At 37.7% G+C, this 72089-nt stretch overlaps 1 protein-coding gene across 1 annotated transcript; it reads left to right on the forward strand.

Annotated features, from left to right (window-relative positions):
• The first annotated feature begins 17445 nt into the window (after positions 1-17445).
• LOC131597965 (heat shock 70 kDa protein 18-like) lies at positions 17446-53773 on the forward strand. Its single transcript, XM_058870621.1, has 9 exons — positions 17446-17601; positions 18347-18426; positions 18850-18910; positions 19239-19376; positions 30039-30118; positions 30542-30602; positions 30931-31068; positions 51676-51712; positions 51958-53773. Exons 1-9 carry the CDS (start codon positions 17446-17448, stop codon positions 53592-53594), a joined length of 2388 nt encoding a protein of 795 aa, XP_058726604.1. The 3' UTR covers positions 53595-53773.
• Positions 53774-72089: the final 18316 nt, after the last annotated feature.

Consider the following 72089-nt stretch of genomic DNA (forward strand, 5'->3'; position numbering starts at 1 on the left):
TGGAAAAGAAAGAATGCCGGGAATTAAAGAGGTTCGAAAAAAAAAAAAAACTACTCCTCTCCCCAAGAATTGATCTTGAGAGTATTCAATAAACGTTGAGAGCTTTTAGTAAGTAATACTCATGAACCCTCTTATACAAGGAAAATGATAGACTTCCAGCCAAATAATAAAAGTTGTCAACATTAATTTGGGTGTTAGGCCAAAGTAGAAGCCTAAAGAAAATAGAAAAGAGTTTGTCATGGGAGGTGCAGTACTGGAAATTACACCCGAGGAGTTACACCACAAGTTACACTCGCTCAATAATTTTATTTCGAATGAATAATTTTTAAAATCAACCATTGGATTGAAATATACTATCATATAGATCATACCTACAAAGTTTGAGATTAATCTATAATGATTTATTATGTTATTGAATTACAATTACATCAAAATTAACGTTATATGAAAACTCATTTTGATGTTAATATTTGTATATCTTGATGATATAGTAAATCATTATAGACTAAACTCAAAATTTATAGGTATTATCCATAAGATATTAAATTTCAATCCAACGGTTGATTTTAAAAAATATTTATCCGATGTGAAGTTATTGAGCGAGTGTAACTGATGATGTAATTGTTCAAGTGTAATTTGACCTCTCATCTCTCTCTCTCTCTCTCTCTCTCTCTCTCTCTATATATATATATATATATATATATATATATATATATATATATATATATATATATATATATATATATATATATATAAAGGACATATCATATGAGAATGCCATATTTATATGAGAATGTGAGAATAAATCTGAACCATTGGATTTTAAAATAAATGGTGGAGATTATGGGTGAATTATTTTTTTTTCTCTCTCCTACATCATTTATTTCAAAATGTAGGAGAGAGAAAAAAAGATTCACCCATAATCTACACCATTTATTTTAAAATCCAATGGTTCAGATTCATTATCACATTCTCATATAAATATGGCATTCTCATATGATATGCCATATATATATATATATATATATATATATATATATATATATATATATATATATATATATATATATATATATATATATATATATATATATATATATATATATATATATATAGGGATATGATCAAATAACACCAAAGTGTCAAATTTTAATTTGAATCCAAATCTCAACTGTTAAAAGAATTGATCAAACATTCATATTAAATAAAATAAAATAATAATAAAATATATATAGCCTATTTTTTTCTAAAAAATAGTCTATTTATATGACCGCTTGATCGAGTTCTATTAACGATTAAAATTTGGTGTCAAATTAAACTTTGACACCTCGGTGTCATTTGATCGTATCTCATATATATATATATATATATATATATATATATATATATATATATATATATATATATATATATATATATATATAGACAGGATCAAATGACACCAAGACGTCAAATTTAGTAACATGACACCTCCGATTACTCTTTACCCCATATCCGAATAACAAAATTCACTGTTGGATTAAAAGTTAATATCATATAGATCACGTCCATAAAATTTAACATCAATCAGAAATCATTTGATATGTCAACGAGATGCTTAAAAATCAACGTCTTACAAAACTTTAACAAAACCGTTAATTTTGATCAATCTCATTAACATATCAAATGATTTTCGATTGATGTTAAATTTTATGGACATGATTTATATGATGTTAGCTTTCAATCCAACGGATGATTTTGTTATACAGATATGCGATAAAGAGGTATCGGAGGTGTCATATTACTAAGTTTAACACCTCGATCGGTGTCATTTAATCTTGTCCCATATATATATATATATATATATATATATATATATATATATATATATATATATATATATATATATATATATATAGATATATATATATATATATATATAGGGATAGGATCAAATGACACCAAGGTGTCAAAGTTTAATTTGACACCAAATCTCAACCGTTAAAATAATTGATCAAACGGTGATGCTAAATAGCCTATTTTTTAGGAAAAAATATGCTATGTATTTTTTTATTATTATTTTATTTCATTTAGCATAACCGTTTGATCAATTATTTTAACGGTTGAGATTTGGTGTCAAATTAAACTTTGACACCTTGATGTCATTTGATCCTATCTCATATATATATACACACACTAGTACGTGTACCCGTGCGAGGCACGGATAAAACTATGTTTAAGTAAAAAAAATATTTTAGAACTAATTATAAAATATTAAAATTTATTTAAGTAAAAGAAATATTTTATAAATTTTTTGGCATTATTTATAAAATACTAAATAAATTATAAATTTATTCTTGTTATTAAAGTAATGCTTTGTTCTCATTTTAAATTTTGGTTTTTGCGAGTATATAATGTATATAATTAACAACTTTTTCTTTTGTTATATGTTTGTAAATATTTTTAAATATAATGAAAAGAGTATTTTGTTTTCATTAATAATTTTTAGATTCCTTTACTTAAATGAAATATTCTAAAAGACAAAATAAGAATCATAAAAAATATGCAATATATCAAACACATTGAATACATTTCCACCAAAAAAAAATGAAAGTTTTATTAGTAGTCAATTATCATTATTATCATTATTGATTTGTTATTTTATTAGTAGTCAACTACCATTATTGTCATTATTGATATGTTATTTTATTAGTAGTCAATTATCATTATTATCATTATTGATTTGTTCATTTTCAATAAATTGATATTAATTAAATTTTATTACATGCAGACCATTAAGTTATTGCCTTATTCCTTAGTATTTGTTTTCTTTCTATTAATAGTTATATTTTAATAATAATTCATTATAAATCTGCCACAATCAATTGTTATTACCGCATTAAATACTCTCCGTGTCTTAACAAACTTCCAAAAAAAATTCAATCCATTATATCATCATTTTTTTAAGTACACTTAAAAATAAAATTAATTAATTTAATCTTCCAAAGCACTATGAATATTAATTTCAAATATCAATATTAACTTTACAAAGCAATTATGCGAAAATATCTTATTAACTAATTTCTTAAACTAATCACCTTCGCAAATGAGAATAAAATGCGTCCAAATTTTTTTGAATATGTAAAAAAGTAATGTTATAATTTAATAGAATTTAACATTTGAACCAACAATATATATATATATACTTTTTGTATATAAATATTAATTTTGTTTTGACATTATTTTTAAAAATATTTGAAGCAATAGTAAAGTTGTTTCATTATTATTCAATATTTTGATCAAGTATTTGTGTTTTGACATAATTATATAAAAATATTTGAATCAGTAGCACGTTCTTTCTCGTATATAAAAATAATATCATTTATAAAAATATTTAGATTAATCATAAATTGCTTTCCTTTATTTTAATTTCTCTGTATTACATGTTTGATTATTTGCATGATTTTTGTTATATTTAGTAGATATAACATATATTTTAACTCTATCTTATAATATTATTCAATAAAAAATTAAAATTAACTATTTAGTATAGATAATAAATTCTATAAAATAATATCAAATAGTATTTAATCATACCCATGACCTTTTACTTACGCTTATACCGAAATATATGACATAATTTATTAATATTTTAAATTTTTTATGCATGTATAAATAACACATATTGAAAACCATTTTTTTATTGAAAACTAAAAGTAAGTTAAGATAATGATAAATTAAATTATAAACTATAATTATTAAATATCTATATAAAAGAAAAGGTTTGAAAAAAATAATTTTGTTTTTGTATGACATTTTATACAATAAATCTATCTCAAAAAACAATTAATTTCATTCTAAAAGCAATAACTTTCTTATATGTTTTTTATTTTAAAAGCAATAATTTAAAAAACTATTTATTGAAAATTATTAGCCATAAAATTCTTTACTTAAATCAGAATGTTGGGTCAATTCTCTCAAAAATTATTAGCCTTAAAATTATTTACTGTTAACATCTTTAAAATAACTATTATAATAGTGAATAACAAAAAATTATATAACAATCAAATTAATAAAATTAATTGATATTTATTAGCTACTATATCCATAAAATCATAGAATGAAAAGTTATATAACCGTATAATAAAAAGTAATAGAAAGATTTGATATTATCATCAATTATTAACCATTAAAACAAATTTTATAGCTATTATCCATATAATTTAATATTATCATCAATTCAAAAATAGTAAAATAAAAAATAATGGAAATATTTGAACTTATTAATTAAAATATTCAAAATTGATAACATAGAATAAAATTAGTATTTTAAAAACATTTATATTTTTATTAGTATATGAAAGTTAAAGAAAACTAAATATAATTGAATTTATTTGTCAAAAAATATTTTAAATTATAATAATTATTTTGTTAAAGTACAATTGTTAAATAGAAATAAAAGAATTGATTTTTTTTGTCAGCACAACTATGAAGTTTTGAGTACAACTATAAAGTTTTTTAAAAAATGATCGACAATATTTCATTTTTCAATATTAAATTTGTAAATTAATTTTTCTCTTTTCATATTAATGAATGTTAAAATTTACTAATTTTTCTCGTTTTATAATAAGGAGAGATCATTCATGTTTGCATGTTTTTGTTATGGAGAATGCCCGAATATAAATTTTCTGTAATAAATTGTAGACAGCTAAAAGTGCCTTACAGTTTAACCAATCTTAATCTTAATCTTGAAAGAGATGAATCAGGTTAACTAATTCTTTTTAATCTTAATGTTTTTCAGAATCTTTGTGTTGACTCCATCGATATCTCCAACAACATGTACAATTCCTCTTTTATCATGAGTGCAATCTACAAAATCAGCTTCAATATGTGTTGACATGGAACCCTTGCCTTCACATTTATCCTCAGTGCCAACATTATCAAAATTTGAACTCAAATTCCAAACTATACCATCAACTAACTAACTTTGAACATGATTATTACTCGAATTCTCATCCATTAGAACCATTTCCACCGCATAAATTTTTTACTTCGAATTCATGTCCGACACAAACCATGAGCGAATTACTCGAACAACAACATCCCATGATACCTTTACAGGAGTGATTTCAAAAACGTAGTCGCACTTCGTCGTCGCCATTGCAGAATTTTGAAACACCAGTAAGAAGGATTGGATGGTTATGAAAAATTGGAAAAGAATCAGGTCATATTTATAGACGGTAAAATTACAAGGAAATAACTTCCCCATTGATGCCAGATATAGTGAATCAATTCACTAATGATTTTTGAAAACATCAAAAATTTGAAAAGAGAAAGCATTGATTTACGGCCGAGGATAATTGAAAATAGAAGGGATGGATTCAATTATTGATGTCTTCAAGAACAAAGGTTTCCAAACGTGCATTTTTTCTTTTTGATCGTGATGATCATTTTACTTTATTCTATTGTATGATATATATATTATAGATTTGTTCTGGACCGACCAAATACTAAGATGAATAAGGTCTAATACAATCTATTTTAATCACTAATATATAAAATTTGTTCACACACTAAAAGTACAATCTATTATCTCTAATTTTCATAATACTAATCTAAAGTCAGTATAATATTTTATTTAATAGCAAATTTTAAATTTTTTTGACATATGCTTTAAAAAATCATAAACTATATTGGAAATTTAAACAGAATAAACTTTGACGTTTTGAAAATACGTTGAGCACAATAAAAGCACAAGGATCAGCAACCGCACTTCATTGAGCCCCAGAAAGAGAGTCGGTCTCTCGCAGTTACCGTCGTGCGACATCCTTCCGCCACACCTTTTCTTTATCGAAGCGTCATTCACATGCACGAGCATTTCTTCTGATGCCAGTAATATCCACCATTTCCTCTTCAATGCTTCTTCCATTAAACCCTAGAAAGTTACAATATTTTGATAAATAAAAAGTTTATAACAGTGTTAATCGTTTTGTGTTTGTTGGCTTTGATTGATTGTAGGAATAGGAGTTACGGAAGCTGCAGCATTGGGACTATATTCAGGCCCGGCCCTAGGGGCAGGCAAACAAGGCCTTTGCCTAGGGCCTCCATTTTTTGCTTACCTACTATGTATGAAAATGTGATACTTTAGTGAGATATTTTACCGTGATGGAATTTTCAACGTGGAATGCAATTATCAAGGTGCAGCAATTATTTGGCTTTATCTCTTCGGAATACATATGAATAATAAATTTAATGCTACGTATTATTTGTGATGAAAGTTTTTTAACTGATTTTTAATGATTATTAATGATCATCACATGTGAATTTGAACTTTTTATTATAAAGTAGATAATTTATTTTGTTTTAAGCAAATATCCACATTTCAAAGATATTACATAATATTTTTGGTTTAAAATTTTAATTATATTAGTTCATTAACTATTTTATATTGGTTTTAAAGTATTTAATAAATAATTTTCATAAAATAACAATAACTTTGTAAAAATATATTTTTTTAAAAGCCTCATTTTTTAATCTGCCTTAGGCCTCGTATGGGTTGGGCCGGCCCTGACCATATTCTCAAGCAAACAAAGTCAATAACCTTCTCTCTGTATCCGGTGTTCTTTGCCTTGTTCCTCAGGTTTTCCTTCTAGCACTATCTTTATAATGCATACCATGTGTTTGTGTTTTTGTGTGTAAAACTGCAAAAGATTTATATGCATGGACTTTGTTCTATGTGAACATGCGAGTTAGAATTTGGTTAAATATAATATACAGATTTTAATGTTTTCGAAATTTAAGTAGAATTTTGTTGAAATCCTACTTCTCTGGTGTGAGTCTTATCTTCTGGATTTCGATCCAAAAGGAAAGTTTTAGTACTCTTATGGCCACCTTCGACACCAACCGACAATTCCACATGATATTTTGGATTTTGAAATCCTTTAATAAACTTGAACACTAGATAAGCGGCCTATTGAGTATTTGGCGACAGGTTATGCATCTTTATCACCCCGCGAATATCAAGCCAACACACACAGATAAGCTTTGCCACTTTGGCAAACCTGTACAAAAGTTGCTATTAGAATATAGGAAGTGAGAGAAAAGCTGTGAGTGATTCATTACCTGTCTATTTTTTTATTTGGGATAGAAAAATATTAATACTTAGTTGTTATAGTAGTGTTTTCAACCGCTAATGATACCAACTCAAGCATTAACTTTAGTATCAAGTTATAGTAGTATTTTCGACCGCTAATGATACCAGCTCAAGCATGAACTTTAATATCAAGTGATAGTAGTGTTTTTGACCGCTAACGATACCAACTCAAGCATGAACTTTAATATTAAGGTTATATCACCAAGATTTCTCATAACCTTCTCAATATGCTGTGTAAGTTTCCTTATTGGTGCCAAAACCAAAGTCTGGCACTGAACCAATCCATAATTGAGCTACTGCGAAATTCCATTACAAAAGGTTGACCTTATATATATGAATTCCAGTACTGCAGAAACATCTAGGTCTTATGCCAACTCATATCTGTTATGCATTGTCAGCTATCAATGTTCGGCTTTCCTTATACCAGACTTTCTAGACACTCATAGATCTAAAAGCTGCAATATCAATTTCTCAAACTCCTGCCGACGCCGAATTGAATCTACTGAAAAACAAGAGAAAACTTCAACGAAAGAAATAAACAATGAATGAAATAGTGAAAAAAAACCTTCTGTCTTATGGGACGAAGATGTCATCAACTTTGGCGTGTTTGTGAAAAAACTTTGGCGTGTTCCCAGCACGAGTAACAATATGGCGAGAAACCTTCTGTTTTAAAGCTTTTTTCACTTCATGTACTTGTTGACAGATTCATGGCGAGAAAATATGAAGGACATTGTGCGGTGGGAATAGACCTTGGCACAACGTATTCCTGTGTTGCAGTATGGCAGGAGCAACATTGCCGGGTTGAAATCATTCATAACGACCAAGGCAACAGAACAACACCTTCAGTTGTTGCTTTCAGAGATGATCAAAGGTTGATCGGTGATGCTGCTAAGTGTAGCAACCTGCCTAAAAATTTCAGCTTTCGAGTCGCCACCTATTCTGAAGGGCGAATAGGAAACCCTATGCAGATAAGAGATTGAGGGTAAGTTATTATAATCAGGCTGAGGGAAGGTGTTAGGCACCCTCAGCCCTTTCCTAAAGGCTAATATATCAAAGATTAGGGTTGCATGGCAGGGTTTGTAAAGAAATGTGGCAAACAGAATTTTAATGAGATGATTAAGATTTTGAAGAGGGGGGACTCGCCTTGTTGCCAAGTGCCTACGTACCTCCTTAGGGAGGATCAGAGTCTACGTAGTTCGGGGAGGGTTGTACGCCCTTTAGAGTTGAATCTGATTGAAGATGTATTTTTAGAGGCTTTTTGGATAGCCTATCGTAGTTTGATTGTGTCGTAGTTTTGAATGGATTTTAGAATTATTTTTAGGGTTTGGGGCGTACAACCCTGATTTGGCACAATTAACCGCAATGATCAATGGGTTTGATCACCATAGTTAAAAGATTAAGGGTTTGCATCATTACCAATTCAAACTGATTGATTCGATTATCACTAATAATGACTTATTGTATTTTATTATTTTATGAATTTTATTTTATACTGTTACCTCTCATAACCGGTTAATACGACCACAAATAATAACAGATTAATTATAGAACGAGGCAGGATTAATCACCACAATCAATAAGATGATTGCAGCCATTTAATCGAATATAGTTTGATTCTTATTTTAATTTAATAGTATTTTAATTAAAATTATTGTTAACCACATCGATCAATCGATTTAATCGGCGCGAATAACAAATTAAAAATTTTAATATAATTATCATGTATTTATTTTTATTAAAAAATAATTATAACATAATTAATATATATTAAAATAAGTATTTTAATTTAAAATAAACAAATAATTAAAAGAAATTAGGTTTTATTGAGATTATGATTCAATATGATATTCATGAGGGACCATGGTATGGATACTTGATTATTTAGCGCTGGATCTGGTCAGGGGAAGATCCTATGGTGAGGATCTGAGGGTGTATGACGCAGGTATGAGGCTAAGGCACATGGGATCACATAAGAAAATTTCAGAAAAATATGTGTCTGGGGGAAGGCTCGAACCCATGACCTCCCCCTCACCATTTTCTCCACTAACCAACTCAACTAAAGCCAGCACGCGCTTTAGAAACGCTTCCACCACACTACATGAAAAAACAAAACGCATAACATGGAAATGCGCGCGAAACTTTGAACTGGCCAGTTACGCAGGGACACATCATCATCGTCCCCAACCAGCCTGCAAATACCTGCAAAACTTAGCTATGATTTTGCTACGAATCTGTTCGTAGCCATTAGTCCTGGAAAATAGCGATTCGCATATACTCTTCAATAAATATTTCGCACCCCCTCTAAACGCTTCGTCCCAACCTTGCGAACATGCCTGTACCCTCAATTCGTCCTAATTTCACTTCTAACGTAAAGCCCCCTTTTTAAACCCTAAAAACTCAAATCGGGCATCAATGGCATAACACAATTAAAGCACATAAACTCCACAAAACAAGTCCAGAAACGATCGGTGCATTGAACCAAACAATAATATGCAATTAGATTCTAATGTAGATGCTTGTATTGTCCAGATCGAAGGGATTTTTGAAGCGACTTACCTTGGCAAATATGAGGTAATTCTGGGGGTGTTGAAGCAGCGTATTGATCCAGACACGTTCAGAATTCCTCGATGAATCTTTTGCAACCTTTAATCCTTGCTGAAACCTCCTAGATCTCCAAAATCGAGTTCACACTTTTGGAGGATTTTTGAGTTCTTGCAAGGTTCCCTTCTGCAGAATTTTTCGTCCCCTCATTTGATCCCTTATGTTTCCTACTTATACTAGAATGGATTAGGTTAAAAGAGAAGCCCTAGAATCTCTTAAATCAAATCTTGCCATAGTTAGGAAATTTGATTTGTTTCTTGAATCCCAAGCTACTATTTTGGTCCAAATATTGTGTTGATTTCTTCCTCCAATCAATATGCACGAAATTATATTATATTTTGCCTTAAATATTGATTGGATTTGGCCTATACCAATATTTTAACACAATATTTGATTTTATACTTAATTAAATCATAAAAAATGAATTAAAAAAATATATTAAATCACTTAATATGATAAATTTCGTGCCCTTTTGTTTTGGACAAGCTAATGGCTTGTGGATCAAGTTTGTACCATAAAAACATAGGCCCATTAGCAAAATTCTTTAATTTGAACCCTCCTTTTTCACATTTTGCCTCCAAAAATCACCTGACTTTGATCAAGCATATCTCCTTCATTTTTTAAGCTATGAGGGTGTTCTAATACTTTTTGGAAACCTCAAGAGGTCCTCTACAAGCCACTTTGGAACATATTTCTCATTTGAAGCTTTTATCTTGATCATACCTTCTCTGACAAAAAACTGCTTTTGAAGGATGCCTGAAAATGACCTGTAATCTTTTGCTTTGTATCTCTTAAATGAAGCATTTCTAGCCCTGGCTTGTGAGACACAAAATTGTAGAGAATCCAATTTCCTTCAAAATAGGCTTTGAGTGGGGAATTTCTGATGTTCCATGTGAAAGTTATGCCCAGTCAAAGTTGGGTTGACTTTCTCTTGAAGAAACCCTAATTTGAACCTTTTTATATTTGTTCATCTCTGAGTTTCTATTAATGGAATCGTGATCAATTCTTGATCAAATGATGATTATGCACCCTATACTTGATGTTTGCCCAATGATCATGGTTTGAATCATGCTTTGATATTAGTTGACCTTCCAGTTTGAATCAGTTGACTGTGAATTATCTGGATCATTTGAGTGAGCCATGTCTTGAGATTTGAACTTGGCCCTTGTTATGAGAGAGGTGTGGGAGGTAAATTTTGGGGTATGACAGCTGCCCCTATTTAATTACCTTGTATTGAATGACTAGAGGGTGTATAGACCTCGCGTCGTTCAGATCAAAGGGTTATTAAATACTGGAAGACCCTTAAATTTGCCTTGAGTTTGAGTATGAGTGAAGTGAAGTGTCCTGCTAAGGCCTGAGTCTTACATAGCGAGGACTTTTTGTTGGTTGTGTAATTGGCTTGCTATGGTCAGCAAGCCTCCGCAGTTTGTGAACCCCCACTTACTACAGTTCTAGTAAGTTTCCGTAGTTTGTGGACCCCCATAGGATTGCTTGCTATAATTCTAGCAAGTTCACCTGCACCAACAGGGTTATCTGCGAATATTATCGCAGAATTTATCTGTGTCACCAATAGGGTTATTCGCGAGTGTTATCGCGAAATTTACCTATGTCACCAGGGTTATCTGCGAGTGTTATCGCAGAATTTTCCTGTACCACCGATAGGGTTATTCGCGAGTGTTATCGCGAAATTTACCAATGTCACCAGGGTTATCTGCGAGTGTTATCGCAGAATTTACCTGTACCACCGATAGGGTTATTCGCGAGTGTTATCGCGAAATTTACCTATGTCACCAGGGTTATCTGCGAGTGTTATCGCAGAATTTACCTGTACTACCAATAGGGTTATCCGCGAGTGTTATCGCGAAATTTACCTATGTAGAATTTTGTTTTGTAAATGCGTATGCATCATGCTTATGCGTTATGCACATGCCCCTGTTGTTTGTATAATGCGTATGTGTGAATGCTTACATATGTATAGGTTGTATGTATACTGATGAATGTATGCAATGATGTATGTATGATAATCCCGACACCTTATCTCCTTATCACTCATCTCCTTATCACCCATTGCCTTTGTTTAACCTCTTTTGAATTGTTTGTGAATTCTGGCTCAGTTCGTATTCGAATGACTTGCCGACCCCTTTTTTTTGTGAAAGGATCAACCTGGGGTAACACCAGTGCAAGGTGTGTGTAGCCTTCCGGAGATTTTGTCTTTTTGCTTTTGTGTTGCAAGTTTGCAAGTTTCTCATGTTAAATCCATGTTAAAGTTTATAAAAATAAATTATCCTTTGCAAATGGTACTGAAATTAGAAAAGAAGCGTAGTATGCAAAAAAGGAAATTTTATTGATATTGCCTTGAATTGGCGAGTGTACAGAAATGCGAAGAAAGAAAATGACACATAGAAATGATATTAATACTGCTGTTGCTTTTTTTGTTATCGAGGGCCCCAATAATCCTTCGACTTCAGAAGTAGATGATTGCACGACCCCTTATCCTTCGTAGTTTGCCTTCGGCTTATGTCCGGTAATCCTGCTTTTGATAGGCATAGTACTTCTTGACCGCGTCTGAGTTGATTGGGTGCGGTAGCTCATCCCCATCCATTGTAGTGAGGACTAACGCCCCTCCTGAGAACACCGTTTTTACAATGTATGGACCTTCGTAGTTAGGTGTCCATTTTCCACGGGCGTCGAGTCGAGGTAACAGTATCTTCTTGAGGACAATGTCACCTTCTTTGTAGGTTCAAGGTCGGACCTTCTTATCGAACGCTTTTTTCATCCTCTTCTGATAGAGTTGTCCATGACACAAAGCTGTCAGTCGCATTTCTTCAATGAGATTAAGCTGATCAAAACGAGTTTTTACCCATTCCGATTCTTCTAACTTTGTGTCAGCTATGACTCTTAGTGACGGGATCTCCACTTCGATTGGGAGGACAGCTTCCATACCGTAGACTAGGGAGAAGGGGGTTGCCCCTGTAGATGTACGCACCGAGGTTCTGTAACCGTGTAAGGCGAATGGGAGCATTTCGTGCCAATCCTTGTACGTTTTCACCATCTTTTGTATTATCTTTTTGATATTCTTATTCGCAGCTTCGACAGCGCCATTCATCTTAGGCCTGTATGGTGAAGAATTGTGGTGTTCGATCTTGAACTCCTCGCACAGCTCCCTCATCATGTTGTTTTTCAGATTCGACCCATTATCGGTGATGATCCTGCTTGGAACCCCATACCGACATATGATATTATGTTTGATAAACCGAGTGACTACTTGTCTCGTCACGTTGGTGTAAGAGGCAGCTTCGACCCATTTGGTGAAATAGTCTATGGCAACCAATATAAATCGGTGTCCATTCGAAGCTTTAGGTTCTATCATCCCTATCATGTCGATTCCCCACATTGCAAATGGCCATGGTGAACTCAGAACGTTCAATGGGTTTGGTGGTACGTGCACCTTGTCAGCGTAGATCTGGCACTTGTGACAGGTCCTTGCATATTGGAAACAGTCGGCCTCCATTGTTAACCAGTAATACCCTGCTCGCAGTATCTTTCTAGCCATTGAGTGTCCGTTTGCGTGGGTCCCAAAGGTTCCTTCATGTACCTCCCTGATAATCTCCTTGGCCTCGTTTTTATCTACACACCTCAACAACACTGAATCATAGTTCCTTTTGTATAGGATGCTTCCGCTTAAGAAGAACTTGGATGCAAGTCTCCTCAGTGTCTTTTTATCAATTGTTGAGGCATTCTCCGGGTATTCTTGTTTTTCCAGGTACTTTTTAATGTCGTGGTACCATGGTTTGTTGTCAGACTGCTCCTCAATCGCAAGGCAATAGGCAGGTTCGTCGAAGTGTCTAACAGTTATCCGTGGTTCATGGTTTGGCCAGGTCACCTTGAACATAGAGGAGAGCGTTGCTAGTGCGTCGGCTATTTGATTTTCTTCCCTCGGGATATGAGTAAAAGTGATAGTATCAAATTCAGCCGTCAACTCCAGTATAAGGTCTCGGTATGGGATTAGTTTTGCATCTCGAGTGTCCCATTCTTTGTTGACTTGATGGATTACCAATGCTGAGTCTCCGTATACATCAAGGAGTTTGATCCTTAGGTCGATTGCAGCTTCTAACCCCAATATGCATGCTTCGTATTCTGCAATGTTGTTGGTGCAGTCGAAACATAGTCTTGCAGTGAAGGGTAAGTGCCGGTCATCGGGAGATGTCAATACTGCCCCTATGCCATGTCCTAGTGCATTTGAGGCACCGTCGAACATGAGTTTCCATACCAAACCCGGTTCGGGTCCCTCGTCGGGTCCTGGTATTTCATAGTCTCTTACTAGCATAATATCCTCATCGGGGAAGTCGAACTTCATAGATTGGTATTCCTCGAGGGGTTGGTGAGCAAGATGTTCTGCCAATACACTCCCTTTTATTGCTTTTTGAGTTACATACTGTATGTCGTATTCGGACAACAACATTTGCCATCTTGCGATTCTACCCGTGAGAGCCTGTTTTTCGAACACGTATTTCAAAGGATCCATTCTCGATATCAGCCATGTGGAGTGGTTCAGCATATATTGCCTTAGACGTTTGGAGGCCCATGCTAGGGCGCAACATGTCTTTTCCAATGGTGAATACCGAGATTCGCAATCCGTGAATTTCTTACTGAGGTAGTAGATAGCGTGTTCTTTCCTGCCTGTTTCATCTTGTTGCCCCAGTACACACCCCATAGACCTTTCGAGTACTGTGAGGTACATGATTAGTGGCCTTCCGGGTACAGGAGGTAAGAGTATAGGTGGTTCTTGCAAGTAGTTCTTTATGGTTTCGAAGGCTACTTGACAATCGTCGTTCCACTTGATAGGTTGATCCTTCCTGAGTAGTTTGAATATAGGCTCGCATGTAGCTGTTAGATGTGAAATGAACCTTGAGATGTAATTCAATCGGCCCAGGAAACCTCGCACCTCTTTTTCTGTCTTCGGAACGGGCATCGCTTGTATGGCTTTTACTTTGTCAGGATCAACCTCTATACCTCGCTGGCTTACAATGAATCCCAACAGCTTTCCCGATCTTACACCAAACGTACACTTGTTCGGGTTTAACCTTAGCTTGTACTTCTTTAAGCGCTCGAACAACTTATGTAGATTTGTGATGTGCTCTTCTTCTGTGCCAGATTTGGCAATCATATCATCTACATACACTTCGACCTCTTTGTGAATCATATCATGGAATAATGTGACCATGGCTCTTTGATATGTTGCCCCTGCATTTCTCAATCCAAAAGGCATCACTTTGTAGCAGAAGGTGCCCCAAGATGTCATGAAGGTGGTCTTTTCCATATCCTCAGGGGCCATCTTGATTTGATTATATCCGGAGAACCCATCCATAAAGGAGAACACCGAAGCTTGTGCTGTATTATCCACCAAGATATCTATATGTGGTAGTGGGAAATCATCTTTTGGACTTGCTTTATTTAGATCCCTGTAGTCTACACACATGCGCACCTTCCCGTCTTTCTTAGGAACTGGCACTATGTTTGCAATCCATGGTGGGTAGTCAACTACAGCAAGAAACCCGGCATCGAACTGTTTGAGCACCTCTTCCCAAATCTTACTATCCATATCTGGTCGAACCCTTCTGCGCTTTTGCCTGACCGGCGCACATCCTTCTTTGAGAGGTAACCTGTGTACCACGATGTCTGTATCCAACCCCGGCATGTCACGGTATGACCAAGCAAAAATCTCTGCATACTCGTGGAGGAGCTTGATTAGCGTTGCTTTTACGTCCTTACCTAGCGTTGCCCCAATCTTAATGTTTTTGGGTTCTTCATCCGTTCCCAAGTTTATGATTTCAATGGCCTCTTGTGGAGGGAGCATGCTCTTGGATTCCTTATTGTCGCACGCTCGCGAAAAAATGAACAGAGTCGCCACCAATATATTTATCCCATAAGGGAAAGGAATACCAGGAAACCTAACAAAGGAAGGAACGGGGTCTTGCGACCAGAGAATCAAGGTACGGGAGTCGGTTACGCAAGGGGAAGGTATTAGCACCCCTCGCGCCCATCGTACTCGATGGTATCCACCTATGTCTGTTTCTATCTAAAGGGTGTGTACTATGTCTATGTCTAAATGCGAAATGAATGCAAAATGTAGGGAAAATAAAGAATTGTACTCGCACGGGCCCTACCCCGCTGCCTACGTATCCTTTTTAGGAATCAGAGTTACCGTAGCTCGGCTCACGATTTTCTGTTTGTTTTTGTGTTTTTTAGTTGGGCGGAGTCAACGTTCACGTTCTTGCATAAGGGACGACCTACGATGCGTACGAACGGAAATGACATTGCCCTTAGGTGCCAACGAGGCAAAAGAAAAAGAAATGATTGGTTTGTGCCTTTTAGGATAGATGAGTGATGAACAGTTCCCAATACCGGGCCACTCACCACTTTCTCTACTTTGTTTTAATTTGAACCATTGTTAGGTGTTTTAAGTGTTTTTGGTTGTGTATTTTTTAAGGGAATTTACTTCACGATTCGAATCACATAAAATGTATAATGATCGAGAAGCAGATTAGAGAATGAATCCCACTCACTTCCATCCCATTATGTAATGTTTGAGAAACAGATTAGAGAATGAATCTCACTCATTTCTCTCCCATTAATTAATGTTTGAGAAACAGATTAGGGAATGAATCCCATTCGTTTCTCTCCCATTAAGTAGCGACCAAGAAACAGATTAGGGAATGAATCCCACTCGTTTCTATGCCACTAAGTGATTGAGAAATAGATTAGGGAATGAATCCCACTCATTTCTCTACCACTTGCTTAATGTGATTCGCATCTTCCTTTTATTAATGTTTTAAAGAGTTGAGAAAGAAAAAGAATGCAATAGGGAACTAGATCTAACATCTAATCTAAGTTGTCTAATTCCTATTTATGTACAAAAGGAACCTAAAAACTAATGAAATAGGCCTAAAATAAGGCCAAAAATACAAGCAAGAATTATACAAAAATAACATGAACATAGCACAAAAACAATTCAAGCATTAATGCCAAATTACGCACAAAAAAAACTACTATTTTTCTGACCTTTTTTTATGAAGGAATTTAAATGTCAAAATCAACCTAAAAAATTCTACTATTTTTATGAGTTTTCTAATGTCAAAAATGATAAGAGGAAAATTAGTATTTTTATTTACTAAAGGCACATAGAGAAGAAATCTAATTAAAATCTATATTTGTTAATTGAAATAAAAGGAAACAGGGTGGTGCAGTCTGAAAATAGGGGTCTGAGGAGTAAGCTGGGCGCAGGGCCCAAAGGGTGGCCCAAGGTGATGTTTTTTTGTTCAAGGATTCCATTGCAAAAACGAAATATGGGCTCTGTGGGGGTGATGAATAGCAATTCGTGGCCCAGATGATCTTTGTATTGATCCATGTCCTACTTTACTATTAGGTTTTGTTATATTTTTATTTTCTTTTCAGATTTTGTTCTCAATGAAAAAAAAAGAAATAAATTAAAAATTAAAAATAAGAATGAAAAGAGGATTTAGGGTTACTCTGTGTTCGTGACTCTTGAAATCCATCTGAAGAAGCTCTCTCCCTCTCCTCATTCGTGTGAACGACGGCCATGGCGTCTCTTCTCCGGTGAGGTTTCACTCGACGCCGTAAACCAACGAATTTCATCGTCGGACCTGACACTCTCGCCTCTCCCGTTCGGTTTTCTCATCTCTCAAAATGCAATGGCGGCGCTTTCAACAAGCTCTCTTCTCCGATTACACCATCGCAACACCGTCGTGACCAACGAAAGCACTGCGTCGCCTTTTTCCCTCCGCCTCACTCTCTATTATCTTCTTCGATTTCGCATTCCCTGGTCTCTCATCTCCGTTGATCACGTTGTAGTTTCATTGTTTGCAGGTTGTTGACGATGCAGTGGAGACGAATCACGAAGGTGATTGATGATGTTGAAGTTTTGACGACGATGGTTGCTGCATGGAGTCGTTGTGCGATGATGATATTGTTGTTTCCTGATGAAGATTTTCAGAATTTGAAGGAGTGAGATGATGAATGGAGTTGTTGAATCATGGAGAATAAAGATTGAAGAGCGATTATGATGAATGAATGAAGGTTGAGAAGAAGATGAATAATGTTGAAGAGTGAAGGTTCAGAGAAGGGGTGGAGGATTGGTGAAAAGTGGTGGAGAGGATGAGAATCAGAGAAGGAGTGAAGTGTGAATCTGAAAAAGATGGAGAATGGTGAAGAGTTTGTTGGAGATTATGGTGTATGAATGAGTGGATTCTTGTGGAGAATGAGCGTGTCTAGCTTGAATATGAGAAGAGAGTTAGTTATATAGGTGACTTGAAGTGGGGAATTCAGTTAAAGATGAGAGATTCTTAGCCATTGGATTGAAAGTTTTCTGTTATGAAATTGAAGGGTGAGATTGAGAGTTTAGAAAGTTTGTTACAATTCAGTTGGGGTTAGTTAGTGGTTAGTTATAAACATGAAAAGGTCAGTTACAAAGTGGTTAAAATTGGTTATTTCTGTTACATCTGGTTGAGGTCAATTAGGGTAGTTAGTTACTGATCTTTGCAGAGTTGGTTTTACTTAGAAAATTCTGAACTGATATACTCTCTCTTTTTGCAGGGCAGATGGTTAAAAGCTTGCTTGATTATCGAGTGGACTTCGGATGATGAAGCTTTTATGTTTGTTATGTGTTGTGGCAGGTATAACTTGCTTCTGACTTTGTGCTGAGGTTTTAAATGAACCAATTCTGGATGTTGACTTTGTGCTTGCCCCGTAGGTATTGGAGCTGACTTTCATTCAACTCACACTGAACCGACCTCATGTTGATAGCAATGGTATGGTAAGGTGACTGTTTGACTTTGATGTAGGCATGTGCATCGATTTTTGTAGAGTGTCAAAATTCAGTTAGGATGTGCTGAGCTAGATTCCAGTTAGAAGGTGATAGAGGGTTAGAGAACTGGTAGTTATAGTTGTGTGGGACTGTTAATGGTTATGTATGCTGGTTATTGAAGAGTTTGAAGTGTGGGATTCTGTTTTGAATTGTTAGCTGCAGTGAATGCAAACTTATTTGGTTTTATTTTGGTATTTGATGTGTATGGGGCTGACTAGGTGAATGTGTGCAGGGATTTTGGGTTAGCAGTAGCTGTTAATGTGAACAAAGTTTGGTTATTGGGAATGGATGAGGTTTAAATGGTTAAGTATGAGTTAGGATAGGATTGTGAAAGTGTGCGGCGATTGTGTATGAATTGTAATGCGAGTTTATGATGATTTTGGCCTGGTTTTTGGATGATGCGGGGATACTGTTTGTGATATAGCTTGAAGCTAGGTTAGAAATGTTAATTGATGGATGAAGTTATGTTTTGAAATGTAAAGAAATTAGCTAAGTTTAGGGACTGATTTGGTTTATTTGTAGTACATGTTTTGAGTCTGTTTTTGAATGGCTTTCTTGAATTCCTTGTGAATTGAATTGGATTCGTGAGATCATGACATGATGTGGTTTTGTATTATGCAGGTTTTGTTTGTATGGATTTATTATTCTTGGGCTGCCATTGAGAGGAGGGATGTTGCTGTTCATAAGCCGGAGACGACAACCATGGCTGCATATTTTGTGATGCACTTGGAGATGGATTTGCAGGATGTGGACTTTGCGGTTTTACCACACCTTCAGCGGTTTTTTTTTGGGAATGTCCAGCAGATGTGGATTGCCTTTGATGAGAGCTATTACTTAGAAACATGTTTCTGATCAACCTTCCGCCAGCTTCATGCCTTTGGTTCTATTTATTTTTTTTGTTAATCTTGCAACTTGTACTGTGTGTGTTCATTGGTTGTAGTTTCCAAAGATGTAATGAATATGCAATGGTCGAAAGTGTAGATGGACATGGCTTATGTATGGCGTAAACTCGAATGAATATGTGGACTTGGTATTGATGTATTTGTAGTGATGATGATTTCAAGAGGTCTATAATAGTTTGTCTCTCTGCTTTTTGTAATGAGAATTTTGGTATTGACTGTTTGTAATGGATTGTAATGAACGCCGGATTTTTGTAATAATGTGAGGTGTTTTGCCTTTTGAATACAAGAATGCATTTCCTCTTTTTCTTTCTTTTTGTGCAAGGCTCGATCAGATCTTGTAATGACTTTTTCTTGAGTTTCAAGCGACGCCATCCATGTAATTCGACAATTTTATGTCCGAAAAGAACTCCCTCCATTTTTACAAATTGAATTCCAACCCTTCCTTCATTTGAACTTCATGCAAGATTTTGAGTGAATTATGAAATAAGATGAAAACCTTTAAAAGTTTTAATTTGGATTTTGGTCAAAAAGTCAACCGTTCCCAGTTGACTTTGACAAAAATCAACGCTATTATCATCTAGCTTTCGAAGTTGAAATGCTCCACCCAAATAACATAGAAACTCCCATTCTTGCATATAAATCCAAGTAAGTGACTTGCAACCCAAGTGATAGCCTGATCCATTCATTAATTGATGAACCTAACCCAAATGCTGAGTGAAAATACTTGATGATCTTAAGACCACACCCCTAGATCCATCTGATAATCCCAAGCACACGGAGTAGACCTGAAAGACCTCAGTTGAACAAAATTGCATAATGTAGAAACCTTAATCACTGTGAAGCTCTAGGTCTTTTCATGACCATTGATCCAATGTTCCAGGTGCCTTATTGATTAGTGATGCATGATGCGTTATATGACCTAATGGGAGGTATGTACATGAGATTATGAAATGAGAAGTCTAAGCCAGTTAAGAATTAAGGGTAGGACAAATTTGGGGTATGACAGCTGCCCCTATTTAATCGTCTTAAACCTGAAGGTGAGATTGGCGCTAGCCTTTCGAACGTTCAAGGTAGAAGAAGATTAAGTATCAAGACCTGAAATTTGTCCTGAAGAGAGGATGGTGTAAGTGTTATCCCCTTTTTTTGTTTTGATATCTGCTGGGGAAAGAAATTTTTGTTTTTTTTGTTTTTTTGGTGAAAAGGTTTATGGTAAGTGATGGTTGAATGATGATAACTGGTCTGGTAGCGTAGCCAAAGTGCCAATACAAGGTTCTCAAAGGAAATATTTACTACATGGACGTGGTCGGAGCAGAAGTATGCCTGGTGGGAAGGTAAGATAGACAAGTGTTTTAAAGGAGATACAGATGAGTACCGAAAGAATGACACATACGAGCATCAAAAGGAGATACAGACGAGTATCGAAAGAATGACACATACGAGCATCAAAAGGAGATACAGACGAGTATCGAAAGAATGACACATACGAGCATCAAAAGGAGATACAGACGAGTATCGGAGGAATGACACATACGAGCATCAAAAGGAGATACAGACGAGTATCGAAAGAATGACACATACGAGCATCAAAAGGTGATACAGACGAGTATCGAAAGAATGACACATACGAGCATCAAAAGGAGGATACAGACGAGTATCGAAAGAATGACACATACGAGCATCAAAAGGAGATACAGACGAGTATCGAAAGAATGACACATACGAGCATCAAAAAGGGATACAGACGAGTATCGAAAGAATGACACATACGAGCATCAAAAGGAGATACAGACGAGTATCGGAGGAATGACACATACGAGCATCAAAAGGAGATACAGACGAGTATCGAAAGAATGACACATACGAGCATCAAAAGGTGATACAGACGAGTATCGAAAGAATGACACATACGAGCATCAAAAGGAGATACAGACGAGTATCGAAAGAATGACACATACGAGCATCAAAAGGAGATACAGACGAGTATCGAAAGATGTGACACATACGAGCATCAAAAGGGAGATACAGACGAGTATCGAAAGAAGTGACACATACGAGCATCAAAAGGAGATACAGACGAGTATCGAAAGAAGATACAGACGAGCATCGAAAGAAGATACAGACGAGCATCGAAAGAAGATACAGACGAGTATCGGAAGGATGACACATACGAGCATCAAAAGGGAGATACAGACGAGTATCGAAAGAATGACGCATACGAGCATCAAAAGGGAGATACAGACGAGTATCGAAAGGATGACACAGACGAGCATCAAAAGGAAGATACAGACGAGTATCGAAAGAATGACGCATACGAGCATCAAAAGGAGATACAGACGAGTATCGAAAGAAGATACAGACGAGCATCGAAAGAAGATACAGACGAGCATCGAAAGAAGATACAGACGAGTATCGGAAGGATGACACATACGAGCATCAAAAGGGAGATACAGACGAGTATCGAAAGAATGACGCAGACGAGCATCAAAAGGAAGATACAGACGAGTATCGAAAGGATGACACAGACGAGCATCAAAAGGAGGATACAGACGAGTATCGAAAGAATGACACATACGAGCATCAAAAGGAGATACAGACGAGTGTTTGAATCAATACAGACGAGTATCGAGAGAAGGTACAGACGAGTACTAAAGAAACGACACAGACGAGCATCGAAAGAAGATACAGACGAGTATCGGAAGAAGATACAGACGAGTATCGGAAGAAGATACAGACGAGCATCGAAAGAAGATACAGACGAGTATCGGAAGGATGACACATACGAGTGTTTGAGAAGCTTGGTAGATGGACTTACTGGGGACTGGGATTTAGTCTTGAAATGATTTGCCAGGACGGAAGGCAAAGGATACGCAACACGGGGGTTGGATCTGAAAAAAAATTTCCGTACGAGGGAAGGAATCACGGAGACTAGGGACGACTAGGCTCGGCAATAAGATGACAGTAACCACGGGGGGTTACGGGGATATTGATGCTTACGAAGCATAAGAATTACATTAATCCCTCAGGCCAAATGCGGGGTGTAACTCTTCAAGAGTGGCAATTGTTTGAATCGCCACACACCAAGTATGATTATTCACACGATTGAAAAATGAGATGGGTTAAATGCCCATCCTCATTCGCACTCTAATCTTCGCGCGGCACACGGGAAATAACCTCGGAGACAACGATTCTGACGAAGAAAGACATTGCACCCGATCCATATTGGGGAGACAACATGAGACTTCTTTTGGAGATTGAGGACACCAGGTATTGGCACCATGGCATAAGGAGATTTGCAATGTGGTAGCAGATATCAATCGGACTTTGTAAGGATAACTTTTTATGTGGGGAAGTATCGTTGTCTTGAATGAATGCTGATTTGTATTATCTGGCTTATGCTTTGTGTGCATGTTTGAATTTTTCTATGGCGTAATGATCCGACTTGACGGATATGCTACGCTTTTGAGGATGCAATGTTATATGCAATGAATACTATATGCAGAGTGCCAAATAAAGGCATTAGTGAGGTAAACACCAGGGAGAATCCCCTTAGTGTTAAGGATTATGTAGAGATGTCAATAGATATTGGACTTTGACTTGTAAGAGCACACTCTTGTTGTTGTCTTCCAGAACATAGAATGACTTTGGACTTCTCACCATGTGCCACTGCTTGGAAGATTTTCGACTTGAGGAGATTCCCTCAATTCACCATGTTGGGGATGAGAAATCCAGGTAATGAGCCCTGGTTAGGGAAGTAGGACAACTCCTAGGAGAAATAAAACTCCTATGCTTGAGGAATGGAACAAACTCTCGGGAGAAATAAACTCCATGCTTGGGGAGAGACCAAGGTTCCAGGAGAAATAAACTCCTATGATTAGGGAGAGGACAATAAAACTCAGAAGATCGTGCCCCAAGTTTCATGACCCATGAAGGAAATTGCCCCAGTGGATCCTTGGAGAGATTTGTCAAATCTCGACGTAACTGCCCCAGATTGGTTGAATTTGAGAGAGATTCCTCGACTTGAATGCCCTAGATATGCCAAATTAGAGAGGTCAAACCTTGATTCAATTGCCCCTGATTAGGTAAATCTTACTAGAATCCTCAAGCTTTCATTGTTTTGAAGTCAAACAAATATGGAAACAACTTTACCACGCTCAACAGAGTCTTCAAACTCTTCCCCTCAAGGTAATCAAGGAAAGTATTAACTGTTCATGCCCAACGGAGTTCTTTGGATAACTTGCCCCTTGATGGTCAACATTTGAGATGATTAGCTTTTCCTCCTCGGAGTTCTCAAGTCTCTTGTACTTTGACATGATCAAGTTACTCAATGATTCTCATCCTGAAATTTTTGATGTTTAAGCAGATGTTTTGTATGCAAAAGAATGTTAATTCTAAGAATGATAATTCTAATGCAAAGCGTATGTTAGTCTTGAAGTTTTAAAACATTTTAGTGGAATGAGGTTGCGACCTCTTGTGAATGAATCACTAGTTGATACAACCTCGATTTTTGCATATGGAAGATAAAGCAGGCATACGATACCAACATGGATATGTGTCACGCTTCATTGGGAGTCAGTTAAACACTATCTCATCGGAGTGTGCTTTCGAAATAAACCCTACTTCAATTAGGACTTTTAAGGGTTGTAACTTGGCCAGGTTCACGGTTTTCAGAAAACAAAGGTTTTTTGGCTCAAAATTATTTGGTACCCACCCCCTTCGTGATGTTCTCCATTCCTAGGTTCCATTAACTCGACATGAGTGTTCATTCCTCACAAGGAATTTGGGATGGTTGAGGAATCAATGAGGTTGTTTTTGGACATGGCAGTCACGCACTTTTATTCTTTGGTGTCTGGTCACACAACTTTGTTCTTTTGAGAAGGATTTTTATTTCGTAATCCTCATTTTCGCTTCTGCTTTCCCTAACTTTTGCCTGGACTAATTCTTTTGAATTTTATTTTGGAGTCCAGCGGGATGCCCTAACTTTTGCCTAAGTCATTGTTTTCATGTTGTTGACTTAGCGGGCTCTCTTTTTCTTTTGTTGTTTTTTTTTTTTGAACAAGTCGTGTGATATCGTGTTGCTCTCGATTTGTTTGAAATATTGTGACTGCCTCATTCTCTGATTGATGAGGGATAACCATTGTGGCATCGTCATCTTTTGATCTCTTGATGGAATAAGGATAATCATTGCAGTTTTGACATTCCTCAACCTTTGGAGGGATAACCATTGTTGTATCCTTAGATTCATACCTTTTTGGTGAGTTTTGAACACTCGATCAAGTTAAATGAACACTACCCTGCCCCAAGGTTAAAATAAGGGTTTTTTATGATTAGAAAAGAAACTCCTTCTTCAAGGCTCAAAGGGGTTAACGAGGGTCTATCTCCCTTATATCTCCGGTGTTTGGGGATTTGAAATAATGCCTGTACATCCTCAGTAGGGTTTTTATTCAAAAACACATGATTAGAGATTTTTGCGTTTTTATCTTTCATCATTCTCCCTCCGCTTTTTGCATAAGCAAGCAATTAGTAAAGTTGGTATCGTAATGCCAAAAACATTTTATGAGTGATAACGAATGGATTACTTCAAGACAAACATAAACAATGTATTATGATTTTCATTCAAAAATTAACAAGTTTTTACATGCTATAAATGCTTAAACAAACAATGAAATGTTACAAATGAGAATTCAATAAGGAAACTAAATGAATGCCATTGTTGAGGAGACTTGACTCCGTCTGGACTCGTTGATCTCGAATACTTTCTGCAGTTCCTTCCAAACTCTTCAGATTACTCCAAAAGAGAACTCCAACGAAGTCACCCATGAATTGTAAACTTTTGCCTTGTTTTAGGGATTCGAGCAATGCTAGTGATGCAATGCTCAAGATAAGAGTATGTCTTGCTTATCCCTCGTGCGGGAGCCCCAAGTATAGATGTTGAAGAAGTATTCGCCTCCATAAAATGGAATAACCTTGCATCGTCATCAGATTGAGGGGATCTATTTGTGGTGAAGAAGACCCAAAACACGAATCTTAACCAACTGAAAGTCTGACAAACGAGGAAGCAACTGGGCACAAGGCAATCAATTTGTTTCTTATATTTTTCTCTCTGTTAACAAGCAAGGGCCACTGAGAAGGAAATCATGAGAAAAGGCAACTGAGATATGAAGTAGAACCTTGAGGATGAGAAGCGTTATGAAGAACACTCTTGATTACCACACGGAAGAAGATTCTGACGGAGTCGCATAGGAATTTGTAATGCTTTCAGGGATTCGAGCAATGCAAATGGCGCAATGCTCAAGATAAAAGTACGTCTTGCTTATCCCTCGTGCGGGAGCCCCAAGCAACTTCCACACATGTACAGGAGATGATTACCAATTTATCTTCAGTATCCATCATTAGGAGTGAAAGTGGTTGATCCTTGCATTTCTTGATATCAGGCATTAGGCACAAACCAACAACATCTGAATCAGTGGAGTCATGACCTTTTATGAATTTCGATCTTTTCTCCAATAGGTGGAACCTTTTGTTAATTTTAATAATTGGAAACTTGCAGACTTCAATGATGTGAATTCTCTTTACCAAGAATAGGAATCTCAACATTATTTCAAGCATTCTGATACATAAGACCTTCTCATGGGTGAGATCTACATTTGCATTTGGCCTAGGAGGAACTCTTCTCAATTATACTTGTCAAAGAGAAAACGCTTGGATAACCTCCATGCACTGATTCATGTCAGTCTCCATTTCTGTTCTCATCTCATTTAAAAACCCACAGAGTTATTCCAATATCAACATTTGAGCACATAGCGGTAAGAAGCCAATTGTCTTGTTGATGTCAAAGTCTGAGTAGAAAAGGCTCCCACAAGCTTCTGGTAGAACCATGAAATGCATGATAGTATGAATGCATGTTTCATTTATGAGAGATCCTAAAGTCTTTTCACACACTTTGTTTTTTCTTTTTTTGGAATCAAAGCTTCTCCTTTTTTGTATAGAATATCTTTTCTTTTCTTTTTTGCTTTTCTATTTCCTTTTTCTTTTTCTCCTCTTTTTTGGAAATAGGCTTTAGGATCTTTCATAAATGGAGTGGACAAAGCAATGATGTTATGCAATGCAAAAGCATGGGATCAATGGTCCATATAATCTTAGTAACCACCGTACAATCCTCTGAATAACTGATACAGGTCAAATGTCACAGGATCAAAGGTCCGACACCTTTTTGAATACCAGGAAAACCAATAGTCACCAACAGAACAGAATAGTCACCAACGGTACCTGTCATGTATATCCCACCCCACTCACAGGTGTAGTCTAGGTCAGGGTAGGTCAATGGCTTCCAGCGTTATCAGTTCTCCTGAAACACCATCATTGTCGCAAATACATGCCAACAACGGTATCTCATTTGAACCTCGACTGGTCGTGGGTCTCATGATCGCAATCAACAGAACCTGACATTCTGTTGGCGTCATGACTATCCACTCTATCCTAGGTATCCTATGCGTCACTCTGGCCTGGGTATTGGGCCTTTTACCTCATAAAACATCCCACCCAACCTGCAAAACAGAACAGAAGACCCCAAGGAACACAGAATATAATCCATATGCATGATGTGCAAACAGAAATAAACATGATATGCAAGCAGAAAAGTAAACATGCAAACATATATACAAGGTATAGACATAAAAACAAATAAACACCCAGTAAATAAACAAACAAACGCAGGCTAGGATCGACTCACTAAGGATGGACCAGCAACAGGTCTAGCAACATCCCCAGCAGAGTCGCCAGCTGTCGCACGCTCGCGAAAAAATGAACAGAGTCGCCACCAATATATTTATCCCATAAGGGAAAGGAATACCAGGAAACCTAACAAAGGAAGGAACGGGGTCTTGCGACCAGAGAATCAAGGTACGGGAGTCGGTTACGCAAGGGGAAGGTATTAGCACCCCTCGCGCCCATCGTACTCGATGGTATCCACCTATGTCTGTTTCTATCTAAAGGGTGTGTACTATGTCTATGTCTAAATGCGAAATGAATGCAAAATGTAGGGAAAATAAAGAATTGTACTCGCACGGGCCCTACCCCGCTGCCTACGTATCCTTTTCAGGAATCAGAGTTACCGTAGCTCGGCTCACGATTTTCTGTTTGTTTTTGTGTTTTTTAGTTGGGCGGAGTCAACGTTCACGTTCTTGCATAAGGGACGACCTACGATGCGTACGAACGGAAATGACATTGCCCTTAGGTGCCAACGAGGCAAAAGAAAAAGAAATGATTGGTTTGTGCCTTTTAGGATAGATGAGTGATGAACAGTTCCCAATACCGGGCCACTCACCACTTTCTCTACTTTGTTTTAATTTGAACCATTGTTAGGTGTTTTAAGTGTTTTTGGTTGTGTATTTTTTAAGGGAATTTACTTCACGATTCGAATCACATAAAATGTATAATGATCGAGAAGCAGATTAGAGAATGAATCCCACTCACTTCCATCCCATTATGTAATGTTTGAGAAACAGATTAGAGAATGAATCTCACTCATTTCTCTCCCATTAATTAATGTTTGAGAAACAGATTAGGGAATGAATCCCATTCGTTTCTCTCCCATTAAGTAGCGACCGAGAAACAGATTAGGGAATGAATCCCACTCGTTTCTATGCCACTAAGTGATTGAGAAATAGATTAGGGAATGAATCCCACTCATTTCTCTACCACTTGCTTAATGTGATTCGCATCTTCCTTTTATTAATGTTTTAAAGAGTTGAGAAAGAAAAAGAATGCAATAGGGAACTAGATCTAACATCTAATCTAAGTTGTCTAATTCCTATTTATGTACAAAAGGAACCTAAAAACTAATGAAATAGGCCTAAAATAAGGCCAAAAATACAAGCAAGAATTATACAAAAATAACATGAACATAGCACAAAAACAATTCAAGCATTAATGCCAAATTACGCACAAAAAAAACTACTATTTTTCTGACCTTTTTTTATGAAGGAATTTAAATGTCAAAATCAACCTAAAAAATTCTACTATTTTTATGAGTTTTCTAATGTCAAAAATGATAAGAGGAAAATTAGTATTTTTATTTACTAAAGGCACATAGAGAAGAAATCTAATTAAAATCTATATTTGTTAATTGAAATAAAAGGAAACAGGGTGGTGCAGTCTGAAAATAGGGGTCTGAGGAGTAAGCTGGGCGCAGGGCCCAAAGGGTGGCCCAAGGTGATGTTTTTTTGTTCAAGGATTCCATTGCAAAAACGAAATATGGGCTCTGTGGGGGTGATGAATAGCAATTCGTGGCCCAGATGATCTTTGTATTGATCCATGTCCTACTTTACTATTAGGTTTTGTTATATTTTTATTTTCTTTTCAGATTTTGTTCTCAATGAAAAAAAAAGAAATAAATTAAAAATTAAAAATAAGAATGAAAAGAGGATTTAGGGTTACTCTGTGTTCGTGACTCTTGAAATCCATCTGAAGAAGCTCTCTCCCTCTCCTCATTCGTGTGAACGACGGCCATGGCGTCTCTTCTCCGGTGAGGTTTCACTCGACGCCGTAAACCAACGAATTTCATCGTCGGACCTGACACTCTCGCCTCTCCCGTTCGGTTTTCTCATCTCTCAAAATGCAATGGCGGCGCTTTCAACAAGCTCTCTTCTCCGATTACACCATCGCAACACCGTCGTGACCAACGAAAGCACTGCGTCGCCTTTTTCCCTCCGCCTCACTCTCTATTATCTTCTTCGATTTCGCATTCCCTGGTCTCTCATCTCCGTTGATCACGTTGTAGTTTCATTGTTTGCAGGTTGTTGACGATGCAGTGGAGACGAATCACGAAGGTGATTGATGATGTTGAAGTTTTGACGACGATGGTTGCTGCATGGAGTCGTTGTGCGATGATGATATTGTTGTTTCCTGATGAAGATTTTCAGAATTTGAAGGAGTGAGATGATGAATGGAGTTGTTGAATCATGGAGAATAAAGATTGAAGAGCGATTATGATGAATGAATGAAGGTTGAGAAGAAGATGAATAATGTTGAAGAGTGAAGGTTCAGAGAAGGGGTGGAGGATTGGTGAAAAGTGGTGGAGAGGATGAGAATCAGAGAAGGAGTGAAGTGTGAATCTGAAAAAGATGGAGAATGGTGAAGAGTTTGTTGGAGATTATGGTGTATGAATGAGTGGATTCTTGTGGAGAATGAGCGTGTCTAGCTTGAATATGAGAAGAGAGTTAGTTATATAGGTGACTTGAAGTGGGGAATTCAGTTAAAGATGAGAGATTCTTAGCCATTGGATTGAAAGTTTTCTGTTATGAAATTGAAGGGTGAGATTGAGAGTTTAGAAAGTTTGTTACAATTCAGTTGGGGTTAGTTAGTGGTTAGTTATAAACATGAAAAGGTCAGTTACAAAGTGGTTAAAATTGGTTATTTCTGTTACATCTGGTTGAGGTCAGTTAGGGTAGTTAGTTACTGATCTTTGCAGAGTTGGTTTTACTTAGAAAATTCTGAACTGATATACTCTCTCTTTTTGCAGGGCAGATGGTTAAAAGCTTGCTTGATTATCGAGTGGACTTCGGATGATGAAGCTTTTATGTTTGTTATGTGTTGTGGCAGGTATAACTTGCTTCTGACTTTGTGCTGAGGTTTTAAATGAACCAATTCTGGATGTTGACTTTGTGCTTGCCCCGTAGGTATTGGAGCTGACTTTCATTCAACTCACACTGAACCGACCTCATGTTGATAGCAATGGTATGGTAAGGTGACTGTTTGACTTTGATGTAGGCATGTGCATCGATTTTTGTAGAGTGTCAAAATTCAGTTAGGATGTGCTGAGCTAGATTCCAGTTAGAAGGTGATAGAGGGTTAGAGAACTGGTAGTTATAGTTGTGTGGGACTGTTAATGGTTATGTATGCTGGTTATTGAAGAGTTTGAAGTGTGGGATTCTGTTTTGAATTGTTAGCTGCAGTGAATGCAAACTTATTTGGTTTTATTTTGGTATTTGATGTGTATGGGGCTGACTAGGTGAATGTGTGCAGGGATTTTGGGTTAGCAGTAGCTGTTAATGTGAACAAAGTTTGGTTATTGGGAATGGATGAGGTTTAAATGGTTAAGTATGAGTTAGGATAGGATTGTGAAAGTGTGCGGCGATTGTGTATGAATTGTAATGCGAGTTTATGATGATTTTGGCCTGGTTTTTGGATGATGCGGGGATACTGTTTGTGATATAGCTTGAAGCTAGGTTAGAAATGTTAATTGATGGATGAAGTTATGTTTTGAAATGTAAAGAAATTAGCTAAGTTTAGGGACTGATTTGGTTTATTTGTAGTACATGTTTTGAGTCTGTTTTTGAATGGCTTTCTTGAATTCCTTGTGAATTGAATTGGATTCGTGAGATCATGACATGATGTGGTTTTGTATTATGCAGGTTTTGTTTGTATGGATTTATTATTCTTGGGCTGCCATTGAGAGGAGGGATGTTGCTGTTCATAAGCCGGAGACGACAACCATGGCTGCATATTTTGTGATGCACTTGGAGATGGATTTGCAGGATGTGGACTTTGCGGTTTTACCACACCTTCAGCGGTTTTTTTTTGGGAATGTCCAGCAGATGTGGATTGCCTTTGATGAGAGCTATTACTTAGAAACATGTTTCTGATCAACCTTCCGCCAGCTTCATGCCTTTGGTTCTATTTATTTTTTTTGTTAATCTTGCAACTTGTACTGTGTGTGTTCATTGGTTGTAGTTTCCAAAGATGTAATGAATATGCAATGGTCGAAAGTGTAGATGGACATGGCTTATGTATGGCGTAAACTCGAATGAATATGTGGACTTGGTATTGATGTATTTGTAGTGATGATGATTTCAAGAGGTCTATAATAGTTTGTCTCTCTGCTTTTTGTAATGAGAATTTTGGTATTGACTGTTTGTAATGGATTGTAATGAACGCCGGATTTTTGTAATAATGTGAGGTGTTTTGCCTTTTGAATACAAGAATGCATTTCCTCTTTTTCTTTCTTTTTGTGCAAGGCTCGATCAGATCTTGTAATGACTTTTTCTTGAGTTTCAAGCGACGCCATCCATGTAATTCGACAATTTTATGTCCGAAAAGAACTCCCTCCATTTTTACAAATTGAATTCCAACCCTTCCTTCATTTGAACTTCATGCAAGATTTTGAGTGAATTATGAAATAAGATGAAAACCTTTAAAAGTTTTAATTTGGATTTTGGTCAAAAAGTCAACCGTTCCCAGTTGACTTTGACAAAAATCAACGCTATTATCATCTAGCTTTCGAAGTTGAAATGCTCCACCCAAATAACATAGAAACTCCCATTCTTGCATATAAATCCAAGTAAGTGACTTGCAACCCAAGTGATAGCCTGATCCATTCATTAATTGATGAACCTAACCCAAATGCTGAGTGAAAATACTTGATGATCTTAAGACCACACCCCTAGATCCATCTGATAATCCCAAGCACACGGAGTAGACCTGAAAGACCTCAGTTGAACAAAATTGCATAATGTAGAAACCTTAATCACTGTGAAGCTCTAGGTCTTTTCATGACCATTGATCCAATGTTCCAGGTGCCTTATTGATTAGTGATGCATGATGCGTTATATGACCTAATGGGAGGTATGTACATGAGATTATGAAATGAGAAGTCTAAGCCAGTTAAGAATTAAGGGTAGGACAAATTTGGGGTATGACACTTATCCACTAACCTTGACAACTCTTCCGGGAGTTCATCGTCTTCCTCATCCCCTTCTTCAGCCTGATTAGCGAGAGCCTCGAGTTTGTATAGAGTCTCAGCAGTATTATTATCGGTGGTGTCAGAAGGTGATCTGCACATGTTTTATGTTTTGTTTTCTTTTAGTATGCAGATGTGAACGTGCTTTGTTTGTGCAAGAAATTTATTTGTCATTTTCAGAAATGGAAAAGGAATAAATGCGAGAAAAGACAATGTTTTCAATACCAAAATGCAAAGACAATTTTATTAATAGACTTCGAACTTGAAAGTAAATGGGGCCCTTACAAACTAGCTCTATGCTTCGGGCGAGGCATGAGCATTATTGTTTTTCTTTATTAAAAAGGGAAATAAAACACACAAAGCAAATTACTTTGAAATGAAAACTATCTCCGGTATCTCCAGGCTTGTCCAATTCTGAAGCTGTTCTCCTGGCCTGATTTCTCGAATGAAATTGGACGTCCCTTCTCGAGAATCCTGGTTGGACACCATAGCCACATGTTCATACCCGCCAGTCACAAAAGTTTGCATTATTGGGGGAAATGGTCGTTCCTCTTTCTTAATGCTTGTGACCTTGGTGGGTTGGTATCCTAACCCTGAACGGTCTTTCTTCTCTGACACCTCTGGTAGCTTGCCCCATCCTTTAGCATCTGTGTCTTGTAGATCCTTCCATGATGTCACCGCCCTTCTTATCTTCTCCACTGGTAGTGTGATAGCGGTTGCAATTTCTAGAGCTTGAAATACGGTACCCAATGCTTCGTCTCCAGCCTCAATATATCTGTATGAGTTTAGATTGCTGACAAATATATCCTCTTCTCCATTGATAGTCACTATGGAGTTCCCATTCACAAACTTTAATTTCTGATGGAGGGTAGAGGTGACTGCCCCAGCTGCGTGGATCCAAGGGCGTCCTAGTAGGCAGGTATAAGCTGGCTCAATTTCCATCACTTGGAAATTGATGCAGAAGGTATGAGGACCGATTACAACGGGCAGATCCACTTCTCCCAACACCGGACTTTGTGATCCATCGAAAGCTTTTACCACTAGGCGACTTGGTCTGACTACCAGTCCTTCTAAGGCTATCTTGTCAAGTGTTGCTTTTGGCATCACATTTAAAGATGACCCTGTGTCGATCAAAACTCTAGCTAGATGGGCCTTCCCACATTGCATGGAGATATGCAAGGCTTTGTTGTGTGACTTTCCTTGTAAGGGTAGCTCATTGTCACTGAAACCTAGGCATGCCCCAGCAGTTAGATTGGCCACCATTCCGTCAAATTGATTGACTGTGATGTCCTTAGTTACATGGGCAGCGTTTAGGATCTTCATCAGAGCATCTCGATGTTTCTCAGAGTGTATCAATAGTGATAAGAGCGATATCTTAGATGGTGTCTGTTGCAACTGATCTACCACTCTATAATCACTCTTCTTAATCAGAGCGAGAAACTCCTCAGCATCCTTATTAGAAGTTTCTTTATCCTTGGGTTCAGCCTCGTCACTTGGTCTCATGACAACTTGTTCTCCATATTGCGTCAAGTTTTCACTAGACGTTGGTTGTACTTGCGCAGTTTTGAATATGCGCCCACTACGGGTCATGCCTCCAGGTCCAACGATGCTTGATACTGCAGTATTGGTATCGGTCTCATATTCCCATGGTACCGCTTTCATCTTGTTCAAGGGATATGGTCCTCTGATTGGGATGATCTTGGTACGCTCTTGCGTAGGTATCATCACTGGTGGTCTAGAGCATGGGATAATCAATGGTTTCCTTGCCCCTTGTGCAGGTATCATTAAAGGCTCGTTTCTTTCCACCATCGCCACATATTCCTCCTCAGGGTGTTCCTCCAGTTGGATCAATCCTTGATCCATGAGCCTTTGCAAGGTGTCTTTGAAAGCTTCGTTATGTTCTAGGATAAACCCCTTTATAAGAAGATACCTCTTAAGGGCATCTATGGGGGAGTTCCGTTGTTGAACCAACTCTTGCTCATTGACAATTTCTATTGCATTGACTGCGCCATCATGGTGTGGCATCAGGTTCGTCTTCACATTGGGTTTGTCAAAGGCGATTGCCCCTGATTCAATCAAATCTTGAACGATGTGCCTGAAGGCCCAACATTTCTCCAAGGTGTGTCCGGGAGAATTGGCGTGAAATTCACACCTTTCATTCGGCTTGTAGTTGGGTGTAACCTTGCATGGAGGAAGAGGTGGCAGTGGCCTAACTTCTACCAAGGATTCATTTATTAAATATTTCAGAATTTCTTTCTTGGAAGTAGGTAGCGGATCGAATCTCCTTTGTCCTCCCTGAAACCGGTTTTGTTGTGGTGGATATGACATGGGAGGTCTGTTTTCCTGATGCCCTACAGCATTAGTCTCTCCTTCCTTCTTCTTTGTGAAGTTGGGGGTAGGCCTCTTCGCCTGATAGGATCCAGATGATGCCCCTTGTATCTTCCCATTCTTGATTCCGTTCTCAATCCTTTCACCGATGACTACCAAGTCTGAAAATCCTGATGACACGCTTCCAACCATCTTATCGTAATATGGCCCTTGCAGCGTGGCCATAAACATATCCACCAGTTCTTTTTCCAACAGGGGAGGTTGAACTCGAGAAGCCATTTCCCTCCACCTCTGTGCATACTCTTTGAATGATTCCTCTTTCTTTTGTGACAAATTTTGGAGTTGCATCCGATTGGGCGCCATGTCCAAATTGTACTTATATTGCTTCAGGAATGTGTTAGCAAGGTCGGTCCAGCTTCGGATATGAGACTTTTCTAACTGCATGTACCAGTCGACCGATGCTCCACTCAAACTATCTTGGAAGAAATGAATCATCAGTTTTTGATCATGAGCATAAGCGGCCATTTTTCGCACATACATGCGCAAGTGATTCCTCGGGCAGGTGAGTCCCTTATATTTCTCAAAATTCGGAACTTTAAACTTGTGTGGAATAGTCAGATCTGGGACTAAACTCATCTCGAAGGTATCCACATCGAAGGCATCATATCCCTCCACAGCCTTTAACCTTTCCTCCAGCGCCTTGATTTGTCCGCTATCTTTAGAGTCATCCCCAGAGTTAGGGGGAGTCAGCTTGGGTTGAGGGACCTGATTTGTATCCTCATTGTCCCCATATTGCAAGTCCAAGTAGTCTTCATCCCTAAGGGGGTTACTGACAGGAATGCGAACTGTGCGAGACGTCCCTTCTTTCTGAGCAGTAGGAATAAACCCTTCTCGAGAAGCCTCTCCCTCTTCATGGGTCGTAGTGACCCTTTTAGATGCGTGAGCATTGGTTTTGTGAGGGTCATGACCTCGAACATACCCTAACAATGGGTTGCCTGAAGGATAGAAAAACACTTAGAAAGGGGGGGATTGAATAAGTGTAACTTTAAATCTTGGACGATAAAAATAAATTGCACAATTATTTTTATCCTGGTTCGCTGTTAACGAAGCTACTCCAGTCCACCCCCGCAGAGATGATTTACCTCAACTGAGGATTTAATCCACTAATCGCACGGATTACAATGGTTTTCCACTTAGTCCGCAACTAAGTCTTCCAGAGTCTTCTGATCACACACTGATCACTCCAGGAACAACTGCTTAGATACCCTCTAAGACTTTCTAGAGTCTACTGATCAACACGATCACTCTAGGCTTAGTTCACTCCTAAGACTTTCCTAGAGTATTCTGATCAACACGATCACTCTAGTTACAAACTGCTCAGCCAACTGCTAAGACTTCCTAGAGTATACTGATCACACGATCACTCTAGTTCCTTACAACTTAATGTAATTCTAAGAGTATTACAAATGCTTCTTAAAAGCGATAATCACAACTGTGATATTTCTCTTAATCGTTTAAGCTTAATCTCACTAATATATTACAACAGCAATGTAGTGAGCTTTGATGAAGATGAAGATTCTGAGTTTTGATTTGAACAGCGTTTCAGCAAGTTAATTTGAATTGTCTTTGTTCAGGATCGTTAACATTGCTTCTCATCAGAACTTCATATTTATAGGCGTTGAGAAGATGACCGTTGAGTGCATTTAATGCTTTGCGTGTTCCGTACAGCATTGCATTTAATGTTATACGCTTTTGTCAACTACCTCGAGCCTTGTTCACGCTGTGTCTACTGACGTAGCCTTTAGTAGCTTTTAACGTTCCTTTTGTCAGTCAGCGTAGTCTGCCACCTGTACTTCCTTCTGATCTGATGTTTATAAATACGACGTTTGAATATCATCAGAGTCAAACAGCTTGGTGCATAGCATCTTCTGATCTTCTGACCTTGAAGTGCTTCTGTTGCGTGATACCATCTTCTGATCTTCAGTGCTTCTGATCTCATGTTCTTCTGATGCTTCCATAGACCCATGTTCTGATTCTGCTTCGACCATCTTCTGATGTCTTGCCAGACCATGTTCTGATGTTGCATGCTGAACCATTTGAGACACAACTTCTGAGCGCTGAATTATGCGTACTCTTTATATATATTTCCTGAAAGGGAAATTGCATTGGATTAGAGTACCATATTATCTTAAGCAAAATTCATATTATTGTTATCATCAAAACTAAGATAATTGATAAGAACAAATCTTGTTCTAACAAAATCTTGTTCTAACAATCTCCCCCTTTTTGATGATGACAAAAACATATATAAATGATATGAATTTGCGATCAGAAAGAGTAGACGGCAAAAGACAAATTACACAGCTATAGCATAAGCATATGAATATGTCTCCCCCTGAGATTAACAATCTCCCCCTGAGATAAATAATCTCCCCCTGAAATAAATACTCGAAGAACTTTAATAAAAGACTTCCCTGATTATTTCGGTAGAGACGATCATATAAGCTTCTGCCTTCAGAGAATTCATAGCTTCTGACTTCTGCTTCCATTGGACAGCTTCAGAACTTGAATTTCTTTAGATCCTTAGAACACTCACAGCTTCTGATTCCTGCTTCCATCGTGGACAGCTTCAGAACTTGAATTTCTTTGATCTTCAGAACATTCACAGCTTCTGACTTCTGCTTCCATTCAGGACAGCTTCAGAACTTGAGTTTTCTGGATTTTTTAGAACATTCACATCTTCTGATTTCTGCTTCCCTCGGATAGCTTCAGAACTTTGAATGTCTACCAATCATCACTTCATGCTAGATTTGTATCAGAACATTGTTGAATGTACCAGAGCATCATCAGAGCATCTCTACATCCTGAAATGTTACAGAACAAAAACTAAACGACAAAAGTCAGCATGAACGAGTTAGAACATAAAATGTATGTTTGAACACATTATATGTATCAGAGCCATATAGGCTGAAATAATGTATCAGAGCAAATAATGTATCAGAGCCATGACATTATATGTATCAGAGCAAATAGAATTTTGTCAGAACAGGATACACAATGATATTCAAATTCTATTATCAGTGCTTCTGATTCATTCTTCTTTCTTGCTTCTGATTTCTGAAGCTTGACAGCACTCAGCTTGCTTCAGTTTCCAAGAGCTTATTCCTTTTACAGAATAACGCTTCTTATGGTTTTGCTTCTAGTGTTTGCTTCTGAAGATTTTCTTCACATCTTTGTACCTGCAAAACACTTAAACCATATAGAACTTGCAGTTCTTGTTAGTGAATGTGTGGGAGCCTCTTTACCCAGCAACTGATAGATTTAATCAAATCATTTATCATTTATCTTCTCCCCCTTTTTGTCATAACATCAAAAAGAATATTTAAAAAGATTCAGATGTATAAAACGACAAAAGAAAACATTTACTGGAATGTAAAACACAAAGAAACTTTTCATTGATAATCAAAAGATATTACAAAATGTTCCTATGTTTAACAAGATGAGAAACATTCCTAGCAAATACAAAGTAGAATTTCCAAAGGGGAAATCACTACAAAAATTAAAAACAGAACCCTAGCTAGACACGCTCTGTGTCAACCCATCAAGAATCCCGGAGGACTTCTTGTCTTCCAGACTGGAACCTCCACTGTAGGAGAGATCCAAGTGACCAAAGAGGAAGAGAGGGACAGTTCACAGACAGAGAGCTAATGTTGCAAACGGGGCTTTCCCTCAACATAGAAGTTAAGAATATCATTCTTAACCTCCTCCCATAACTCAAGAAAGTCTTCTGTCTTTGGGTGAAAGTTGATAACAACATCAAAGAAGAGTCTGACTTGAGCGGTATTAGAAGAGCCATCCCGAGATGCACAGAGATCTGTCGCCTTTGAGTCATGGAGCTTTAACAGACATAGGGTGAACGCTAGGTTTTGAGAGAGGAAATGAAAAACGAGAGAGAGAGAGAGAGAGAGAAGAAAAAAACTTTAAGAGGAAAACAAAGAGATAGGAAACCAAAAACCATTTTGAAGAGTATTTAAAAAAAATGAAATGAAACGAAAGATGAAAAGCATTTAATGTTACGTGACGTGAGGAGAGATAATAAAGACAAATGAGGTGACTAGCACAGTTACCTATGGTCGGCGTCCCTTCAACTGCACGCGCGCTTATCCATGAACAGTAACGACAGGTTTACCATCCCGAGATAAAACGTAACAGCTTTTTTTGCTTTAAAAGAGGTTCTGAATCAACTTAGACAATGAAACGTTAGTAATAACCGAATCATAATTTCTAAAAGAATTCAATCAGAACTTCTGATTAAAAGAAATGTTCCACATTCATTTCAGAAGATACTCATACATGAGAACTTCTCATCTTCTCATTCTGGGCATAAATCCATACTGATGTTCTTCAGAATGAACTTAAACCTATCTTCAGCCAGGGGTTTTGTAAAGATATCAGCCCATTGATGGTCTGTATCAACAAAGTTTAAAGATATAACACCCTTCTGAACATAGTCCCTTATGAAATGATGTTTTATCTCAATATGTTTAGCTTTTGAATGAAGAATAGGATTCTTAGATAAACATATAGCAGAAGTATTATCACAGAATATAGGAATGTTACTCTCAAATATCTGATAATCTTCCAACTGACTCTTCATCCAGAGCATCTGTGTACTACAGCCAGCAGCAGCGACATATTCTGCTTCTGTGGTTGATAGAGCAATAGTTGCTTGCTTCTTGCTGTACCAGGAGATCAAATGACTTCCAAGAAATTGGCAACTTCCTGAAGTACTTTTTCTTTCAATTCTGTCTCCAGCATAGTCAGCATCGCAGAATCCTACTAAGTTGTATTCTTTAGATTTTCTGTAAACTAAGCCAACATTAGTAGTACCTTTCAGATACCTTAGAATTCTCTTAACAGCAGTTAAATGAGATTCTCTAGGATCTGATTGGAATCTAGCACACAAACAAACACTGAACAGAATGTCAGGTCTAGAAGCAGTCAGATATAGGAGAGATCCAATCATACCTCTGTATAACTTCTGATCTACCTTCTTACTTACCTCATCCTTACCTAGGATGCATGTTGGATGCATAGGAGTTTTGGCTTCTTTGCAGTCTAGAAGATTAAACTTCTTCAGAAGTTCCTTCACATACTTGGTTTGGTGAACATATGTTCCTTCTGATGTTTGATTTATTTGTATTCCAAGGAAGTACTTGAGTTCTCCCATCATGCTCATTTCAAACTCAGCCTGCATAGACTCAGCAAACTCCTTTCCAAGTGTAGCATTAGATGTTCCAAAAATAATATCATCCACATATATTTGACAAATTAAAATATCCCTTTTAAAGGTTTTACAAAAGAGAGTAGTGTCCACTTTTCCTCTAGTGAAACCATTATCCAGAAGGAAAGAACTTAAGCGTTCATACCAAGCTCTGGGAGCCTGTTTCAATCCATACAATGATTTCTTAAGTTTAAAAACATGATTAGGAGACATAGAGTCTTCAAAACCAGGAGGTTGATGGACATAAACTTCTTCATCTATATAACCATTTAAGAAGGCACTCTTAACATCCATCTGATAGAGAGTGATGTTATGTTGAGTGGCAAAAGAAATTAATAGACGAATAGACTCTAACCTGGCCACTGGTGCAAAGGTTTCTGTATAGTCAATCCCTTCTTGCTGACTATAACCCTGAGCCACCAATCTGGCTTTGTTCCTTACCACTTCACCTTTCTCACTGAGCTTGTTTCTGAAGACCCATTTTGTACCAATTATATTGAATCCATCTGGTCTAGGAACAAGATCCCAAACATCATTCCTTGTAAACTGATTTAGTTCTTCTTGCATAGCAATTATCCAGTCTGGATCTTCTAGAGCATGATCAACAGAAGTTGGCTCGATCAAAGATACAAGACCTAATTGACAGTCTGCACTGTTCTTAAGGAATGCTCTTGTTCTGATTGGATCATCCTTCTTTCCAAGAATGACATCTTCTGAATGACCAGAGATGAGTCTAGATGATCTTCTGACAGATGGTTCTTCAGATATGCTTAGATCCTCCAGAGAAGCTGATACTTGATCTTCAGATTCTTTGCTTCTGAGAAGCTCTGCTTCTGATGCGTTGCTTCTTGGCTCAACAACTTCTGATATGTCAATATCATAACCTGCAAAATTATCAAACTGCTTTTGTTTTTCAGAACCAAGCTTATCATCAAACCTGATATTGATTGATTCTTCTACAACCAATGTTTCAGTATTGTATACTCTGTAGCCTTTTGAGCGTTCAGAATATCCAAGAAGGAAACATTTTTGTGCTTTGGAATCAAACTTACCAAGATGATCTTTAGTGTTCAGAATAAAACATACACATCCAAAAGGATGGAAATATGAAATGTTGGGCTTTCTATTCTTCCACAATTCATAGGGAGTCTTATTTAGAATAGGTCTGATAGAGATTCTATTCTGAATATAGCATGCAGTGTTTATTGCTTCTGCCCAGAAATGCTTAGCCATATTGGTTTCATTGATCATGGTTCTGGCCATTTCTTGAAGAGTCCTATTCTTTCGTTCTACAACCCCATTTTGCTGTGGAGTTCTAGGACAAGAGAAATCATGGGCAATACCATTTTCTTTGAAGAATTCTTCAAAGGATCTGTTCTCAAATTCACCACCATGATCACTTCTGACCTTTATGATTTTACACTCTTTTTCAGATTGAATCTGAATGCAGAAATCAAAGAACACTGAATGAGTCTCATCCTTGTGTTTCAAGAATTTTACCCATGTCCAGCGGCTATAATCATCTACGATGACTAATCCATATTTCTTTCCTCTGACAGATGCTGTTTTGACTGGGCCAAACAGATCAATGTGCAAGAGTTCTAATGGCCTTGAGGTAGAAACAACATTCTTAGACTTGAATGCAGGTTTGGAGAACTTGCCCTTCTGACATGCTTCACAAAGAGCATCTGATTTGAATTTCAGATTAGGGAGTCCTCTGACCAGATTCAGTTTGTTAATCTGAGAAATCTTTCTCAAACTAGCATGACCTAATCTTCTGTGCCAGACCCACTGCTCTTCAGAAACAGACATAAGACAAGTCACCTTCTGACTCATAAGATCTTGCAGATCTGTCTTATAAATGTTGTTCTTCCTCTTGCCTGTAAATAGGATTGAGCCATCCTTCTGATTTACAGCCTTGCAAGACTTTTGATTGAAGATTATATCATAACCATTGTCACTTAATTGATTGATAGATAAGAGGTTATGTGTTAATCCTTCTACAAGAAGTACATTAGAGATGGAAGGAGAGTTACCAGACTTTATAGTTCCAGAGCCAATTATCTTGCCCTTCTGATCTCCTCCGAACTTGACTTCTCCTCCAGACTTAAGCACCAGGTCTTGGAACATAGACCTTCTTCCTGTCATGTGTCGCGAGCATCCAGAGTCCAGGTACCATGACATGTTGTGCCTTGTCCTTTTTGCAGTCAAGGATATCTGCAATAGGAATAATCTTATCCTTAGGTACCCACATCTTTTTGGGTCCTTTCTTGTTAGATTTTCTCAAGTTCTGATTGAACTTGGATTTAACATTGTAAGCAATAGGAGGAACAGCATGATAATTCTTAATGTGAGTTTCATGATATTTCCTAGGTTGTGTCACATGCTTCTTAGTGTGTGTAATGTGAAAACTTTGAGCATGTGAAGTGTGCCTAATATCATGTGAGTGGCCATACTTGAACTGATCATACAATGGCTTGTATGTGAGTTTCATTTCATCAACAGGTTCAAGTTTGTATGGGGTTTCACCCTCATAACCAATGCCAACTCTTTTGTTTCCAGACACAGCATATATCATAGAAGCTAGCTGACTTCTGCCAATACTTCTAGATAAGAACTTCCTGAAACTTAAATCATATTCTTTCAGAATATGGTTTAGACTGGGAGTGGATTTTTCTGAATCAGAAGGAGATCCAACATTATTGGATAATTTTAAAAGTTTTTCTTTTAATTCAGAATTTTCCAACTCAAGCTTCTTTGTTTCAAATTCAAATTGCTTTTTCAGCTTTTTGTATTTGAGACTAATCTGAGACTTGAGTTCCAGAAGTTCAGTTAGACCGGAAACTAACTCATCTCTAGTAAGTTCAGAAAATACCTCTTCAGAATCTGATTCTGATGTAGATTCTGATCCGTCATCTTCTGTCGCCATCAGCGCACAGTTGGCCTGCTCATCTTCTGAATCATCTTCTGACTCATCCCAGGTTGCCATAAGACCTTTCTTCTTATGAAACTTTTTCTTGGGACTTTCCTTCTGAAGATTTGGACATTCATTCTTGTAGTGTCCAGGCTCATTGCATTCATAGCACATGACCTTCTTCTTGTCAAATCTTCTTTCATCAGAAGATTCTCCACGTTCAAATTTCCTTGAACTTCTGAAGCCTCTGAACTTCCTTTGCTTGGTCTTCCAGAGTTGATTTAGCCTTCTGGAGATCAGGGACAGTTCATCTTCTTCTTCAGATTCTGATTCCTCAGGATCTTCTTCTTTGGCCTGAAAAGCGTTAGTGCATTTCTTGATATTAGATTTTAATGCAATAGATTTACCTTTCTTTTGAGGCTCATTTGCATCCAGCTCAATCTCATGGCTTCTCAAGGCACTGATCAGCTCTTCCAGAGAAACTTCATTCAGATTCTTTGCAATCTTGAATGCAGTCACCATAGGACCCCATCTTCTGGGTAAGCTTCTGATGATCTTCTTTACGTGATCAGCCTTGGTGTATCCCTTGTCAAGAACTCTCAATCCAGCAGTCAGAGTTTGAAATCTCGAAAACATCTTTTCAATGTCTTCATCATCCTCCATCTTGAAGGCTTCATACTTCTGGATTAAGGCTAGAGCTTTAGTCTCCTTGACTTGAGCATTTCCCTCATGAGTCATTTTCAAGGACTCATATATGTCATAGGCCGTTTCCCTGTTGGATATCTTCTCATACTCAGCATGAGAGATAGCATTCAGCAAAACAGTTCTGCATTTATGATGATTCCTGAAAAGCTTCTTTTGATCATCATTCATTTCTTGCCTTGACAGCTTTGCGCCACTGGCATTTACTGGATGTTTGTAACCATCCATCAGAAGATCCCATAGATCACCATCTAGACCCAGAAAGTAACTTTCCAGTTTATCTTTCCAGTATTCAAAGTTTTCACCATCAAATACCGGCGGTCTAGTATAACCATTGTTACCGTTGTATTGCTCAGCAGAGCCAGATGTAGATGCAGGTGGATTTGTCGGAGTTTCACCAGCCATCTTTTAAATAAAGCGTTTTTCTCTTCCTGAATCTTTTCTAAACACGGTTAAGTGCTTGCACCTTAGAACCGGCGCTCTGATGCCAATTGAAGGATAGAAAAACACTTAGAAAGGGGGGGATTGAATAAGTGTAACTTTAAATCTTGGACGATAAAAATAAATTGCACAATTATTTTTATCCTGGTTCGCTGTTAACGAAGCTACTCCAGTCCACCCCCGCATAGATGATTTACCTCAACTGAGGATTTAATCCACTAATCGCACGGATTACAATGGTTTTCCACTTAGTCCGCAACTAAGTCTTCCAGAGTCTTCTGATCACACACTGATCACTCCAGGAACAACTGCTTAGATACCCTCTAAGACTTTCTAGAGTCTACTGATCAACACGATCACTCTAGGCTTAGTTCACTCCTAAGACTTTCCTAGAGTATTCTGATCAACACGATCACTCTAGTTACAAACTGCTCAGCCAACTGCTAAGACTTCCTAGAATATACTGATCACACGATCACTCTAGTTCCTTACAACTTAATGTAATTCTAAGAGTATTACAAATGCTTCTTAAAAGCGATAATCACAACTGTGATATTTCTCTTAATCGTTTAAGCTTAATCTCACTAATATATTACAACAGCAATGTAGTGAGCTTTGATGAAGATGAAGATTCTGAGTTTTGATTTGAACAGCGTTTCAGCAAGTTAATTTGAATTGTCTTTGTTCAGGATCGTTAACATTGCTTCTCATCAGAACTTCATATTTATAGGCGTTGAGAAGATGACCGTTGAGTGCATTTAATGCTTTGCGTGTTCCGTACAGCATTGCATTTAATGTTATACGCTTTTGTCAACTACCTCGAGCCTTGTTCACGCTGTGTCTACTGACGTAGCCTTTAGTAGCTTTTAACGTTCCTTTTGTCAGTCAGCGTAGTCTGCCACCTGTACTTCCTTCTGATCTGATGTTTATAAATACGACGTTTGAATATCATCAGAGTCAAACAGCTTGGTGCATAGCATCTTCTGATCTTCTGACCTTGAAGTGCTTCTGTTGCGTGATACCATCTTCTGATCTTCAGTGCTTCTGATCTCATGTTCTTCTGATGCTTCCATAGACCCATGTTCTGATTCTGCTTCGACCATCTTCTGATGTCTTGCCAGACCATGTTCTGATGTTGCATGCTGAACCATTTGAGACACAACTTCTGAGCGCTGAATTATGCGTACTCTTTATATATATTTCCTGAAAGGGAAATTGCATTGGATTAGAGTACCATATTATCTTAAGCAAAATTCATATTATTGTTATCATCAAAACTAAGATAATTGATAAGAACAAATCTTGTTCTAACAAAATCTTGTTCTAACATTGCCATCCTGAGGTATCTCCTCATACTGATCCTGAACCTCCTTAGCCTTGTCTTGCTTATCTTTGAGGTCTTTCATGAAGCTCAGCATTTGGGTCATTCCTCCCTTGAGGTCTTCAACAGTACCTTTCAGCTGGGTCATTTCTTCACGAAGGGCGGCTTGATTCTGCTCTAGTTGTTCCATCGCTTTCTTCTTCTGAGCTCTGGTCTTGATTTGTGGTTGAGTTGCAATGATGTGACTGGAGATGAAGATAGTTTTTTTTGCTTTAATATTTTAAAAAAGTAAATATGATATGCATGCTATGAATGATATGATTATGCAAAGTTTATGTCTTATCCACACTATTATAATACACATATATATTTATATATTATTTTTATTCCCCTTTTTTTTATATATACATGTACATTTTCTTTTTTTTTTTGCACATATGTATTATGTATATATTTTTGCATATGTATTTTTTTTTTTGTACATGTATATACACATATGTTTTCTTTTCTTTTTTTTTTTTGAGAGGTAAACAAGGTTGGTGAATATTTATAGAAACGATGAGTAACGAAAAAGAAACACACTTTATTGAAAGAAAATACTAAAAAAAAACTCCATTGTTGGTTGACAAAGATAGAAATTGAAATAACAAATTGAAAATACTTGGAATGCAATAAAAGGAAAAAAAAGCCTAAAACTAAGAACGCCTTTGGATGTCTTCTTTGAACTTATCCACCATATCTCTACAAAGCTCCATGAATTCCTTGACTTCTTTGGGAAGGATAACAAGAGATGATTCCGCCTTTGCCAAACTTTTTGGAATGTCTAGGATTAAATCGTTGCACAAGTAAACCAACTTATCATAATTATCGCGGCATTTTTCGTAGTCTTTGAGCATCTTGGGAACCATACTCACGTGCTCATAAGCAGTAGAAACAATTGTGTATTGTCTTTCCCAATAATCCCTTTCATCCCTTGCAGCATCACATAACTCTTTTTGCCTTAGTAGTAATTGCCTAAGCACAGCCAAAGCTTGAAGTGCTCTATGACGCTCATCAGTGCGCTGTAAAAGTGCTTCTTCCGCGGTTAACCTCCTTGTGCGTTCTTCTTGTCCAGCATTGCGGGCCTCTTGAAGATCAAACTTTAAATCCCTTATTTCCACTTCTTGGTCCTTAGTTCTATCCGTTAATTCAAAGACCACAGCTTCTAGATTTTTTTCGGACTCCGCTTTGTCATGGGATGCCTTTTCATAACGCCTTCTCCATCTTGCAATCTCTACATCCGCTTGTGCCAACCTTTCATTATGCGATTCTAGATTAAAATTAGCACTTAGAACTCCTTCGGTTGCACGCTTTCTTTTACTTCTTTGCCTATCATTTTCTTCTTTCATCGCTTGGAGTTCTTGATTTTTCTCTTTAAGGTCAAAGCGTAGTTGGCTCCTTTCATTAGTAAGTTGATGCAAATCAAGTTCTAATTTCTCTTTCTCCTTTCGGGACGCCTCTAGGGCAGACCTGATTCCTTCTATCTCTTCGATGGATAAAGGAACAGGATCAGGAGAATCAGGCTTGTAGGCGGGATCCACAACAAAAGGAAGCAACACTTTCTTAACTCTTTCTTGAACCCATGCGATATAAGATGCTTTTGCGATTACATTCTTTGGCCCAAAGTCTCTCCTTTGCACATTACTCCAAGCTTGAATTACTTTTTTCCATGTTCTCGGTTCACCTTTCCCATTGTCATGCAAAATCAATTCTTTTATACGTTGCTCGGAAGGTTCCTTATCCATGGAATGACCCAATTGGCGTAGTGCTAAAGCAGGATTATAATTAATACAACCAAGAGTTCCTATCAATGGCACATTGTTGAATTCTCCGCATTTGTAAATGATCTTATCTGAATTTAATTTTCTTGCATACCATAGAATAGAGTCCGCTTTAAGAGCCCTTAATTTTTGAGACCAATCGTTCCTAGTTAATTCTTTGATAAAGCAACTAGCTTTGTAGAGATGGGAAGTCAACCAAGAATAGAGCAAATGAACGCAACAAACTAGCACTCCTCTCTTTCTTTCATACCTCATATGAATAGCATAGTAAATGTTAGCGAGGATAGTCGGAGTTGGATCTTTGTCAAAAAGCCTAAAAGAAGTGAAAGCATGAATAGCGGTAGGATCAATATAGTCAATATTCTTTGGCAATAAAACAACACCGAAAACCAAGAGAGCTAACACATGTCCACAAATGTCCCATTGTTTCCTTTGAGCAAACATTAACGCTTGATTTTCTAAATAAGATCTTTTGATCCCATGCACCTCTCCCTCAGTTTTATAATTAGCTTTTAATTCCGCAGCAGACATTCCCAAAGCCTTTTCTAGATCTGAAAAGTCAACTTCCTTACCCACACCAGTATAGAATTCCTTTTTTATCCTCGAGAAACCCAACATAGCATCCATTTCTTCTAAGGTAGGAGCTAACTGAAAATCCTGGAAAGTAAAACATCTCAAAGGCGGATCATAGAATTGTACCAAAGCGGTGATAGCTTCCTCTTGTACTTTTACCCTTAGCAACTCCAATATATTCCCATAGCGGATCTCAAACCTATCCAAAGCACTTGATGGTAATTTCTCTTTAATTATCTTCAATTTCTTGATATCTGGAGTAGAAACGGTAAAGTGGACAATTGCTTTCTTCGTACTCATCCTTCCTACACATTCACCAACAAAATACATCTTACCAAATATATATATATATATATATATATATATATATATATATATATATATATATATATGTATTATTTTTTTGTGGATAAGACATGATGAGAATGCAAATGATAGATGATGCATGCAAACATAAAAAAAATAATACAAACATATAAAACACAACCAAACAAAAAACAATCAACATGATATTTCAAAGAACCCAGGTTCATAGGTTCGACGTAGGGGGCTCTTGGGAGCCAACCTTTTTATGGGGGGTTCTAGAAGGTCTCATGGGGTCGTTCGTAGCCTCCGAGACTTTTTCGTCTCTTCGGATTTTGGAACAACTCATTTTATCCATGAGGTTCGAATTTTTGGGGTAGGTTCCCGGAGAGATCAGCTAAGTATCCAGTCCAGCCCTCCACAAAGTCAAGCTTCGTTTCGGACCTTTCCAAATACCTAACCCACTCCGAGTGGAGTTATCAGTGAGATTCGTAAGGCGATTCATGTCCCCTTTTGGTCTCAAAGTTAACTCCCACACTTAAGGTTTAACCGACATGAAAATAGAGCAAAATATATAATAATAAAAGGCAAATATTTTCAGGCAGATAAAAACATAAAACAAATAAACAAATAAATAATTTAATATTCATTAAAAGATAAACCTCCCCCCAAACCCTAAATGTGGCAATTTGCCAACCCTAAAATGCGCCACAAACCCTAAACCACAAACCACAAACCACAAACCTAAACCCACTCAAGCCTTAGGAGCATAATAATTAACCTAATAGTGTTGTCCCCAGCAGAGTCGCCAGCTGTAGCAACCTGCCTAAAAATTTCAGCTTTCGAGTCGCCACCTATTCTGAAGGGCGAATAGGAAACCCTACGCAGATAAGAGATTGAGGGTAAGTTATTATAATCAGGCTGAGGGAAGGTGTTAGGCACCCTCAGCCCTTTCCTAAAGGCTAATATATCAAAGATTAGGGTTGCATGGCAGGGTTTGTAAAGAAATGTGGCAAACAGAATTTTAATGAGATGATTAAGATTTTGAAGAGGGGGGACTCGCCTTGTTGCCAAGTGCCTACGTACCTCCTTAGGGAGGATCAGAGTCTACGTAGTTCGGGGAGGGTTGTACGCCCTTTAGAGTTGAATCTGATTGAAGATGTATTTTTTAGAGGCTTTTTGGATAGCCTATCGTAGTTTGATTGTGTCGTAGTTTTGAATGGATTTTAGAATTATTTTTAGGGTTTGGGGCGTACAACCCTGATTTGGCACAATTAACCGCAATGATCAATGGGTTTGATCACCATAGTTAAAAGATTAAGGGTTTGCATCATTACCAATTCAAACCGATTGATTCGATTATCACTAATAATGACTTATTGTATTTTATTATTTTATGAATTTTATTTTATACTGTTACCTCTCATAACCGGTTAATACGGCCACAAATAATAACAGATTAATTATAGAACGAGGCAGGATTAATCACCACAATCAATAAGATGATTGCAGCCATTTAATCGAATATAGTTTGATTCTTATTTTAATTTAATAGTATTTTAATTAAAATTATTGTTAACCACAGCGATCAATCGATTTAATCGGCGCGAATAACAAATTAAAAATTTTAATATAATTATCATGTATTTATTTTTATTAAAAAATAATTATAACATAATTAATATATATTAAAATAAGTATTTTAATTTAAAATAAACAAATAATTAAAAGAAATTAGGTTTTATTGAGATTATGATTCAATATGATATTCATGAGGGACCATGGTATGGATACTTGATTATTTAGCGCTGGATCTGGTCAGGGGAAGATCCTATGGTGAGGATCTGAGGGTGTATGACGCAGGTATGAGGCTAAGGCACATGGGATCACATAAGAAAATTTCAGAAAAATATGTGTCTGGGGGAAGGCTCGAACCCATGACCTCCCCCTCACCATTTTCTCCACTAACCAACTCAACTAAAGCCAGCACGCGTTTTAGAAACGCTTCCACCACACTACATGAAAAAACAAAACGCATAACATGGAAATGCGCGCGAAACTTTGAACTGGCCAGTTACGCAGGGACACATCATCATCGTCCCCAACCAACCTGCAAATACCTGCAAAACTTAGCTATGATTTTGCTACGAATCTGTTCGTAGCCATTAGTCCTGGAAAATAGCGATTCGCATATACTCTTCAATAAATATTTCGCACCCCCTCTAAACGCTTCGTCCCAACCTTGCGAACATGCCTGTACCCTCAATTCGTCCTAATTTCACTTCTAACGTAAAGCCCCCTTTTTAAACCCTAAAAACTCAAATCGGGCATCAATGGCAGAACACAATTAAAGCACATAAACTCCACAAAACAAGTCCAGAAACGATCGGTGCATTGAACCAAACAATAATATGCAATTAGATTCTAATGTAGATGCTTGTATTGTCCAGATCGAAGGGATTTTTGAAGCAACTTACCTTGGCAAATATGAGGTAATTCTGGGGGTGTTGAAGCAGCGTATTGATCCAGACACGTTCAGAATTCCTCGATGAATCTTTTGCAACCTTTAATCCTTGCTGAAACCTCCTAGATCTCCAAAACCGAGTTAACACTTTTGGAGGATTTTTGAGTTCTTGCAAGGTTCCCTTCTGCAGAATTTTTCGTCCCCTCATTTGATCCCTTATGTTTCCTACTTATACTAGAATGGATTAGGTTAAAAGAGAAGCCCTAGAATCTCTTAAATCAAATCTTGCCATAGTTAGGAAATTTGATTTGTTTCTTGAATCCCAAGCTACTATTTTGGTCCAAATATTGTGTTGATTTCTTCCTCCAATCAATATGCACGAAATTATATTATATTTTGCCTTAAATATTGATTGGATTTGGCCTATACCAATATTTTAACACAATATTTGATTTTATACTTAATTAAATCATAAAAATGAATTAAAAAAATATATTAAATCACTTAATATGATAAATTTCGTGCCCTTTTGTTTTGGACAAGCTAATGGCTTGTGGATCAAGTTTGTACCATAAAAACATAGGCCCATTAGCAAAATTCTTTAATTTGAACCCTCCTTTTTCACATTTTGCCTCCAAAAATCACCTGACTTTGATCAAGCATATCTCCTTCATTTTTTATGCTATGAGGGTGTTCTAATACTTTTTGGAAACCTCAAGAGGTCCTCTACAAGCCACTTTGGAACATATTTCTCATTTGAAGCTTTTATCTTGATCATACCTTCTCTGACAAAAAACTGCTTTTGAAGGATGCCTGAAAATGACCTGTAATCTTTTGCTTTGTATCTCTTAAATGAAGCATTTCTAGCCCTGGCTTGTGAGACACAAAATTGTAGAGAATCCAATTTCCTTCAAAATAGACTTTGAGTGAGGAATTTCTGATGTTCCATGTGAAAGTTATGCCCAGTCAAAGTTGGGTTGACTTTCTCCTGAAGAAACCCTAATTTGAACCTTTTTATATTTGTTCATCTCTGAGTTTCTATTAATGGAATCGTGATCAATTCTTGATCAAATGATGATTATGCACCCTATACTTGATGTTTGCCCAATGATCATGGTTTGAATCATGCTTTGATATTAGTTGACCTTCCAGTTTGAATCAGTTGACTGTGAATTATCTGGATCATTTGAGTGAGCCATGTCTTGAGATTTGAACTTGGCCCTTGTTATGAGAGAGGTGTGGGAGGTAAATTTTGGGGTATGACACTAAGAATCAAGCTGCTGCCAACCCTGAAAATACTGTTTTTGGTAATTTCTATTTTCTTACTCCTTTGAATATTAGTGGTTGTTATTTCTTTGTAATGGTTGATGTTTATTCAAAAATTCGGAGGTGTTATTACACAAGTTATTTATCAATTCAAAAACCAACATACAAATTGTTTTAATGTTCAAAATCACTATTAACAAGTATTTTTAGTGCATGTATATATTTGAAATTCCTAATAAGTTATGGACCAAAAGAGTAATTAAACCTTATTTGTACAATTTTTCAGATGTTAAGAGGTTAATCGGTAGAAAGTTTAGTGATACTATTGTTCAAGATGATGTATTGTTATGGCCATTCAAGGTCAATGCCGGTGTCAATGACAAACCGATAATTACTGTTAAGTACAAGGGCCAGGAAAAACAGCTATGCGCTGAAGAAGTATCATCTATGATACTCACAAAGATGCGAGAAATTGCTGAGGCATATTTACAGTCTCCTGTTAAGAATGCTGTTGTTACTGTGCCGGCTTATTTCAGTGATTCTCAGCGAAAAGCCACCATAGACGCCGGTTCTATTGCTGGCCTCAATGTTATAAGGGTAATGAATGAACCTACTGCTGCAGCGGTTGCATATGGTTTTGACAAGAGAACTGGTTATGATGGAGAAAGAAATATTTTTGTGTTTGATCTTGGGGGTGGCACGTTTGATGTGTCTCTACTAACTATTAAAGGTGATGTGTTCAAAGTTAAGGCAACTGCTGGAAACACTCATCTTGGTGGAGAGGACTTTGATAATAGAATGGTCAATTACTTTGTACAAGAGTTCAAGAAAAAGAACAAAGTGGATGTCAGTAGAAATCCAAAAGCCTTGAGGAGGTTGAGAACGGCTTGTGAGAGGGCAAAAAGGTCACTTTCTTTCCTTGTTACCGCCACTATTGAGGTAGATTCTTTATTTCAAGGCATTGACTTTTCATCATCCATCAATAGGGCCAAGTTTGAGGAAATGAATATGGACCTTTTTAATGAGTGTATGAAGACTGTTGAGAGTTGTCTTACTGACGCTAAGATGGATAAGGGCAGGGTAGATGATGTTGTTCTTGTTGGTGGATCTTCTAGGATTCCTAAAGTACAGCAGCTATTACAAGACTTTTTCAATGGGAAGGAGTTGTGCAAGAGCATTAACCCTGATGAGGCTGTGGCTTATGGGGCAGCTGTTCAGGCTGCTTTGTTGAGTGAAGGCTTTAATACTGTTCCAAAGTTGGTTCTACAAGACGTTACACCATTGTCTCTTGGCAGGTCCGTAGTAGGAGATATCATGAGTGTGGTTATTCCTAGGAACACTTGCATTCCTGTCAAGAATACGCTACAATATGTTACGGTTAAAGATAACCAAACCAGTTCATTTGTTGAGGTTTATGAGGGTGAGAGAACAAGAGCTAGTGAAAACAATTTGCTTGGTTCTTTTACTCTTTCTGGTCATACCCCAGCTCCTCGTGGCCACCCTTTGGATGTTTGTTTTGCTATTGATGAAAATGGTATTTTGACAGTTTCTGCTAAGGAATGTTCCACCGGTAAAATGAATGAGATTACAATAACCAATTACAAGGAGAGGATGTCAGCTGAAGAAATTAGAAAATTGATTAAAGAAGCTGAGAATTTTCATATTGAAGACAAGAAATTTCTAAGGAAGGCCAAAGCAGTGAATGCATTGGATGACTACATTTACAAAATGATAAATACTTTAAAAATAAAGGATATTAATTTGAAGCTCTCCTCACAAGAAATCAAGCAGATTGAAGATGCAATTGCAGTGGCTAAAAACCTCGTTGACGAGAATAACAAGCAGGTTGAAATAGAAGTTCTGGAAGATCACCTAGAAGGGATTGAGAGTAGGATGAAACAAATTATAGCTAAGACTATTTAGTTTTTATAAAGTTTAGAGGCGACATGTTACTTAAATTGTTTTTGTCATTTTGCTTTATTTCTTAACCATGCAACAACTGACTGATACTGTGATGTTTGACTGAAACTGTGATGTTTGATTCAAATGCAGTTGTTTTAGATTTCATTTGTTTAGTTTACAAGTCTCTTTAATTAGTATACAAAGAAACCCGAACACGTTCTACTTCAGTCTTCTTCAATAGTCTAATCTGCTGTGTAATCAGTTGGTTGAGTTTGAGTACTTTATAGGATAGTATTTTGTTTGTTTCATGCTCAAATTATGTATTGAAAGTTTAAAGCTAAGATCTCTGCAGTTAAAACTTTGATGGAAAATGGATTATGCGTTTTTTATGTAAAAACACTTACTACAAGCTTCTTTTTTATATTGATTTTCATTTCTGAAATCGAAGAAAATGACAACTCCTAAAATGAAATGATTATTAAAAATGGATAATTGTAGAAGCTTTCGTCTGTTCATTTTTTATGTGAAGTATATTTGCTAGTGAGACTCGCTTATTGTTTGGCTCTATAATTTAGAAATTGTGCTCAAGGTTTGAAATAGGAAATCTGTTTTTTTTGGCATATTTGGTGTCCTAGAAATAAGTTATATTTAAAGATAAGCTCCCTGAATGTGAACTTGATCATGACTTTCATATTTGCTCATTTACATACTTTGGAAAAGCTTTTGGGGATATAGACCGTCTAGGATTTCCAAGACAAACTCGTATGGTTTCTTGTAAATAAGGAGATGAAAATTTTGGAAAATTTCTTTAGCCACCTCCCTATGGGGGTCACCCCCAGCGAAAAATCTAAATTACCCCTGCTTCGGAAATGAACTTCCGAAGCATTTTTTTTAAAAAAAAATTTCCACAATTCGAAAGTGCATCTCCGAAAACACCTCATGGGGGGTGTTTTCGGAGATGAACTTCCGAAAACACATTTGTTCAGATTTTGGGGGGTTTCGGAAATGAACTTCCGAATTATGTAGAAACTGTGTTTTTTTTTTATGTTTTTCTTAACAGTCTCGTATTTTTAATTAAAAGAAACCGGGAAATAAAATAAGCGACATATAAACAGAAAAAACTAATATGATAAAAAAAGTAATATATACAAGCCGATCCAAATCCAAATAAAAATAGTGTGCTAAAGATACAATCCGAAAACAAAAAATAAATAAACCCGACCACTACTGGGTGTGCCTAACCCTCTCTCCCTGGGACCTCCTCTGCCGCCTGTATGTCGCCGCACGGCCCGCATCAGTGACGATCATCTCCATCACGGCGACTGCCTCTGGACCACCCTGATGAACGACACCTCGATCCAACGCGTCCCGCCCAAGCATCTCTATCCGCTGGCAGATCGGCATGAGATCAATGGCGTGGTCATCCTCGGCCTGCTGGTTCTCCAGGATCTCCTCGTGTGCTGGCCTAGGAGCGCCGGGAACGTCGGGTCTCAGCAGAGGATGTGACACCCGGTAGAACCATGTGACGTATCCCTCCACACTGTGCCAGTCCTGTGTGACCCGAGTGCGACGGTACTCCTGCGGTACCACATGATGCTGCCAGTCCTTCCATATGGCAGTGAGCTGCACTCGGGTCACTGTGTCGGGAGCAGCCTCAAAGGGTGACCTGGGTATCTGCTGCACGAATCCGAACTGACGCATGCACCGCTCAGGGAGATACCGGACCATGATGCCGGTCCCGCATGCCAACCAGCCTGAATATAAAGCAATGTCGTCAAAGGGGATAACCTGAGCGTAGTCGCTGAACGGCCTCAAGGTGACGTCGTCGTGCATCGTGCGGTCCAGGTATCCACGGTATGGTCCCACCGCATTGTTCCCCCTCTGGAGAACGTATCTGGCGGCCCTGGGCATGGTGTCAACGTACACAGGATCGATGTGGAAGTCGTGGATGCGGGAGAAGTAGGAGATGATCCAGCTCTGAAACAGAAACACGATAATGTAATATAAATAAATACGAAACATAAATAAATACGAAACAATTAAAATGAAACGTACCGTAAGTAGTATGCAGGATCCGACCAACTGCCTCGTCCTCCAGTTGGAGGCCTCATTCAGCTTCTAGTAGAGGTATGCCATAGTAGCTGCCCCCTAGTTCCACTGGTGAACGGTATCCAGGTCCATGAAGTAGCGGAGGTAGGTCACGTCGACGTACCTTGCACTCTTGTCCACAAAGCATGCAGCGCCTACCACATGCATGTACCAGCACCGGAGAGCGCAGCCGCGGTGATACTGTGTTAATAGATCGTCACCCGCCTCCTCGGCATCGACCGCCGCGTCCAGGTGGTGCTCGAAATAGCGGCTCAGTGTGGTGAACCGGATATGAGGCCCATTTTCGTGATGCACTCGAAGTCAGCAACTCCGGGCTCCATGCCCAAATAGAGCGCCATCCACTGACTGGCCTCGACCCTCTGGATTTGGGAGTGGGTCAACAGCGGCCCCCTGATGGGCAGGTGGAGAAGACACTGCACATTATGCAAGGTGATCGTCATCTTCCCAACCGACAAGTGGAAAGAAGACGTCTCCTTGTGCCAGCGCTCCACAAATGCCCCCTGCATGTCGTGGCTGATGGTGGTGTACCCCGTCATGCAGAGCCCGCTAAGCCCTGAACCTCGCACCGCGTCGTTAAACCACTCAGCTACTGGTTTAAACAGACTGAAAATCTTCCGGGCGTGGTTCACCATTTTCAAAGGATCTCTCTCCTGTTACAAAAAAACAAATAAAAGCATATGTTAAATAGACCGTTAAGAAAATATCGAATAAACGTCTAAATTATAAAATGTTAAATTAAAAAAAATACCTCTCCCTTCCAGATACGCCGAGCGACGTGATCGTGGTAGCTAATCAGCACAGAAGTGTCAAAGGGCCCTCCCGGGTAGCTGTCCTCCTGCTCATCCTCCTCCCCGGGTGGAGGGTCAACATCCGGTACCCCCTCCGGTTCGTGGTATGGCACTGCCACCTCCTCCTCCTGCTCCTCCTCCTCCTCTCGCTGGCGGGAAGAAGATACCCGAGCCAGCCGACTCCTAGATCCAGATGAAGAGGTACCCTCTCCCACGTCCACGAGAACTCGCACACGTCGTCCCCGGCCCTGCCCCCGTCCCTGTGTCGACGCCAGCTGCGCCGCCGCCTGCTCGCGTCTAGCCGACGCAATCTGGGTCTCTCTACCCTGTCTGATGCGTGCTGGTTGGTTGCCTGACATGTTCCTGTAAACAATTGAAATCGATTAATATGCGAGACAAAAGAAAAAACTAAAAAAATTGCACTTCTGATACAATTCGGAAGTTCATTTCCGAAACTGGGATGGAGGTGTTTTCGGAAATGAACTTCCGAAACACCCCTGCGCAGAACTTCTCTGCAACCTCCAATGGCAGACCCCAAAATCAAACTTCAAACCTATGTCTACACATTCTAAACATCCTAAATATCAGTACCAACCTAACCTAATACATTTTTTGCTATTTGTAAACACCCTAATATGAATTTTAATCATAGATCTAAAACTCAAAATGCTTACCGATTGAAGAGATTGGAGTGCTTTTTAATGTAGTATAGGAAGCTTATTGGAGCCTTTGATGTAGCCTTGGAAGTGTTTGCACAAAATTTCTCCTTTGGTTGTGTTTGATGTTGAATTAGGGTAAATGAATGGGGGAGGGGGAGTGTTTTGCTAAATTTACAAAACGCGCAATATTTCGGAAATGAACTTCCGAAATGCTGTTTTCGGAAATGAACTTCCGAAATAAGACAATTTTTCCAAAAAAATAGGCGCTTTCGGAGATGCATCTCCGAAAACACCTTTTTCTTGCATTTCGGAAATGCATTTCCGAAGTCAGGGGTAGTTTGGGTTTTTCACCAGAGGTGAACTAGAAGGTTGGGAGGTGGCCAAAGAAATTTCCAAATTTTGTGATCCTTAATGCCCAACAAGGAGGTATGGTTACTAACCTGGGTAATGTCAGTTTCAATGGTTTGTCTAGGAGATCGACCCTAATGTCAGTTTTAATGGGCTATGTTTGCGAGTTTGGAGGGGAGGAGAGGGGAAGACTTTCGAAAACAAAATTTTAAAAAATTATAGGAAAATATTTGAAATTTTTTGAAAAAATGATTTTATTTAAAATGATAAAAGAGTCATTATCATTACTAAATTTTTAATTTTCATAATAGCATAACAATCTATAAGATATTTGGAAAATTTATGTAAGCCCTCCAAAACCTTCCTTCAATACAATTTTTGAGTTTTTCCATTTTATGGGGTTTTTGATGTTATGAATAAAATCAAATCCTCCAAAACCCTCTTACCCAAAATGTTTCTATTCTTGTCACCTAATTCTTCCTATTTTCCAAAGTTCTCCCCTTCCTTCCCCTCCAAACCCACAAACAAAGTCTAAAAGCTATTTTAAGGGATTTTGAATTGGCTTCGGGGTTATGTGTGAATTTAAACCAGAACAAAATCTATGGAATCAATGTGAAGGAAGAACTTATGCATGCTGCATCAACTTTCCTATCTTGCAACATTAGTACCATTCCTTTTCATGTTTATTAGGATACCCGTGAGGGCCAACCAAGAAGAAGGGGGACTTGGAATCCCACGCTGGCTAAGTTGCATAGAAGAATATCTTCATGGCAAGGCAAACAGATGTCACTAGGTGGAAGAGTGGTGGTGATGAAAGATATTGTTAGAATTTGATATTTTCCTCAAAAAAAAACTTTATTATTTTTTGGTTTCTATTCATCTCTTCTCCTATGTTTGGAGGAGAAAATTATCACTTGTGGGTTGCAAAAGTGATCATTTATTTGAGAGCTCAAAGTTTATGGGATGTTGTAGAAAATAGAAGCAACCCACCACCTCTATCAAATAACCCAACACTAGCTCAAATAAGAAATCACGATGATGAAATGGCAAAAGAAGGAAGAGCATTTACGATAATGCATGCATTACTACATGACAATATATTTATCAAGATCTTGAATCTTGAGACTGCAAAACAAGTTTGGGGCAAGTTGAAAGAGGAGTTCCAAGGGAGTGAAAGAACAAAGAAGATGCAAGTGTTGAACTTGAGAAGAGAGTTTGAAGCACTAAAAATAAAAGAAACTGAAACTGTTAGAGAATTTTCTGACAGAATTTCGAAAGTTGTTTCACAAATCAGATTGTTGGAAGAGGAACTAAGTGATCAAAGAGTTGTGGAGAAAATTATGGTGTGTCTTCCAGAAATATTTGAAGCAAAAATATCCTCTCTCGAAGAAACTAAGGACTTTTCTCAAATCACACTTGCATAGCTTGTTAATGCTTTGCAAGCTACTAAGCAGAGAAGATCTTTAAAGATGGAGGAAAATGTTAAAGGTGCTTTTGCGGCCAGCACCAAAGGAAAAAACCAAAGCTACAACGGTTTTGGGAAGAAGACTTTTGGTGAGAATAAAGGATAAGGAAAAAGGGAGGAAGTCAACAACACAGGAGAGAGTTGGAAAAAGAAGTTTCCACTTTGTCAACATTGCAAAATAAATACTCATTTAGAGAAGTATTGTTGGTACAAGCAAGGAGTTAAATGTAGAGTCTGCAATCAACTTGATCATGTGAAGAAGGTTTGCAAAAACAAAACAAACCAACAGGGACAACAAGCCCAACTTGTAGAACACCACCAACAAGAGGAGAAATTATTCATGGCTTCTTCAATAGTTGTAAGGAAATATGGCTAATAGATAGTGGGTGCACCAATCACATGACTCATAATGTTGGCATTTTTAAGGAACTTGATAAGTCCTTCTACTCTAAAGTTACTATAGATAATGGAGAATATGTTGATGTCAAAGGAAAATGTGTTGTAGTTGTTGAAACCCCCTTAGGTATCAAATACATTTCAGATGTTTTATTTATACCTGAAATAAATCAAAGTCTTTTAAGTGTGAGGCAAATGATGGAAAAGAACTATTTATTGCATTCCAAAGACATGAGATGCACTTTAAAAGATCCTGCAGATCTAAGTTAATGACCGTTGAAGTGAGAGGTAAAAGTTTTCTAATAGAATGGAAGCAAACAAACATGCATGCTTTTCCAAGTATTGTTCAAGATTCCTCCTTGTGGCATAAAAGGTTGAGTCACTTTAGTTATTCAACCTTAAAACAAATAAGTTCTGATGACTTGGTTAAAAATTTACTAGTGATTGATGATGTTAATGACATGTATGATATATGTCAATTTGGAAAATAAAGTAGATTATCATTCCCAGCTTCGTCAACCTGGAGAGCTTCTGAAAAGTTACAGCTCATACACACTGATGTGTGTGGTCCAATGCCGACGACATCTTTAAATGACGGCAAGTATTTTCAGCTATTAATAGATGATTTTATAAGGATGAGCTGAGTATTTTTTCTAAGGCAGAAGTCATATGTATTTGCTACATTTCAGAGTTTCAAACTTATGGTTGAAAAAGAGACTGATTATCAAATTAAATAAAAAATAAGTTTGTATCCTAAAAGGTAAAATAAAAAAATAAATACAAGATTCTAATTAAATATTATTTAAAAATTTTAGTTTAAATATTATTTTTTATTTTAAAATTCGTCTCCGATCTCTATTTGCGTTGAGTTGGTCCTGTTTAATAGTAGAACTCATTAATTCAAGGATATATGAATTTAAATTTAGATTCACATTCTTCGAGAAGGTGGTATTTATGTAGATTTCTTTGCCAATAGAGTGCCGACTTGCTTAAGTATCTTTATCTTTACAGAAATGATAGCTTGACACTAACACATACACCAACACCGTATGTATATACGGTCATGATAGAAAAATAGCAAGTGTACAATTTTGCCTCTGTAGTAATACAGGGGAAATTCCCCGAATGTCGAATCTCAAGGACTGCTTGACGATACAGAGTTTTTTTTAGTATTTCAATTAAACAAAAGTGATAGGGGTTTTGGTTTGTTTTGCAAATAATATAAATACGCAGAGTATTAAAACGATGAACAGAGATGAGTAGGTTGCTAGGGGTCGGTGAATGATTCTTCCTGTAACAACTATCCTTCTCAATGCAATAACATAGTTTCACAATTGATTACCGGTTCTCAAGAATATCTAATCCTAAGTCCTTAGTGAAAAGATCTTTGACGTCACAACCTAATTACTATGTCCATAGATAATTATAATTATGATCAAGCATTCCAATACCAAGAATTTCCGGTTAAGATAAAATATCCCTAGTCCTAGGTGATAATTATTATCCTATGTTCTTACTCATGTCAATGAACAATTGTTGTCCAGCTAAATTAATTCATACAAATTCAGTATCCGTTTTTTCCGACGGTTAAGGCATGAAGAACAGATGTAGAACAAACCAATTATATGAAAACCGAATTGTTATTGCATTAAAGAAATAAAGTTATCACATTCAGAATCAAGATCACCCCCCTAGCAATGGGGGGTTTAGCTACTCATAAAAATAACAGAAAACATAGTGTTAATTGTAGACATTACAGATAAATGAAGGAAATCCAATCTTCAATGGAAAAAGTTCATAGAGTTCTTCAATCCTTGCACCAAATCTGAGTTCTCCAGCCTTGCACAGTGTATTTTTGCACCCAAAACTGTTCAACCTTTATCCAAACGCATTCTCCTTCTTTTATAACTGTCATTCTGGGCTTTTCAGCAAAACAGGCCCAAAAATCACGTGCAAACGCGTGTGGGAACGCGTCTGGTTCACATGACACGCGTCTGGGGACGCGTCCTGGAAGGGGGAATGTTTCCTTTGAAATTTTGCACTCCTGGACGCGTGTGGACATGCGTTTTGGCCCGTGACACGCGTCTGCAGACGCGTTTGAGCAGAGGGAGGTTTTCTGGTTCTTTCCAAGGCATGGGACGTGTGTGGAAACACGTTTAGGCTTGAGAGACGCGTCCTGGAATGCGTGTGACCAGAGAAATGCAATTTGGCTTTGAGAAACGCATCTGGGAACGCGTGTGACCAGCAGATGTGCTTTTCTTCAGTTTCTTCACTTTTTTCACCGATTTTCTCCACTTCATTCATCTGAGTCTGCAAACACTTAAACACAAAACCAAAGCATAAAATGACGAATAATGAATTAAAACATAAAATAAAATACTTCAAAGACAACTAAAAATAACGGTAAAAACATGTGTAAAAACCACTGATCAAACTCCCCCAAACTTAAACCGTTGCTTGACCTCAAGCAACCAATACAAGAAGTAATGATCTTCAGAGTACACCGGTGTTCATACGTGAAATATCCGTTTGTATTGATCAAGAAACAGTTGGTCCGGCATTCACATGATGTGACGAGTTTCTGCTACCACTTTAAACCTTAAGCTCCCCTTTTGGATACCTCTCCAACTATGCTTTGCACTTAAGTCTCTTTCAGATTTTTCTCCTCTTTCATTCGGGCAATCATATTAAGGCACTGCATTTCTTATAATAATCATCACATGCATGAGATGAATCAAGGCTTTTTATTTTCTTTTTCTGGCACCAAACGAGCAGCATTTGCTACTTTTTTAACACCGATGAAATTTTCAAACTTTGCAGTTATGTATTGTCCTTTTGGACGACGTTTGGGGATCAACCTCCTTTGGGATGAATAACCGGGTGAGGGTTACCCAACTTAGCGAGCCGGTTTCCTTTTACCTCCTTTTCATCATTTGGTGCCAACTTTATATCCTTTATTTTTTTCTCAACCAATCATCATGCATGTGAATCTGAGTTATGCCAGACTGTATCAATAAACTACTCGAGGAGTACTTCTCAGGATACAAGTACTATGGTGCAAATCTACACGTTGGACTCGTATTTCTTTTAGGGAACCAAGGGTGTTTAAACAAACCTCTTCTTGTCACATTATTCCGAACTTCCTGTCCTCAAACAATACTCCCTTCATCTCTATATACTATTCCCGATCACTCTTTAAGATCAAAACTCTTCAAAAATAAAAATAAAAATTTCGGTCACAATTTGGGAAAAATATGATTCTGTAGGTCTTACACATATTATAGCAGCAATATAAATTAAAATGCAAAGAGTAAAACCTCCCCCAAACTTGAACAAAACATTGACCTCAATGTTTTAGAACAAGCCCGAGAGAGGTGACTCACAGAGGGAAATGCACTCCATAGCTTCCACTTGAAATGCCCCTTTTATTTCCTGAAATAAGATAAACAAGAAGACAAAGTAATTATTAAAACTGTGGGTTGCCTCCCACGAAGCGCTTCGTTTAACGTCGCATGGCTCGACGGTCCATTACCCTTTATTATGGAGGGTATTTTCTATTCCACACCTGGTTGCTTTTCACCTCCGCAACCAAAAACTCATGAAGATGAAAGGCATGGACAACTTTTCTCTTCAGTTCACTTCCCACTTTCTTATGACTTTCTTATCCTTCTTAGGACTTTTGACAGCTCCATGAGTTGTTTCCACCCTAGAGGCTATGCTTGAAATTTTTTCTTGGAGCTGTTCATGCCTTTTGTCTTTTTCCTCACTTTCCGCCATACCTCTAGAAGTTTGATCATTTATTACCGCCCTATGTTTCCTAACTCCTAGCATCTTCAAGGTTACTTTTTCATCAAAAGATCTCAGCGTTAGTGTCCCTTTTTCAATGTCAAAGTTGCAGCGGCCTGTCGACAAAAACGACCTCCCAAGAAGGATAGGAGTTTCTTCGTCTTTCGGAATGTCCATGATGTGGAAGTCAATAGGGAATACAAATTTATCAACTTCCACTAGTACATCTTCAGCTACCCCATATGATTTCTTAATGGTGTGATCAGCGAACCTTAACTGTGTCTTACTCTCACTAATCTTTTCCAATTCAAGCTTTTTGAAAATGGACAAAGGCATTAAACTCACACTAGAACCAGAATCGAGGAGTACCTTTTTAAATATTATATTATTGATAGTGCATGGTATCGCCACCGCTCCAGGGTCTTTCCTCTTTATTGGGATCTTTCTTGCTGACGAGACTATTCCACACTTCTCAGTTGCAATTTTTGATTCTCCTTCCACTAATCTCTTTTTTGTCATTACCTCCTTCAGAAATTTCTTATACAATGGCATGTGCTCAAGTGCTTCGAAGAAGGGTAAATTCACCTCTAGCCTTTTGAACAGTGCAGTAAACTTCTTAAAGTCTTTCTCTTTTGAATTCTTCTTTGTCACTCTGGAAGGGAAAGGTAGTTTGATCACCGGTTAAGCATCTTTCTTATTTTTTTCTTCAACTGGTTTAACCGGTGGTGTCACAACTTCTGGCTCTTTCGGATTCTCTCTTATTTCCAAATCCACCTCTATTACCATAGGGTCATCTATTTCCTCTTTTTCTTTTTCCGATTCTAAAACCTTTTTACTCCTTATTGTAACAACATTAATCTTCTCTTGATCTTTCGGATTTTTCACAGTTGCGCTCGGAAAGTTACCTTGTGCCTGTAGAGTGAGATGTTGTGCTATTTGACCCACTTGAACTTCCAGATTTTTTATTGAAGCTGTGGTATTCCTGTGGTTATTTCTCGTCTCTTCTTGAAACTGAGAGCATTGTCCAGCCAATCTCTCAATAGCTACTTCCCACTCTGCCTTCTGAGGATTTTGTTGTTGATCTTTCCAAGCGAAGTTGGGATGATTCTTCCATCCTGGATTATAGGTGTTAGAATACGGATTATTTTGTCTCAAGAATTTGATTTCTTCAATTTGCTTGGGAGTTGCAACACAACACACAGTTTGGTGAGGGCCATTACAAATTTCACAAATCACAGGTTGAGCTTGTTGGATTTGAGCAACCTGTTGAGTACCTATATTCATAGCCTTTAATCTCTTTTCTACCTCTGCAGCTATCGCATCTTCAACCCAGATTTTTGAGGTTTCCAGCTTAAGATCAATGATTCCTTCTGGTTTGCTAGCACACCTATCATACAGCTCCAAATGCTCATTTGCAGCTATTGCTTCAATGATTTTTGTGATGCCGGAGGCAGTTGTGAAATTTGTTGAGCCTCCAACTGCTGTATCAATCAATTGCTTTGTTTTCATTCTGAGCCCATTGACAAATACTTGCATCTGTTCAGTCTTGTCCATATTATGAGTGGGACATGCTACTAGTATTCTTTTGAATCTTTTGTAAGCATCTCCTAAGGGCTCACCCTCCTTCTGCTTGAAGTTCAAAATGTCGTACCTCTTTCTTATAAAGACCGAGGCGGGGAAATACTCATTCAAGAAAGCCTTCTCCATCTCTTCCCATTATGTGATACTGCCTGCTGAAAGAGAATAGAACCACTCTTCTGCTTCTTCGGCTAATGTGAACGGGAACATTCTCAGCTTCTTCGCTTCTTTTGTATGCCCTTCAATTTTTAGAGTTGTGCTCACGGTCAGAAATCTCTGTAGGTGCTTGTTTTCATCTTCATTAACCTTTCCGGTGAAAGGTTTTCTTTCCAATTGATTTATTGTGCTCGGATGCAATTGAAAATTTGCCGCATTTACCGGTTGGTTGACAATTGTGAGTCTACCACCCGGTGTGTTCGCAGCACCATAGTCTCCGAGAAGTCTCTCAGGTGGAGGTGGATTCTCGCCCACGGTTTCTTCTTCATTTTCAGAATCTGAACTTGAATGAACTGAAACAATTTCTTCTTCAGATTCCAGATTAGCCAACCGAGCTTGTCTACGCCTTGCGTGTAAAGTTCTTTCAATTTCTGCGTCAAAAAGAAATTCAGCTGAGGCCTTACCTCGCATACACAGATTAGAAAAATATTAGAATTAGGAAAAATAAATAGTGCAGAAAATAAAATTTTAGTCGCAGAGCAACAAAATTCTAATTGAAATAAATCTAAAACTCAATTATCTTCGGCAGTCCCCGGCAACGGCGCCAAAAACTTGATATGAAAATAGCAAGTGTACTATTTTGCCTCTGTAGTAATACAGGGGAAATTCCCCGAATGTCGAATCTCAAGGACTGCTTGACGATACAGAGTTTTTTTTAGTATTTCAATTAAACAAAAGTGATAGGGGTTTTGGTTTGTTTTGCAAATAATATAAATACGCAGAATATTAAAACGATGAACAGAGATGAGTAGGTTGCTAGGGGTCGGTGAATGATTCTTCCTGTAACAACTATCCTTCTCAATGCAATAACATAGTTTCACAATTGATTACCGGTTCTCAAGAATATCTAATCCTAAGTCCTTAGTGAAAAGATCTTTGACGTCACAACCTAATTACTATGTCCATAGATAATTATAATTATGATCAAGCATTCCAATACCAAGAATTTCCGGTTAAGATAAAATATCCCTAGTCCTAGGTGATAATTATTATCCTATGTTCTTACTCATGTCAATGAACAATTGCTGTCCAGCTAAATTAATTCATACAAATTCATTATCCGTTTTTTCCGACGGTTAAGGCATGAAGAACAGATGTAGAACAAACCAATTATATGAAAACCGAATTGTTATTGCATTAAAGAAATAAAGTTATCACATTCAGAATCAAGATCACCCCCCTAGCAATGGGGGGTTTAGCTACTCATAAAAATAACAGAAAACATAGTGTTAATTGTAGACATTACAGATAAATGAAGGAAATCCAATCTTCAATGGCAAAAGCTCATAGAGTTCTTCAATCCTTGCACCAAATCTGAGTTCTCCAGCCTTTCATAGTGTATTTTTGCACCCAAAACTGTCCAACCTTTATCCAAACGCATTCTCCTTCTTTTATAACTGTCATTCTGGGCTTTTCAGCAAAACAGGCCCAAAAATCACGTGCAAACGCGTGTGGGAACGCGTCTGGTTCACATGACACGCGTCTGGGGACGCGTCCTGGAAGGGGGAATGTTTCCTTTGAAATTTTGCACTCCTGGACGCGTGTGGACATGCGTTTTGGCCCGTGACACGCGTCTGCAGACGCGTTTGAGCAGAGGGAGGTTTTCTGGTTCTTTCCAAGGCATGGGACGTGTGTGGAAACACGTTTAGGCTTGAGAGACGCGTCCTGGAACGCGTGTGACCAGAGAAATGCAATTTGGCTTTGAGAAACGCATCTGGGAACGCGTGTGACCAGCAGATGTGCTTTTCTTCAGTTTCTTCACTTTTTTCACCGATTTTCTCCACTTCATTCATCTGAGTCTGCAAACACTTAAACACAAAACCAAAGCATAAAATGACGAATAATGAATTAAAACATAAAATAAAATACTTCAAAGACAACTAAAAATAACGGTAAAAACATGTGTAAAAACCACTGATCAAACTCCCCCAAACTTAAACCGTTGCTTGACCTCAAGCAACCAATACAAGAAGTAATGATCTTCAGAGTACACCGGTGTTCATACGTGAAATATCCGTTTGTATTGATCAAGAAACAGTTGGTCCGGCATTCACATGATGTGACGAGTTTCTGCTACCACTTTAAACCTTAAGCTCCCCTTTTGGATACCTCTCCAACTATGCTTTGCACTTAAGTCTCTTTCAGATTTTTCTCCTCTTTCATTCGGGCAATCATATTAAGGCACTGCATTTCTTATAATAATCATCACATGCATGAGATGAATCAAGGCTTTTTATTTTCTTTTTCTGGCACCAAACGAGCAGCATTTGCTACTTTTTTAACACCGATGAAATTTTCAAACTTTGCAGTTATGTATTGTCCTTTTGGACGACGTTTGGGGATCAACCTCCTTTGGGATGAATAACCGGGTGAGGGTTACCCAACTTAGCGAGCCGGTTTCCTTTTACCTCCTTTTCATCATTTGGTGCCAACTTTATATCCTTTATTTTTTTCTCAACCAATCATCATGCATGTGAATCTGAGTTATGCCAGACTGTATCAATAAACTACTCGAGGAGTACTTCTCAGGATACAAGTACTATGGTGCAAATCTACACGTTGGACTCGTATTTCTTTTAGGGAACCAAGGGTGTTTAAACAAACCTCTTCTTGTCACATTATTCCGAACTTCCTGTCCTCAAACAATACTCCCTTCATCTCTATATACTATTCCCGATCACTCTTTAAGATCAAAACTCTTCAAAAATAAAAATAAAAATTTCGGTCACAATTTGGGAAAAATATGATTCTGTAGGTCTTACACATATTATAGCAGCAATATAAATTAAAATGCAAAGAGTAAAACCTCCCCCAAACTTGAACAAAACATTGACCTCAATGTTTTAGAACAAGCCCGAGAGAGGTGACTCACAGAGGGAAATGCACTCCATAGCTTCCACTTGAAATGCCCCTTTTATTTCCTGAAATAAGATAAACAAGAAGACAAAGTAATTATTAAAACTGTGGGTTGCCTCCCACGAAGCGCTTCGTTTAACGTCGCATGGCTCGACGGTCCATTACCCTTTATTATGGAGGGTATTTTCTATTCCACACCTGGTTGCTTTTCACCTCCGCAACCAAAAACTCATGAAGATGAAAGGCATGGACAACTTTTCTCTTCAGTTCACTTCCCACTTTCTTATGACTTTCTTATCCTTCTTAGGACTTTTGACAGCTCCATGAGTTGTTTCCACCCTAGAGGCTATGCTTGAAATTTTTTCTTGGAGGTGTTCATGCCTTTTGTCTTTTTCCTCACTTTCCGCCATACCTCTAGAAGTTTGATCATTTATTACCGCCCTATGTTTCCTAACTCCTAGCATCTTCAAGGTTACTTTTTCATCAAAAGATCTCAGCGTTAGTGTCCCTTTTTCAATGTCAAAGTTGCAGCGGCCTGTCGACAAAAACGACCTCCCAAGAAGGATAGGAGTTTCTTCGTCTTTCGGAATGTCCATGATGTGGAAGTCAATAGGGAATACAAATTTATCAACTTCCACTAGTACATCTTCAGCTACCCCATATGATTTCTTAATGGTGTGATCAGCGAACCTTAACTGTGTCTTACTCTCACTAATCTTTTCCAATTCAAGCTTTTTGAAAATGGACAAAGGCATTAAACTCACACTAGAACCAGAATCGAGGAGTACCTTTTTAAATATTATATTATTGATAGTGCATGGTATCGCCACCGCTCCAGGGTCTTTCCTCTTTATTGGGATCTTTCTTGCTGACGAGACTATTCCACACTTCTCAGTTGCAATTTTTGATTCTCCTTCCACTAATCTCTTTTTTGTCATTACCTCCTTCAGAAATTTCTTATACAATGGCATGTGCTCAAGTGCTTCGAAGAAGGGTAAATTCACCTCTAGCCTTTTGAACAGTGCAGTAAACTTCTTAAAGTCTTTCTCTTTTGAATTCTTCTTTGTCACTCTGGAAGGGAAAGGTAGTTTGATCACCGGTTAAGCATCTTTCTTATTTTTTTCTTCAACTGGTTTAACCGGTGGTGTCACAACTTCTGGCTCTTTCGGATTCTCTCTTATTTCCAAATCCACCTCTATTACCATAGGGTCATCTATTTCCTCTTTTTCTTTTTCCGATTCTAAAACCTTTTTACTCCTTATTGTAACAACATTAATCTTCTCTTGATCTTTCGGATTTTTCACAGTTGCGCTCGGAAAGTTACCTTGTGCCTGTAGAGTGAGATGTTGTGCTATTTGACCCACTTGAACTTCCAGATTTTTTATTGAAGCTGTGGTATTCCTGTGGTTATTTCTCGTCTCTTCTTGAAACTGAGAGCATTGTCCAGCCAATCTCTCAATAGCTACTTCCCACTCTGCCTTCTGAGGATTTTGTTGTTGATCTTTCCAAGCGAAGTTGGGATGATTCTTCCATCCTGGATTATAGGTGTTAGAATACGGATTATTTTGTCTCAAGAATTTGATTTCTTCAATTTGCTTGGGAGTTGCAACACAACACACAGTTTGGTGAGGGCCATTACAAATTTCACAAATCACAGGTTGAGCTTGTTGGATTTGAGCAACCTGTTGAGTACCTATATTCATAGCCTTTAATCTCTTTTCTACCTCTGCAGCTATCGCATCTTCAACCCAGATTTTTGAGGTTTCCAGCTTAAGATCAATGATTCCTTCTGGTTTGCTAGCACACCTATCATACAGCTCCAAATGCTCATTTGCAGCTATTGCTTCAATGATTTTTGTGATGCCGGAGGCAGTTGTGAAATTTGTTGAGCCTCCAACTGCTGTATCAATCAATTGCTTTGTTTTCATTCTGAGCCCATTGACAAATACTTGCATCTGTTCAGTCTTGTCCATATTATGAGTGGGACATGCTACTAGTATTCTTTTGAATCTTTTGTAAGCATCTCCTAAGGGCTCACCCTCCTTCTGCTTGAAGTTCAAAATGTCGTACCTCTTTCTTATAAAGACCGAGGCGGGGAAATACTCATTCAAGAAAGCCTTCTCCATCTCTTCCCATTATGTGATACTGCCTGCTGAAAGAGAATAGAACCACTCTTCTGCTTCTTCGGCTAATGTGAACGGGAACATTCTCAGCTTCTTCGCTTCTTTTGTATGCCCTTCAATTTTTAGAGTTGTGCTCACGGTCAGAAATCTCTGTAGGTGCTTGTTTTCATCTTCATTAACCTTTCCGGTGAAAGGTTTTCTTTCCAATTGATTTATTGTGCTCGGATGCAATTGAAAATTTGCCGCATTTACCGGTTGGTTGACAATTGTGAGTCTACCACCCGGTGTGTTCGCAGCACCATAGTCTCCGAGAAGTCTCTCAGGTGGAGGTGGATTCTCGCCCACGATTTCTTCTTCATTTTCAGAATCTGAACTTGAATGAACTGAAACAATTTCTTCTTCAGATTCCAGATTAGCCAACCGAGCTTGTCTACGCCTTGCGTGTAAAGTTCTTTCAATTTCTGCGTCAAAAAGAAATTCAGCTGAGGCCTTACCTCGCATACACAGATTAGAAAAATATTAGAATTAGGAAAAATAAATAGTGCAGAAAATAAAATTTTAGTCGCAGAGCAACAAAATTCTAATTGAAATAAATCTAAAACTCAATTATCTTCGGCAGTCCCCGGCAACGGCGCCAAAAACTTGATATGAAAATAGCAAGTGTACTATTTTGCCTCTGTAGTAATACAGGGGAAATTCCCCGAATGTCAAATCTCAAGGACTGCTTGACGATACAGAGTTTTTTTTAGTATTTCAATTAAACAAAAGTGATAGGGGTTTTGGTTTGTTTTGCAAATAATATAAATACGCAGAATATTAAAACGATGAACAGAGATGAGTAGGTTGCTAGGGGTCGGTGAATGATTCTTCCTGTAACAACTATCCTTCTCAATGCAATAACATAGTTTCACAATTGATTACCGGTTCTCAAGAATATCTAATCCTAAGTCCTTAGTGAAAAGATCTTTGACGTCACAACCTAATTACTATGTCCATAGATAATTATAATTATGATCAAGCATTCCAATACCAAGAATTTCCGGTTAAGATAAAATATCCCTAGTCCTAGGTGATAATTATTATCCTATGTTCTTACTCATGTCAATGAACAATTGCTGTCCAGCTAAATTAATTCATACAAATTCATTATCCGTTTTTTCCGACGGTTAAGGCATGAAGAACAGATGTAGAACAAACCAATTATATGAAAACCGAATTGTTATTGCATTAAAGAAATAAAGTTATCACATTCAGAATCAAGATCACCCCCCTAGCAATGGGGGGTTTAGCTACTCATAAAAATAACAGAAAACATAGTGTTAATTGTAGACATTACAGATAAATGAAGGAAATCCAATCTTCAATGGCAAAAGCTCATAGAGTTCTTCAATCCTTGCACCAAATCTGAGTTCTCCAGCCTTTCATAGTGTATTTTTGCACCCAAAACTGTCCAACCTTTATCCAAACGCATTCTCCTTCTTTTATAACTGTCATTCTGGGCTTTTCAGCAAAACAGGCCCAAAAATCACGTGCAAACGCGTGTGGGAACGCGTCTGGTTCACATGACACGCGTCTGGGGACGCGTCCTGGAAGGGGGAATGTTTCCTTTGAAATTTTGCACTCCTGGACGCATGTGGACATGCGTTTTGGCCTGTGACACGCGTCTGCAGACGCGTTTGAGCAGATGGAGGTTTTCTGGTTCTTTCCAAGGCATGGGACGCGTGTGGAAACACGTTTAGGCTTGAGAGATGCGTCCTGGAACGCGTGTGACCAGAGAAATGCAATTTGGCTTTGAGAAACGCGTCTAGGAACGCTTGTGACCAGCAGATGTGCTTTTCTTCACTTTTTTCACTGATATTCTCCACTTCATTCATCTGAGTCTGCAAACACTTAAACACAAAACCAAAGCATAAAATGACGAATAATGAATTAAATCATAAAATAAAATACTTCAAAGACAACTAAAATAAACGGTAAAAACATGTGTAAAAACCACTGATCAGGTCACTTGCACCTTTATATTTTTTAATCATTCTTTTCTTGCCTTGGTTGTTGTGCCATAGTTAAAATGTTTGAAAAATAATACGGTGTAAATAGGGTGTAAGGATTATCCGGTATCAACATAGCACACCTCTTATCTTTATTATATAAAAAGTAGTTATATATGCATTAAATAAGGATTTACCCTAATT

Source organism: Vicia villosa, linkage group LG4 (genome assembly GCF_029867415.1).
Source record: "Vicia villosa cultivar HV-30 ecotype Madison, WI linkage group LG4, Vvil1.0, whole genome shotgun sequence".
In the NCBI taxonomy this organism is placed as follows: Eukaryota; Viridiplantae; Streptophyta; class Magnoliopsida; order Fabales; family Fabaceae; genus Vicia; species Vicia villosa.

What these genes read in the sequence shown, in the direction of transcription:
- LOC131597965 (XM_058870621.1), top strand. Translation starts at nt 17,446, where the DNA reads ATGGCGGCGCTTTCAACAAGCTCTCTTCTCCGATTACACCATCGCAAC. An exon ending in GGTTATTGGGAATGGATGAG is followed by an intron (nt 30,603 to 30,930) that starts GTTTAAATGGTT and finishes TGTATTATGCAG; the next exon opens with GTTTTGTTTGTATGGATTTA. An exon ending in TGCAGGATGTGGACTTTGCG is followed by an intron (nt 31,069 to 51,675) that starts GTTTTACCACAC and finishes TATGACACTAAG; the next exon opens with AATCAAGCTGCTGCCAACCC.